Source organism: Malus domestica, chromosome 07, assembly GCF_042453785.1.
Source record: "Malus domestica chromosome 07, GDT2T_hap1".
NCBI lineage: Eukaryota > Viridiplantae > Streptophyta > Magnoliopsida > Rosales > Rosaceae > Malus > Malus domestica.
Genome location: NC_091667.1, coordinates 24,223,836 through 24,295,430, shown reverse-complemented (window position 1 = coordinate 24,295,430; position 71,595 = coordinate 24,223,836). Strand labels below are relative to the sequence as shown.

The following is a 71,595-nucleotide window of genomic DNA, read 5'->3' as shown; positions in this document are numbered from 1 at the left end:
CAACTCTATTCCATTTCCTATTCAAATCCTCACCAACTCTATTCCATTTCATTCCTTTCTTTTTATTTTATTTCTTTCACCAACCCAATTATAAATATAAATATATATATTATATATATATATATATATTTATATATATATATCTATATATTATATTTATATATATATCTATATATTATATATGTATATATATTATATATATATATATATTTTATGCTCTCCATTATTTTTCTCGTGGTCCACCCGTGTTCCACAATTTTCTGTTTATTATTTAAAACTCATTTGTGCTATTTTTATTTTCTTTGCATAACAAATCCTATAAACACAAAAATAACGTAAATAGCTCAAAAATATAAGGAACTAACTAAGAAAAGACGAGTGAATTTGAAGTAAAAATATATATAAATATGATCCGATCACCACTCTTTCTTCCAAAGAGGGCCGGTCATGCTCTATAAATAGTACTCCATTTTCTCTAAAAAGCTAGTTCCAACACTCTTGCAATACTCCAAAAAACTCTCTAAACACTTTTCTCTCTAAATTCTAACTTTAGCATCGGAGGTTCTTCGGCTAAAGCCCCTCCCATTCATCGTGGGTGCGTGAGGCTTTTGGCCTTAACCAAATGTGTTAGTTGTTTTGTAGGTGCAATTTTGTCCAAGATCAAGGAGGAAGAAATTTGCATCCACAAGGATGTCGTTATGTAGTAAGTAAATAGTGTGGAATTAAGTACGGCAGATTATGCATGAGACTCATAAGTCTGAGGGAAAAGTGGCCTGTAGCACATAGATGATTAGATCTACCTCTCACTACATGTGTCTGCAATTTCTATACGATACGGTATAGATAGTTGACACAGAAAATTGATGGGGTGGATCCCAATATTGTTTAATCTTATATTTTCTACTGTCTAAATTGACTTATGTAAATAAACCTTGTGACTTGTGTTTTGAATACTTGATATATGGTTAGATTAGATAGATATACATTCTCATTCATTCTGTTTTGTTACACATCGAAACCCTATTTAATTATTTCGGTGTTTTGAGTTGCTTAGTTGCAACAAACATGTTCCATTGAGTGGCTCAGAAGCTACACAATCTCTCTCTCTCTCTCTCTCTCATGGGTGACTTGTGAAGTAGTACAGACAGTATGCATTTACAAAATATTGGCATAAAAAAATGGAAACGTCGGTTATGCACTGTCGTAGTTGCTCAATACCGGTTAGCAAGCTAGTTCTTAGTCCAAGCTGCTAGCTAGCTAAGAACCATAATATATGTCATATATATACATAGTTTAATATTATATGAACCATATGTAATATTATATGGTTTGAATTTGTTATTCTATTTGCGGTTGTCTTGTCTTGTAGTAGTACGTAGAAATGAAGTAATGAGAAGGTAGCCTGAGCTACAAGAGAGAGGAATCCAAGATCGGCAGAATAAAGTGATCCTTAACTTCTGCAAGGACCAAAACCCTACTCCCGTCTCTGAATTTAAATTTCGTCGTATAGGCTGGTTTATGGAACCTGACGTGCGGGACACGACGTATATTATCCTCACCACACCCAGATAACTCTTCAAGTCAAGAATAAATTAATAAATTACAACTTAACAAACCTATACCTTCATGCTTTGCATCGTAATATATATGGTAATAATATTTTAGTTAATTAATTATCTATTAATAAAGTAGATTTTACATGCATATATATATATATATATATATATGTATGTATGCATGTATGTATGTACAGGGGAGGGGCACCGTTGTACTCATTGCATAGATATTAGTTTCTAAACCAATACTTAAGGAAATAAGCAGTCGTATTAATACACCAATAACTTTATTAAATTTCAATTATTGTATTGGTAATTTTGACCATATACATAACTTGGGTTGGCCTATCTAATTGCCAAAGTGAAATTAAAGGTGATGTTTGTGCATGTACAAAGGGAAGGGTCAAAAGTTATGATGATTTGGAACACGTTTATTAAATTTCAACCTTCTGCATTTCTCTAACCCTTACGCTACTTAATTTGAAGTATCCCCCTGCAAATACATTAGTTATATATACGTTGTTAAACAATGTTTTTTTTGGCAACGAAATTGAACGGTGAGGTTGACAACCTCGTAATGGACTAGTAATAATTTGATTTCGAATTCGTCATTTATGTGAGTAAAACCTAAGTCATTCAATTAAACAATGTTTTTTCACTGAATACGGCGTGCTTTAATTATCTAGTATTAGAATAATGATAGTCGAAGGTACTAACATAAGTGCATACGCTATTATATAACTTGAACAACTTCCGCAAGTAATAGTTCCCCACTAAGAAGAGATCTTCATCCCAAAGATAAGCTATATATTAATTCTGGTACACAATATCCATTACCTCAGCACTTTAACATCTTCTGTTTATTTTTATTTTTCTTTCTTATTAATAATTAGTTACTTCAAATCTATTTAACTTTTTAAAATAAGGTTTGTTAATAACCATAATATTTCCTTCCATTTCAACATTTTAAAGTGAACTTCAATGATGATCACCTTACACATAGAATAATATGCAGTCCAGGATTAATTATTTGATAATCATAGAACTAACTGGGCTTAAATTAGTATTTAACTAAGAAACATGCATGTCCCATAAATTAAAGATATCCAATATAAAGATATGACTGCAGGGTCAACAGCACACATGAATTGATTGATTACAAGCAAATGGTGTCCCTAATAATATACTCACAAAGATACTTATCCGTATTACTACGTTTTAAAATTAATATTTAGTTCAATAAACGAAAATAATTTTAGCAGCACTGTTTAGTTTCTATTAATTTTAAGTAAAACTAACGAAAAGTCCAAAAAAACTTCTCTTTTAACAAAAAGTCATTTTTAAAAGTATTGTGAATAGTGCTAGTTAAAGGAAAAAATGTGGTTTTTCATTAAAAAGTGAACCGTACCGGAAGTGTTTTGTTAAAACTTCCATAATTTTATCATTAATTTTTATCATTAATTTTATCATCAAGTGCAGTTTGGGAAACAAAACGAGCCTACCCCTAACTGGTGATACTTTATTTAAGGGTAAAATTTTTCCATCTTAAACAAAACACATAAACTGAAAATTACAATTGAGCTGCGAGACATCCCACTCGCTGCCTTGCACATGGTGCCCTGAATTGTTCATGTCAAAACCCATGAAATCGAAAGAAAGGGACAAGGAGGAAAATAAAATGGCATCTTGTTTTATTTGTTTTCCTCCTTTATTTTAATTTCATTATTATTTGTTAGATTAAGTTAATGACTTGAAAACTAACATTTATTTTCCTCTTTTATTCTCAATTGAATAACAAATCATTATTTATAATAAACTAACTCTAATCCCCACTAAGCAAGAAAATAAAACTCTAATTTTAATGGGTTAAGCCCAAAACTCAACAATAAAATAAACCTAAATGTTATTACTTTTCAACACCCCTCGTCACATAGGGAAGAGTTAAACAATGCTCAAAACTCAACCAAAAGAATTGAAACAAAGAAGATGGGTGATGATGAGTTGGGGGTATGTTAAACTTTTACATGGCACCGAAAATCAAGAGATGCATTGGCATTTAAGGTAAAATGTACCTATTTTTCTTGAATGGTGATTGAGAAATTTCCATTCATGAATCATGATTGATCACTAATACAGTCTAATCTTATGCATATTTAGTGGTTGAGTTGTAAGTATGACTTTAATGGTGTACCATAGATCTCTGTGTCATCTAATTGTCCCATAGATCTTGTTCATCATGAAGCCATGAATTCAGAGGAATTCAAATTTAGTTGGATGTAATTTCCCTTAAAAAAGGAAAAGAAAAGCCTTAAAGATAGGAGAGTTAAATTACAAGTTGCTAAGTTTAGACCCAAAATGCGAGAAAAACTCTCACATGCCCATTGTCATACACCGGTGTCTTTCTTTTACATCACGTGATAATAAATCATGTATGAAACTGGCGTAACCAAGTTTTTGTTTTCAAAACCCAACAAAATTAAGTAAGAAGACACTCAAGAATTGCACGTAATATGAGGTCATGCAAGCATGACAATTCTTCACAACATAAACTGTCATACAAAGAATAGATAATAGAAATTATAGAATAAAATACAATAACTATATATTAAAAAAAGAATGTTGAGAGAAGTGGGAGTGGGGAGTGTTTTGGGGGGGGGGGGGGGGGGGGGTGGTGGAGAGCACCGCAGATTCCGTGGTTCCAGGCTTGCACTCCAATCATCATCTCACAAATCGTCGAGGCAAAGTAGTGGGGCTTTGCCTTTCAGCCTTTGCCTTTGCTTTGCTTGCTTCCCTTCAACACACTTTGTAAATACCAATTCTCTCTCTCTCTCTCTCTCTCTCTCTCTCTTTCATACTAAAATAGCATGTACACATGAACATGTGTAGCTGCAGCCTGTATTTTGCAGTATCTTCAACAAGATGTGTTAGTAAGTGTGGTAGTGTACACGCGCCTAACAAACCTCTAGGCTCCACCACCACCCTTTTTCAACTTTGATCAATAAACACTGAGAAGACTATGTTATGTGGAATTCCATTCAAGCGTTTTAGACTTGTATACTGTTATAACAGATTTGTACAAGTTACTTAAATTCTAAATGCTTGCGTTATGTGTCATTAAATATTATAATACAGATACAAGTTTCATCAGTAAAATACTTAATCTTACATTAATTAATAAGACATTATAACTCTTATTCTCCTTCATTTCAATTTAGTCTTCCTAACTTATTACATACATACTATGATATGTTAGATGCATGTGGTTTCTCTACACACAAAATATGCATTTAAGAGTATAAAAAAAAAAAAAAAAAACTCAATGAGTTATAACAACCAAGTACGCCAATGAAGTTTGTTTTCTCTTTAAATTATCCTTTATCAAGTAAAGGAAAAATATAACACAATTAAATGTATTTATTTGGAATTGAGATTACTTACTTAATATTAACTAATTAGTTTAAAATTAACATCTAACTGAAAAGAAAAGCTAAAAACATACATTTGGTATAGTAGGTAAGTGATTTAAAAAGTCCTACTTCCTTAAATCTCAATCAACAAGTTGAGGGCACTTATTAATTAGTATTTTATTACAATCTTAGACTTCGCACCTAATTTGTGGGACTAGTACAAGTTGATTGTTGGAATGAAGAGCTTAATTAGCTAGGTGTGGCACTTACTAGTATAGTGTGTGTTGGGAAATTGGAAGGTGAAGAACACGCGCTTTGGAGGTGAGAGTAGGTTAGATTATGAGGGTGCATGGTAACGCACGGAAATATTTTTGCTCATCACCTCAAGTGATGGTGATGCTCACCACTCTATTTACCGTTATTGGATGAGTTTAAATTTTGAGATCTGTGTAGTGGATAGATACAAATCTCAAAATTTAAACTCATCAAGGTGATGAGCATTACCATGGTGGTGAGCAAAAATGCACCCCAACCTCAATAACTTTGGTTTGTTTGTTTTTGTGTGTGCAATTGGTGAAGAAGTAATGAGTTGGCAAAGTGTGAGAAAGAGAGCATGAAACGGACTTTGCGTTTAACAACCTCTCTTCTCTTTTGGGGCTTTACACTCCTCATCTCTAAATTTGCCTCTCTTTTCCGTTATGCCTGGATTTTGTTTTTGGCTTTCTTTGCCTTAATCTCTATCTATCCCACATACATTTACTAAAACCTCACTCTCTAAAATTACAACTCCTCATCTTCTTTTGTTTTGCTGGTTTTTCTATTAATTTATTTTTAAACACAATTTCAATTTTATAAACGGAAGTGACTTTTTCATATTATATTTCTCTTCATGCATACCTCTGTTTTTTTCCCTATATTTCCCTTTATAAATACCTTTGAAACTCAACAAAAGATGGGAGAGACTAAATTCACAGTTACTGTTGTATAGGGGCATGGCCTTATAATTGCGACTCTCTCCAACATGTCAATATTCACCATATATATATATATGTATATATATATATTGTAATAACAGTCTTCCTCTCCTTGCTTCCTCCCTACCAATTAAATCTTTCTCTTTTCCTCTCTCTCTTCTCTCTCTTTCTAAGCTGTAATTCCAAGTCTCTTGAAGGTAGAGGAGGGGGAATTAGCCATGGAAGCAGCAGGTGGTGATCATCATCATCAAGAGGATGTCATGATCTTGGGGTGCGAGGAACAACACAGCAACAACATTAATATTATGAAGGGTAAGCGCACAAAACGCTTGAGGCCCCAATCCCCAATCCCCTTTGCCATCCCAACAAACTCATCGTCCCCTGAGGGTGGCACCAGCCGTGGAGGGGGTGATGGCGGCGAAAACAACAACGATTGCATCAATAGTACCAACTTGTCCCCCACCACATCAGCTGAATTATTCCAAGACAGCACATCAGAAGAGGAGGACATGGCAAACTGCCTAATTCTTTTGGCGCAAGGCCAATCCCGGGCGGCTTCTTCCTCCCCCAATCACCACCACCAACCCCCCAACGATCATATTACTACAACTAGTCGAAAATTCTTGGAAGCAACAACTGTCACCGCAGGCAAGGCGGCAGGGGCGGCAGGGTATTACGTGTATGAATGCAAGACTTGTAACAGAACGTTCCCTTCTTTCCAAGCATTAGGGGGTCACAGGGCGAGTCACAAGAAGCTGAAGGCAAATATCGGAGACGATCACAAAAACAAACATCTTGGAATTGGGATGTTGCCCCCGTCGGATGAAGATCAAGACACGCAATCGTTAAAGGACAACATTTTCCACATCAACACATCTTCATCTCCACTTTCTCTCCATTTGAGCAATAGGGGTTTGGTTTTGAGCTCCAACAAGTCCTCTCCTAAAATCCACGAGTGCTCGATTTGCGGAGCAGAATTCACGTCCGGGCAGGCCTTGGGAGGCCACATGAGGCGCCATAGGGCGCCGATTGGAGCCACCAACACAACCTTGTCGTTGACGCCTCCGCCAGTCTCAGCCGCCTTTGAATCCCATCAGCAACAACAAAAACATCAACAGCAGCAGCCACAGCTGCCCATGAAGAAGCAGAAAAGCATGTTGAATTTGGATTTGGATCTCAACCTTCCAGCACCTTCAGAGGATGATCACCACAAAGAAACCAAGTTTGTGTTTGCATCAAACCAGCAGCAGCAACAACAACAAGAACAGCAGCAGCAAGAAAGGTTAAGAACACAAATTTTGGTGGATTGTCATTACTAAAAAAAAGGTTAAGGTTTTTTTTAGTGATTCTTCACTCCACGATTGATATGATCAATGGTCAACTTGATGTGAACTACCAACTTTTTTCTTTTAACTTCTTTTATTATACCACCATTCAAAATTGAAACACTATTCTTTGGATTCTTTGGATATATCATGACCAATGTTATAAAACTATATGAACTTTGATCTAATTATTTTGTTAAGGAAAATGTTAGATTTCTGTTTCTTGATTGGAAAGTGCATGATCATGAGAAACCCTTTTGGTTTGTTGGATTCTGCTTTTCAAAAATTCAATTGAATTTTGAGACTTCGAGTATAAATATGAAATTTTTTAACCGAGTTATAATCCTCTTATCTCCTCTTGTTTAATTGGATTATTTTGTTGGTGTTTATACACTGAAATTTATCTCTACCAGTAAAACCTTAAAAAGTCATCATGCTGTAAGTTTCATTGTTTCATCTACAAGAAAGCCTGCCCTGGCCATCTTCCTTTTTCACACTAATCTAAGTGATAATAATAGAATAAAAAGTATAGAAAAAGCACTCATATTACTGCAATTTCCACATGAATATCCCAACCTATTGTACTTTTCTCTTTTTATTCTATAACAATATGTGCTACTAAAAAATTGTATCTAGTTGCTATTTTTGTCACTTTCTTCTCTAGGTCCACCTCTTGTTAGTTACTACCCCACTGTTATGTATATACACCCGAGCATTAGGTTTGGCAATTCCTGATACGACTCGATAACCCGACACGACACGACACGAACAGGTGTTCAGGTCGACACGATAATGAATCGGGTCGTTATCGGGTAACCCGATAAACACCTGTTAAGATAATGGGTTGGTTCGGGTATACATGTAGGTAACACGATACACGATAAACAGAATATTAATTTAATAATTTTATAACCCTAAAAAATACTATAATTATATATATATATATATATATATTAAATTAACTATAATAATTATAATAATTATATATACTATAATAATTATACCCCCAAAATATTAACTATAATAATTATATATATAATTTTAAATTAAATTTTATACCCCTAAAAACTATAATAATTATACATACATAATAAATAGATTTAAATCTACTTAATATATATATATATATATATATATATATATATATACACTATTGAACTTGATGGGATACGAATTATACGAAACTAATTTCAACGATCCAACCGTCAAACTTGTTTGTATATGCTTCCAGATTGCATCAATAAAAAATCTCAAAAAACAAACATTCAGAGATCAAGTAATCGAACAAAACTTTTCAACGGTTATAAAACGAAAAATCACGATTTAACTGTTATTTTAACTCCGCTTTTTATGATTTTTTATAGCTACACTCCTTGACCCTATATGAATACAATGAATGAATTCGATATTCAATTTAAAATATTTACACTAGTGTGGATATCTTATGTTATACTTAATGAAAGTATGAATAAACTCTTAAGTGTTAGTGAATTTATTGTTTTGATGGGATACGCATTCTACGAAACTAATTTCAACGATCCAACCGTTAAACATGTTTGTATATACTTCGAGATCGCATATGCCAAAAATTGAAAAAAACGAACATTTAGAGATTAAGTAACCAAACAAAACTTTTCGACGGTTATAAAACGAAAAATCACAATTTAATAGTTGTTTTAACTTCGATTTTGATGATATTTTACAGCTACATTCTTTGACCCTATATGAATACAATGAATGAATTTGATCTTCAATTTAAAATATTTACACTACTTAATGAAAGTATGAATAAACTCTTAAATGTTAGTGAATCTATTGTTTTGATGGGATACCCATTCTACAAAACTAGTTTCAACGATCCAACTGTCAAACATGTTTGTATATACTACGAGATCGCATACGCCAAAAATTGCAAAAAAAAAACATTCAGAGATCAAGTAACGGGACAAAACCTTTCGACAGTTATAGAAAGAAATATTATGATTTAACGGTTATTTTAACTCCGAGTTTGATATTTTTTACTACTACACTCCTTCACCCTATATGAATACAATGAATGAATTCGATCTTCAATTTAAAATATTTACACTAGTGGATACCACAAAATCTTATGTTATACTTAATGAAAGTATGAATAAACTCTTAAGTGTTAGTAAATCTATTGTTTTGATGGGATACGCATTCTACGAAACTAGTTTCAACTAGGGGTGGGCAGGGTTTGGTTCGGTGCGGTTTTGAGTGAAACCAAAACCGAAACCGAAATCGAAATTTTTTGCGGTTTGGTTCGGTGTGATTTTGAAGCCAAAACTAAAATGAAACAAAATCGTTTGGTTCGGTTCGGTGCGGTTTCAAATGGTTTCGGTTGGTTTTTAAGAAAAAATGTACAATTTACAATTTAACATATTAATAAGCATTTCCCAGTAGCAATAGGAAAAAAACATTTGTTATGTAAGCAATTAGCATGTTGCATGCAGTTGTGATGTTAAAATATGTTTGTGCAACGAAAGGGTGTCTCATACAAGGTATAACATAAAACAAGTCGAATAACTTTGAATTCATTAAACGTGAGCGAAACTTTCATACTAGAATATGTGATATCATGCTTCAAATGAGTGGACTTCATTAGATCAATGTTCGACTCTTGATAACAAGAGTAGTCCACCCTTGTACATATGTGTGTGTGTGTATGTGTGTGATGGTATAAAATAACAAAGGTCCTTCGAGTTAATGAACAAAAGAAAGTGATGAATGGTGATATTCTAGTGTGGTTGAGTCCACACTAAATGTATGGATTCTAACAAACAACCAATTAAAACATGAAATCTAATATGGACATTTAATTAAATGTTTATTAATATTTACGGTTTGGTTTGGTTTCGGTGCGGTTTTCAAAAGCCAAAACCGAAACCAAACCGTTTTCTATGTTGCGATTTGGTTTCAAAACCAAAACCGTTTCAAAACCGCAAAACCAAACCATTTGGTGCGGTTCGATTTGGTTCGTGTTTCAGTTTCGGTTTTCGATTCTAAGTGTCCACCCCTAGTTTCAATGATCCAACCGTCAAACACGTTTGTATATACTTCAGGATCGCATACGCCAAAAATTGCAAAAAAAAAACATTCAGAGATCAAGTAACGGGACAAAACTTTTCGACAGTTATAAAAAGAAAAATCACGATTTAACGGTTATTTTAACTCCGATTTGGATGATTTTTTATAGTTACACTCCTTGACCCTATATGAATACGATGAATGAATTCGATCTTCAATTTAAAATATTTACACTAGTGGATACCATAAAATCTTATGTTATACTTAATGAAAGTATAAATAAACTCTTAAGTGTTAAAGAATCTATTGTTTTGATGGGATACGCATTCTACGAAACTAGTTTCAACAATCCAACCATCAAACATGTTTGTATATACTTCGAGATCGTATACGCCAAAAATTGCAAAAAAAAAGCATTCAGAGATCAAGTAATGAGACAAAACTTTTTGACGGTTATACAAAGAAAAATCACGATTTAACGGTTATTTTAACTCCGATTTTGATGATTTTTTACAGCTACACTCCTTGACCCTATATGAATACGATGAATGAATTCGATCTTCAATTTAAAATATTTACACTAGTGGATACCACAAAATCTTATGTTATACTTAATGAAAGTATAAATAAACTCTGAAGTGTTAGTGAATCTATTGTTTTGATGGGATACGCATTCTACAAAATTAGTTTCAACGATCCAACCGTTAAACATGTTTGTATATACTTCGAGATCGCATATGCCAAAAATTGCAAAAAACAAACATATAGAGATCAAGTAACGGGACAAAACTTTTCGACGGTTATAAAAAGGAAAATCACGATTTAACGGTTATTGTAACTCTGATTTTGATGATTCTTTACAGCTACACTCCTTGACTCTATATATGAATACAATGAATGAATTCGATCTTCAATTTAAAATATTTACACTAGTAGATACCATAAAATCTTATGTTATACTTAATGAACTATAATAATTATATACATTAATTTAACAATTTTATACCCCTAAAAACTAAGATAATTATATAATATAATTATATATATATATATATATATATATATATATATATATATATATATATTGTTTATACCATATTTAGGGCCTCGTATTTAGATCTCGTACAAATATTCGGGGGATTTAAATGTAATTATGTGATAAAGGAAGGGGCAAATATGTAATAAGTGAGGAGTCCTTATTCTATAAAAGGACCCCTCACCTTCACAATAGGGGAGAGCCTCATTCTCACCCTCGGAGACCAATTCCTAAGGCTCCTCACCCCCTCTCAAAGCTCTTACTCTCAGAGCTCTTTCTCCCTCAGATAAATACATAATCAGTGTGGACGTAGCCCAAACCTTGGGGTTCCACGATACATCTTGTATTATTTACATTTCTTGCAGATTCACGGTCGGATTTACGTTGTTCGAAGACCTCCGGTTTTGTGCATCAACATATATATTAAATTATGTGTTTTAATGTTTTGAAATAATATTTATGTGGCAAAGTGTGGTATGTGCAAATTTAAGAAAAAAATATATTTTTCTTAACGGGTCATAACGGGTTATAAGGGGTCGGGTCACTTTACCCTAAGATAACAGGTGTGACATGACACGACCTTTTAAGATAATAGGTGTTACACGAAAATGACACGAACACGACAGACACGACCCGTTTGCAAGGCCTACCGAACATTATCTGGAATGTGATGCACTGTTTCATGACCCCACATGCAGCTCTGCGTCAGTCCTAGGCTTTTAAACTAGGGTATTCAAGAGAACATCCTCCGACACTGGAGGAGGAGAAGTTTCGAACTTAAAACACCCTATAGTTTTAAAAACGAGATTTTGCTAGTTTGTTCGACTTTGTTAAGGAGTTGCATTTTTTGACATTGATCTCAATATTGCAATTATCTAATATTATTTGCACGACATTTACTGATGAAATTATTTATCATATATCTCGCATAAGTGACAATATCCATTAGTATGTATGGATGAAAACCACTTGCATTAGAATGTAGATCCGTTCCTATAAAAAAAATGATATAAAATAACTTAATTTGAGATTTTTCTAATTTCGTAATTTAATTTTATAGTGTTAAGTACTTAGCTTGGCACCACGTAGTGTAAAGAAGTCCGACAACCCATGTAGTATTAGTGGCTCATGTCCAATGCACATTGCGTGGTTGGAAGATTTTTCTTAAGCGTTTGGATATGCTAATCGCAAATGCTGGAAGATTTTTTTATAAAGCTTTTGGAATATGATGCTAATCTCTAATGCTGATAGGGTTTGGCAGATAATGGAGTACCTAATTAGATATTGGAAGTATACTTAGGCTAGCTAACTAACAAATCAAACTTGCGGTAGTATGATGGGTGTGACCACGTGGAAGCACAAAGTTGCGATGATATCCTTTGAAGACAGGATTAAAGAGAAGACAAAGAGCCTTGTACACAACTGTACGAAATCGGCAAATCCCCTTGTCCTTGTATCATGGCATTGTTAAGCATAATTAGCTGTTTCTAGGTAAAGAGTTGGTGTCCGTCTACCTCAATGTGTGTGTGTGTGAGAGAGAGAGAGAGAGAGAGAGAGAGAGAGAGAGAGAGAGAGAGAGAGAGAGAGAGAGAGAGAGAGAGAGAGAGAGTGTGTGTGTGTGTGTGTGTGTTTTGAGAAGTTGGGCTAATTGGGAGTTGAGTGAACATTAGAGCCAAATAAGAGATTGAACTTGTGATATTAAAAAAAACAGTGTTTTTGTAGTTAAGATTAGACTTGGTTAAGCATTCGATTTTCTTTTATTGTAACTAAACGATGTATATGTGACACATGTTGTAAGGATGTGTGAGGTTGAACAATTTTATGTGATGGTATAGGTAAATTTAAGGTAACATGAATGCACATTTTCCTAATGGTTTAAGGTTGATCCAGCTTGATAATGGTTGATGGAAAGATCATACGTGAAATTTTATTTTTTTGGAAAAAGGGTAAAACCATACCTACGCCATGTGTGAATGGCGTTTTAAAGAGTATTAGGCATTATGTGAAAGTGGGTGCATGTTTAATTTGAAATTTTGTATTCGACCCTAAAGTTCTGCTCCGAATTTGAAATTCATAAAAAAAAATTGGATGAATCGTGTAATCAAACTACAAATGCGATTATTTTTTACATAAAATTGTCAAATTTATTCCGATCTAAAACTTAAATAATTGTATGAATCTTGTAATCAAATTTATCATGTTCATTGTTAACTTGGGATCTGTTTTATATTTTAGTTGTCATTTTAATTAAACAGATATATTAAAAAAATGAGGGGTATAATATTATAAGTATCAAAAGATGTTTGTATTGGACTACGTGTATATACTATGAGAGAATTTATCGTATATAGCCAAAATTTAACATACAAATTTAAAAATGTCAGTTTTTATAAAATATTTTAAATATAGCCAAAACTCCACTTGAATAGACCCAATTACCCTTAAAATTTACACCTAACTACATCAAAAACACTTTCAAATCTTGTGTCATTATTGATGAGATTTTGGGAGTGGTCAATTGGACACGCACGTATATTAGTTACAGCCATGGTTAAACAAGGAAGACACCATGAATGTACTTCAGCTGCACCATTGCGAAGATGGAAACGCATTCCACTTGTCTACCCTAAGTATTAAATTTGAAGAACTCTACCACAAATATAAAGTTCAAAGAATAAATTATATTATTAGAATAGATGGGAGCCATGGAAACGACCATTAAATCAAAAGAATCCAAACGTGTTATAATTGCTAGACTTGGCATGCCTTTCATGCTCAATATCCATCTCTTAATTAAATAGCTAATATGATTTCGGGGATCCAACAAATATGCAAAATGCCATGAGAACGTGTAATGGCAATTTCCATGACAATTTCTGCAAAATAGCAATTGAATCTTACACAAAAACATAGATAAATTGTATTTTTGTGTAATTTTCTTCACGGTATTGGTTGTAAGTTTGTCAATTATGAATTGAATTTGAGAATATAATGGGCTCGATTCCATCATAATAGATGCCATATTTCTTTCTATATTTTCGAATTACAATATGGAACCTTAAATTGAAAAGGAATAAAAAAGAACGAATAGAAAATACACATCTCTTTGGTGTGTGGTTTTTTAATAGGAGGGTATTTTGGTATATTAATGCACTATTAAAATTATGCTTATAGGACACCATTTTTTGCACCCCATTTGCAATTGGTGGCCATAGATAAAAAGCACTCACTCTTAGCATTTTTTGGTGTCTTTACAATGGGATGCCACTGATATGGGTGGCTTTCAACATTGAGACACCAATGATTGGTGTCTGTTACATAGTTTTATTTCTTAAAATTACTTTTCTTCTACTTGTTTATTTTATTATTTATTTTGTAGGCATCGATCTAAGTGGTGCTGGTTAATTTTTTTGTTTTCAAAGATGGGATATATATTGCAATTTTTTTTGTTTTGAACGTTGTGATATATATTGCAACGGGAGAAGGCTCGTCCTAAGAAGAGAACCTATAGATGCAAGTGAAATACAAAAGGGAGACAAAGGCCAAAACCCATAAAAGGACAGAGCCTTGGACCCTAATCGCATCTCTCGGCCATTATTGCATTAGTGATGAAGTCGGGCGGTTCTATGAACCAGTCGCACTCGCAGGATGCAGACAGGGCGTAGCGGCCAAGGGAAGGTGAACGGCCTCGTTTAGTTGGCGACGGGCGTGGTCAACGGAAGCTCCACTCCCAGTGAAGGGCTGGTTATTTGCTTCTCAATCCTTGCCCTTTCAATTTCTCAATAGATTAAGCTCCTCGGTTCACCATTTATTTTAGTTGGGTTTCATACAATCAATTTGGGGCTGCAAGACATTGAATTGATTTTGGGGAGTAAAAACATGTAATTTTGTGTTTCTTATATTTAATATTCAAAATTTTTTAGATCAAACTTTTCAATTTGGTTATTAAGTATTTGATTCTTGGGAGTTTTTAGAAATTGGGTTTGAAGTGCTTCTTCTATCTGTTCAAGTTGGATCAAAATGGAAACCATACAGGGTTTAAGCTTATAATTGTTCTTGCAGATATAAGCTAGGTGTTCGTTTCTTGTTATATAAATATGTAAATTCCTTTACTGTCTCCACGAAAGCACGAGTTAGGCAAATCGCAACTACGTTTTGGAATTTGATAATTTAGGTGTTTTTTTTTTCTTGTTTTTTGAATGAATACGAATGTCGCTGGAAGGTAAGTGGAATTTGAAAATTTAGGTGTTCTTGGACCTTTTTTTTTGCGAACGACTATCCTTTAAGCTTGTAGAAACTGGAAGAAAAGGGATATAAGTAGAAATATCTATGTAAAGTTCCACTCTTGGTTAAGCTTATGCTATAAGGATATCGCATTTTGTTCTTATGTTCTGTAAACACCGTAATCACAATAAGGGACTTGGGTAGAGAAAGTCTGGCTTATATTAACAAGGCTATGAACGAACTTGCATATGATATTTTGTGTGTTTTTAAGTTTTGGTATGATTTTTAGCTGATACCTATTACCACTACATGAAAACTAATAGTTAAGCTAGATTTCATGCTTCGTTATGTGGTCTAAAGCTTCAAAACAATGTTATTATTAGTGAACGAGGAAGCGACATGACCTCTGTTGGACAACTCCCTGCTGTTTACCTACGTGCATTCATTTTGTCTCATCAATATATATAAATAGGAGATTTCCCTTCATTACAGCATTTGCACCGCTCTCCAAGAGTGATGGATTAACATTCAAAAATCACAGGGGGTTTTCGACACGTCTTTGCTAAAGAGCTCTATCTTTCTTCATTCAAGTAATATGCTAAACTCGCTCACCTTCTATACATTACATTAATGGGGTAGGAGTTGATCATTTTGTCGTCCACCGTTTTGGAAGTTTGAGATTGAATTCAAAGGGGTAGATATATCTTTCTTGAAGTCGTGCCTCTTAATCAAATGGTGCAAATCAAGAGATTTAGGTTTTGAATGGTTGTTTAACCATTCTAGAATGGAACACTTAAACCTCTATAGATAGAGATGAATTTGGAAGGACACACGATTAACATTCCTACAAAACATACAAATGCTGTACACAAAACATACTTATTACCTCTACCTTTTTTATTGAGAAACCTAAGCAGTAAAGACCAATTTTTTGTAAATTCTATTCTTGGTATAAACTTGAGTGTTTCTTGTTATTTTTTGTGTGTTAGGTATTTGCTTTAGGAGTGTGCAAAAGTTGGGCCTCTGGTGAATTATATGAACTTGTTACTATCCCTTGCACCCTGTGTTCTATGTACAAGCCTCATACATACAATGTCACTCATAAAATCAATTGAATTTTTGTTTTCCTATTACAAATGATTCGTTCGTACAATATATACTCTCCCTTGCAGTTGGAAATTGTAAAGTTTTGCCTCTTTATTTGCATACTATATTTACTTAATTTGTTTCAGTTACATATTTTACTTGACTTCTTAATCATTAGGCACCTTATTGTTCCAATTCCGAAATCTATTTATTATATTCAATCATGATGGACAAAATTTGGGCCACTTTGAATCCATTTACAGAGGATTATAGAACAAGGCTAGCTAAATTTATCTCAAACTCATTACAAGTTTCCTCTCATGATGGCAACATCAAATGTCCATGTGCTAAATGCTTGAATAGGTTTTGGTTAAGTAACAATGAAGTCGAAGCGCATCTAATTGTTAAGGTATGGACCGTTCATACTTGGAAGGCTCATGGGTATGGCATGGAGAGACATATGGTGACCCTCTTCCAAGTAGCCAAGCTGCACAACAAATTGCTGTTGTTAATACTCCTTATTGTGAACTAGGCCCATTGCTTGAAGATATTTTCTCGGGTTCCAGTGTAATGGGTGGCATGCCTATTAATAATCACAGTGGTCAGGAAGCTCTAATACCTGAATATGCACGTAAGTTTGAAGCCATTGGCACCTGACTGCAGTGTAGGATTTTGCTCGTACTCGACTTGGACGTGAAAGTTAGCCTCTAGGTAACGCAAAAAATCAGGATCTTCATGATTAGCAGTGAGTACAGGGACAAGGTTTTCCTGGGTGGGAACCGGGGTTACAATGTTATTGGTTGGAGCAGGCATCATGGGACCAATTACTTCATGCTCAACCACAGGAACAAGGGGTTGTGTTACAAAACAACTGTCTGCGAGCGTTTAGGAATAAAGGGGCCATTAGTGATTAGGTGTGATTTTGAGAGTTTTTGAAACTGTTGTAAGTCCAAAAAACTCTTCAAGGTTGATATTTATAATTGACATTAGAATGGAGGGCATGGCACTTGTAAGTTCACACCCACTTAGTGTAAAAAAATTTAATTAGGGTGTCCTGGGATTCTCCTTACAAAAGCACGGGACTGCTGTCCACACAATGCATATGCCAATCGCATCAACCATGATTTCCAAATCTGCCAACTCACCAACTACCAAATTATTTAATGGGTTGTCAATTTTTTTATTTGATAATAGCAACACCTGGCCAGTTTGTGTGGCTAGGGGCTTACCTCCATAAGGGTATATCAATTAATTAATGGTTTTACTAGGGATTACTTGGTGGGAGTGTTGGAAATGTACCCTAAAACCAATCATATGATGGTACTTTACGGACATTTCACATGTTAAACTAATCTAGTTTAATATCAAGGGCAAAGATTATTGTTTTAAGCTATCTCATATAAATGTTATATGCTTAAACGATAAGTCCAAAGAATATGTAATTAGGAGAATGTAATTTAAGGAAGTTAGATTCATGAGATCATTCTCTTTCGTATACATATCCTAAACGTTCCTGATCATAGGATTGCCTACCTTGAATGTGATTTGGAACGACTTCCTAAATCTCATTCATACTCTGGCCAGAGATTCTTAATCATATCATAGAATATTCTCCCTCAAACGGTTTGAAGGTTAGAGATCCCTTGTTGCACATTCACTTACCTCCATGGCTAAGTGACTTAACCCCAACTATGCCGTGGACACCCTCTGACAGAGTAACTTTGACATAGTCAAAGATCAAGGACATAACCACAAGACAACTATGATGCCTCAGGTCAAATGACTACTTTACATTATCCCAACCATGAGTTCTCATGTGACATGAGTATGAGAACTCCTCGTTGATTGTGTTCAATGGACTCATTCTCTATTGAGCACCTACATGCTTGTCTTGGTGTCAATCACACCAATGACTCGAGACCAGTCACTCTTCCTGAAAGAAGACACATCATGTACTAATCTTAACGGTAAGTAAATGAATCACATTGGATAGTAGACATGAATAAACTATCAAACCAAACAATGTGGTCAAGAGTATTGTATTAGAGAAAGATCGTATTGCATTGTAATCCTAAACTGAATAGGTTCTCCACCTCTTCTGATTAACTTGGGTAACCATGACATACTGTTAGGTGTCACTCATGGTCTGTGGAAGCCCTAAACGTGTATAAACACTAAAGGGAGAATTGAAAGTAAGTTTCAATTCACAATTGATTTGAAAAAGTTCTAATCGCCCACTGCCTCGCTAAAAGGAACCTAATGGATCATACACCGTGTAAGGTAAAGATTAAAGAAACAACGGAGATGAGTAAGGATAATTAAATAGTTTAATTATTTATGGCAATGATCAATTAATATGTTAATTAATCAAACGAATAAAGTTCGTTAAAGACCTCGGGTTAGTTTTGGGCCTCAAGGCCCAATGGGCTTCGAACGTCAAGCCCATTGACTTAAGTTGTATGACAGCTTAATGGCTAAATATTCACAAAGGCCTAAACAACCCAATAACACCCTATGGCCGGCCATATTGATAAAGGAGTGGGTTTTGGACTTATTACAAGTTTGCCACTCCAATGAAGGTAGGTATAAATATGACTTTATAGCATTTTCTTCCTTAGGGTTTCTTTTAGAGAAAAGATGAGAACACAAGCTCCATTTTTCTCTCTAAGAGGCCGGCCCCCTTGGAGGAGATTAGCTAGCAATCTCTCATCCTCCAAGGTCACTTATCTCTTCTTCAAGTCCATCCTTGGTGTGGAAAAATTAAAGGTTCTCAACTTTGGGAACTTGGAGAATCCTTTCAACCATCCTCATCCAAGAAATCCATGGATTTAAGAAGCAAGGAATGAAGGCCCTCTCCTTGGATGATTAGCCTTTGCTTATGCAAAGAGGAATCAACAAAGGTATAAAATCTCTCAACTCACTTTGTTCTTGAGTTGAGTCTTGGTTCACCTTTCTACTAGGCTTTGAATTTCATGGGTAATGTTTTGTTTTGAGTGCATACAAGCATGATTCCGCCTTTAATTGTTAATTGCATGCCTTAGATGTTGCTCAAATGAACATGTTTTTCACAAAATTTCCTTCAACTGGTATTAAGAGCCTAGGTCTAGTAGTTGGTGAATCCTTTTGGGTTTTGTAGTTCATAGTCTTTGATTTGAATGTTGTAATTGTTACAAGCTTTATTCTTGCTTCTTTGAATGTAAATTTTGTTAGAAAATTTGTCATCTCAAATGTTGTAGATGTAGTTCATATGAGCATGAATTTTGGAGCTAAAATTTGGTGCCATGTTTTTGGGGAAATTCGGCCAAATCCAAAGGGTGGATTTTTGGGTTCATGTTTGTCTTGTTAAAAGTGTTTTAAAGTGACATTAGGAACCCCTAAGTACCCTAGTATGGTAATATCTTATTTCCCTTAAGTTTGAGAGTTTTTGGGGTGTCTTTGGGTGAAAAATGTTCATGGAGCTCTTATGGGTTTTCATGGATGTTCTTCATTGTTCTTGTTATGTTTTTGGCAAGAACAAAAAAGTTGGGCATTTTGATTCAAAAGTTTTGGTTGTTGAATAAAGTTTTTGTTTGTGATGGATGGTTTGAATTTTCAATAAATACCCATACCAATCACTTACACATTTTCCTTGTTTCAAGGAACCATGTTTTATGGAAACCTACTTTTTCAAACCAACCCATCACCTTTCACTTTGTTGAAAAATTCAAAAGTTTTTATGACACCATCACTCTCACCAACCGACCACCTTATTAAATTAAAATAGGGTACTTTTGGGGCTTTTATGCAATTACATAAAGTTTTGATACTTTTGTGTATTTGTACTTTGACCCGAAAGTTTACGTTTTTACGTAAAGGCCCAAAATCACTAAAGGACAAATTGTTTTGCTCCTTTAATGAAGGTTTTGTATTTGATGAAATTTTTGGGTTCTAGTTGTAATTACATGAAGTAGTGGACTTTTGTGTTCATACAAAGTGACCTCAAAAGTTTGTGTTTTGCAACATAGCCCAAAAAGTTGAGGTTATTGCATTTGGCCTAAATTAGTTGAGAACAAAATAGTTTTGTATCTTTAAATGAGAATTGAATTTTCATTTCATTTAGCTCCATTTAAATCAATTCTATGGAAACAAAAACCAAATGAAAATGTTGCATTCAAGTTTAATTAGTTAAAGCGTTAATTAATTAAAGAAAGGGTGATTATGAACCTAAGCCTACGATAATTGAGCTATGTGAAAGGCCGTCTCAAATTTGTTTGAACCATGGGAATGTGTATATTAGATTTTGGTTGTAATTTGATATGATCAAATATTGTAAAAGAGCATAAGCTCTTCTTTACTTTGAAGTACTCATTTCTTGTTTTATTTGATATGCATGAAATTGGAGTAGTTGGGTCCAACGCCCAATAGGAAAAAGACGCCTTAATATGATTAAACGCGTAACTAAAATCAATCACCATCCCTAGACCGAGATTCAACACTAGGCTCGTGTTGGATCGAATCAAAGGTTCATAGTCATCCTAAGGCCCTAAGGCAACTATATAGTCCATCAATAAATGCAAACCTTATGTTAGTAGTATCATATACTCTTGCTTTAAAAACCGTTTTACAAGCATAGTGGGAGTATTATATACAACTAAATCAATCACATGGACCAATAGTTGTAATAGGACCAAATTGTTTTAATAAGATTAAAATGCATGCTTATATGTGATGAGACCTAAAACCCTTAACCAAACCATTATTAAGTTGATAAGCGTGAGAGTGCTTTGAACACTCTTTCGTGGCCTTCCACCGTGGTAGGCTCCAATCGTTTGTGACTCGTACACCGACTTCACCCTATCATGGGGGAGTACAAAGTGCGTGCTTACACTCAAGAGAAGTTCTATATGCACACATGATGTTGTGAAGGTAGGCAACGAGAATGATCAACATCATATCATTGTGAGGTTGTTCTTGAACGCTTACTTAAACTTGCATGGTGGGAATGACTTAACAAAGTGCAATGGAGCCAACATCATATCATTGTGAGGCTTCATTCTCTAGAGGCCAAATAAGATGGGTATTTGCAAGAGATGCAAATGAGTAAGCGTACTCTCTCATTATTATTGATGCTAGCCAACATCATATCATTGTGAGGTGGGCTTGGTAATGATGAGTCTCCCATACCCTTCTAAGAGTTTCCTCCAAAACTCTCGAATTCCGATGAGGGATATGGAATTTGCCAAAAATAGTGGGTAGTGCTATTTGATTTAAAGACTCGGATCAAATGGCTTAAAATCAATCAATTTATATTCGTTATGTATTTATTTACCAATATATTTGCAAATGCTATCCAAAACTTGACAAAGAAAAAGCCAAAAGCTTTAGTTTCCAGACTTGGTACTACAATCCCATAGATTGTCTATAATGGCTTGTATATGTATCTAAGTAGTCTCATCCTCACAATCTTCCTATTGATAATGTATCATTGGAAGAACATGTTAGATAAGTCTATCATAAAGAGGACAACACTTTTAATGTCATAATTCTTCAATTACAAATTGTTGTATGAAGAAATAAGAGTTGCTTTGAACAATCCTTAGCTAACGCAAACATTAGTGCTTGTTTCTTTGTTACATGAACAAGGAACTTGAGAAGTAAGCACAAGGGCATGGACACTTTATATGCCATGATTCTTCACTTACAAATTGTTGTATGAAGAAATGAGAGTTGCCTTGAACAACTCTTGAAAATTTGTAATTATGTTTAGAACATAATGGTTGGTTGACAAAAATAGTCCATCAACATAGATTTATGATGATTTTGAATCATTGAGTGTTAAAGTGTTAAACCACTTCTAGAGATGGAAACTGGGCAAGGACTTCACCTTTGTGTCCCTATCCAAATGGTTCACTAAGTTTATTGTAAACTATATAGTGAACAATAAACACACGCTCTCCAAATCGTTTGATGTGTATAACACAATTGAAATAAGTTTCAAGAGAGATAGTGGGAGTTTAGGGACCATGACTATTGTAGTCAAAGGAGAAGTCAAATGAAGAAGGGGAAATAACTCTAAGGAAACAAACTTTCTTTATGAAATGATGGACATTGGAAGGGGTATTTGCAAGAAATGTCTTGCAAGTGTCAAGAACACACCTTTCAAAGGTGTTGTAAATTGTTTTTGAAAAGTTCAAAACAGTTGGTTCTTCTACTTGAATGCTTGATTCCATATTAGTAACTATGTTTTACAATCGTCATAAAAATGTGGCTAATAAGAAGTAGAATATTAATGAGAGAAGAGAAAGTACTTCACATTCGGAACGTGAATCAAATGTAGATTTCTGCGAAAGCAGATCATACTTACTTCCTCATATGAACTACCAAAGAAAATGGAAAAACCAAAGATTGTCTTTACATTCCAATTTTAAGGAACTTAATTCCGTCACTATAAGAGATGGATGAATGTTTTGTTTGACAAAACATTGTTCTTTATTAATGAATGATTAGATTATTGTAATCTAATTGATTATCTCTATAGTAGAGATGATATGGTAGTGTTAACTGTTTAGAATATAACGATGCTTAAAACCCAAAAGGTTGCAAGGTAGTGACTAATCCCAACTGAGTTGTGATACCTCTAAAACATAAATTACAAGTTGGTCATAGATGGATGCTTTGGATCGTTAGATTCGGATCCAATGCCTTCTTGTTAAAATTGTATAGAGGCAATATGTTTGAATCTTTATTCTTTTGGAAAGGAAGAAAGAATCACAAAGTTGTTGAGGTTAATTCACTTAGATGTTAGTGGCACTTATCCACAACATAATACTACTCATGTTGTATGACATTCACCGAAGATCGCTCTCGGTTGGACTATCATTTATTTTGAATAAACACAAGTCCGAATACTTTGCAAAAGGTTTCAAAGAATTCAAGAAATGTAAGTTGATGATTAAGATGTCTAAAGTATCTCTTTAGATTTGATCCAAGGAAAGGTAACACTTTAGAACAGTTTCCTTGAAAGATATCAAGGAAAGAAGCATCATAAGATAATGAATTTCTCCATTAAGAGAAGAACGAACTCAAATAAGATTTAGTTTGTTGGATGTTATCAATTACCCATATATAAGATATACACTTCTAAGACAATATGATTGTCAATTAGAAGATCTTCCAAAATTTTCATGACTCCATAGGATGTAGTTGGAAAGAAAGACAAATCTTAATCATGTTAAGATTTGGGATTGTGTACTAATAAGCAATATTTGTTTAAAGAATTATCTTGTGGGTATCCTTAAATTAACATTTGGATATCACTTCTATAAACCAACTAACAAATGTTGTTTGTTGGGTAGCTCATTGTAATCCTACACTAGGATTTGCCTAAGATAGAGCAAATGAACGAGGGATAGAACTCAAAGAATGGGTTCTTTGATATACAAGATAGTGATCAACAAATATAACAACCCAGTTCCTATATCACAAGCTCTAAGGTAGTCGAGAAGGATTTATAAACTGTCTCAGTTGAATGGTTTGAACTTTATGATTATGTCATAGAGTTACACCTCTTAATTCGAAAGAAATAAGAATGAAAATCCTTATGACTACATTGAGTGTATATACGACATATACTCAAGGAAATGGTAAAGTACCATTTGACCCGAAATAATGAAACCTTTATAGCTAATTGGTAGCTTAAGGTGACTACAATCAAAGAGATTGGTTGACTTTGAAGAAACCATCTTTAACGTAGTCTTGGTTTCAATTAATTTGAAGATTGCTAGCTACAACTAAATGGTGATTCAATGTTTGGACATAATATGGGTTTTCGAAACCATTATTAAGATAGTCTTGATAATATATATCTAAAACTATGAATCACAAGACATGTAAGTTGTAGAGATCCATCCATCATGAATCTTAGCAAGCTAGTGGGAGCTATAAGCGTCTTATGAGAGAGAATATCAAATCGTTTGATTTCTCATAAAGATGTAAATGAATATTTTGTTTACTAGGTTTACAAAAGATTAGTGGGAGTTAATCATGTTCCTAAATTTGAATATATATATATACACACACACATAGATGATATATTAATTTTGGAAATGAAAAGAATACTTCTTCATTAAAGTTATGACTTTAAACATTCTATAAAGATAGAATGTATATGGGAGACATAGTCTATAAACATGGGATGGAAATCTATAATGATAGATTTCAAAATATAATTGGATTATATTAAGCCTTAATGATAGACAAAAGATGCTAGGAAGTTTCTCATATGATGATAAACTTCAATCAGAAGAACAACTCTACTGAGACTAGAAGGTAGCTCTTCTCAAAGGGAACATACCCTTTGACTCCCAAAGAAATAATGCGTAAATAGAATCATTTATGTATATGCAAAAGGTGATTTATGTATTTCATATTGTATGAAAAACGTTGATATGAGTTGTACCAAGATCGGTACAAGACTATATCAATGCAAGCCTAGGATCAGAACCATGGCAACTGTCAAGTGAATCCTTAAGTATTTGAGAAATAATAAAGGATGGATTCCTCAAGAATGAGGAAAAATTAGAGTAACGTAATGGAAGCATAAATGTATTAGATTATGAATCTAATCCATTATTGGATGTTTCTTCATTATGAATGAAGAGATAATCAGATATCTCTTTATTATGACTAAAGAGATATCTGGATGGAAACATTAAAAGTAATGACTTTAGTGTGTTCCATTATGAATGCAAAATATATTGCCATATAGAAGCTTACAACAATATTGTTTGGATGGGAAAGTTCATTTATGAACTCTCTATTTGGTTCCAACCAGAAAGTGTCTCCAGTGTACCGACACTACGACACTAATGGGGCGATAGCTCAAGCCAGGGAATCACGGTCTCATCAAGATCCGAACTCAAATAAGAGACTGAACCACATGATTGAGAATCATGTATAATGGTGACGTCATTATTCTCAAGGTTGCTTCTATGGATAACATATAAATATCCATTGCCTAGGCCTACTACTTAGCCATTTTTTGAAATGACTACAGAAGGGGTATCATCATTGATGACCAAGCTAATTGGCCCTAGTGCAAGTGGGAGATTGTTGGAAATGTGCCCTAAAACCAATCATATGATGATACTTTATGGACATTTCACATGTTAAACTAATCTAGTTTAATATCAAGGGCAAAGATTATTGTTTTAAGCCGTCTCATATAAATGTTATATGCTTAAACGATAAGTCCAAGGAATATGTAATTAGGAGAATGTAATTTAAGGAAGTTAGATTCATGAGACCATTCTCTTTCGTATACATATCCTAAACGTTCCTGATCATAGGATTGCCAATTAGGCATTGACAGTCCGTTAAGATTAGTACGTGATGTGTCTTCTTTCAGAAAGAGTGACTGGTCTCGAGTCATTGGTGTGATTGACACCAAGACAAGCATGTAGGTGCTCAATAGAGAATGAGTCCATTGAACACGATCAACGAGGAGTTCTCATACTCATGTCACATGAGAACTCATGGTTGGGATAATGCAAAGTAGTCCTTTGACCTGAGGCATCATAGTTGTCTTGTGGCTAGGTCCTTGATCTTTGACTATGTCAAAGTCACTCTGTCAGAGGGTGTCCACGACATAGTTGGGGTTAAGTCACTTAGCCATGGAGGCAAGTGAATGCGCAACAAGGGATCTCTAACCTTCAAATCGTTTGAGGGAGAATATTCTATGATATGATTAAGAATCTCTGGCCAGAGTATGAATGAGATTTAGGAAGTCGTTCCAAATCACATTCAAGGTAATCATATAAATAAATGAATCACATTGGATAGTAGACATGAATAAACTATGAAACCAAACAATGTGGTCAAGAGTATTATATTAGAGAAAGACCGTATTGCATTGTAATCCTAAATTGAATAGGTTTTCCACATCTTCTGATTAACTTGGGTAACCATGACATACTGTTAAGTGTCACTCATGGTCTGTGGAAGCCCTAAACGTGTATAAACACTAAAGGGAGAATTGAAAGTAAGTTTCAATTCACAATCGATTTGAAAGAGTTCTAATCGCCCACTGCCTCGCTAAAAGGAACCTAATGGATCGTACACCGTGTAAGGTAGAGATTGAAGAAACAATGGAAATGAGTAAGGATAATTAAATGGTTTAATTATTTATGGTAATGATTAATTAATATGTTAATTAATCAAACGAATAAAGTTCGTTAAAGACCTCGGGTTAGTTTTGGGCCTCAAGGCCCAATGGGCTTCGAACGTCAAGTCCATTGACTTAAGTTGTATGACAGCTTAATGACTAAATATTCACAAAGGCCTAAACAGCCCAATAACACCCTATGGCCGACCATATTGATAAAGGAGTGGGTTTTGGACTTATTACAAGTTTGCCACTCCAATGAAGGTAGGTATAAATATGACTTTATAGCATTTTCTTCATTAGGGTTTCTTTTAGAGAAAAGATGAGAACACAAGTTCCATTTTTCTCTCTAAGAGGCCGGCCCCCTTGGAGGAGATTAGCTAGCAATCTCTCATCCTCCAAGGTCACTTATCTCTTCTTCAAGTCCATCTTTGGTGTGGAAAAATTAGAGGTTCTCAACTTTGGGAACTTGGAGAATCCTTTCAACCATCCTCATCCAAGAAATCCATGGATCTAAGAAGCAAGGAATGAAGGCCCTCTCCTTGGGTGATTAGCCTTTGCTTATGCAAAGATGAATCAACAAAGATATAAAATCTCTCAACTCACTTTGTTCTTGAGTTGAGTCTTGGTTCACCTTTCTACTAGGCTTTGAATTTCATGGGTAATGTTTTGTTTTGAGTGCATACAAGCATGATTCCGCCTTTAATTGTTAATTGCATGCCTTAGATGTTACTCAAATGAACATGTTTTTCACAAAATTTCCTTCAGGGAGGACTTCCCCGCTTGCCTTAACTATCTACTGGAATTTGAATATTGGATTTCAAAAAGGAAACGTGTATGGCGTAATAGCTATCACTTTATTCACTTTGCTTGTTTAATTGTATCAAGTTATCAACTCAAACAAGAAAATATCTTGAGGGCACAAAGGTTTCATTAAAGCCATTTCAGGAGGTATATACTATTCTTCTCTTCTTACCATAAAATTAACTGAGGTATTAAATAGAGGGGTGTGCTATCCACTGATGCCATCCTACATTTTGTGGGGTTTTTTTACTTTCTCAACAAGCAAGTTGAAAGCATACGTTTTTAATGATGGTTAATTCATTCCAAACCTACATTGACCTCAACTACTGTTATCCATACACAAGTTTAACTCTTCATTAGTTATGTCAATTATTTTGCAGTTGGTCACTCAGAAATGAGCACTAGAATAATTACAGTTCATTGTGATATATTTGAAATAAGACGTACCAATTACTTAGTAAGAGGCTCCATATACAATTAGAATAGGGTCCACATCACATTATGCATCACTAAAAGGCAGCATCTATGCAGATTGGTGATGTGCAAGATGGCTTCTTTTAACTTTGTCTCCTTCAATTTTAATTTGTTATGCTAGAAAAATATTTGAAACCTACTGGAGGGGTATTACAAAGTAACTGTACAGATTCATATTTCATATATTAAATGATGGTGCATAATTAACAACATCATATCTGTGTATATGGGTAGGGGACTCTTGATTGGATAGATGCTATAACACTAGAATTGGAGCAAAAAATTCGTCGGGTTTATGAGATGAAGTTGAATGATAGATAGAAGAAGTACAAGGCAAACCTCAAGAAGGCATACTATACTCCATGCCTGCACTCACCATTATCGAAAAGGTTCCAGTGTCATGATGGATATGTCAACCAAGGCCAATGGAAATTGTTAGTGCAACTATGGGATACTGTAGATGCTCAGGTGGTACCACACACAATCAACAAATGTTCTTCCTTTTTTATACACCATATATGCTTCATTTAGTTATGACATAATATGGATGATATTTGTATGGATTGTATGTATTGGAAATTAGGATGAATTTCCTTTCACATAGCCCTACTAATGCATGCTAAACTTGACATATGCAGAAGTGTGCTACATCATGTAAAAAGAACAGGAAGATCCTACAAATAAATCACACGACTGGAATCAAGACTTTTGCACAAATCAGACACGAACATGAAAGGCTCTTCCAGGTGTTTTATGTTATGGTAAATTAATTACATGTTAGTACAAATGGAATGAAGGTGCCGGTTGATGTCAAGATATGAAATAATGTGGAAATTAGTTGTTTGACAGTTTATGTTAACAGGAACAAGCAAATGGAAGCAAATCGAACTGCATTACATTCTTTATGCTGACACATACACGGAAGAATGGGGAATCAGTGGATGCTCGATCAGCTGCAATAATTGTAAGTATGCCATCAATTACCAGCTGCTACTATTTATATGTAGGTATTATATGATATGGGGTGACTGATGCTGCATATGACTGATGTTGCATATGGTTTTAGGGTTATTAGACGATATGGGGTGACTGATGCTGCATAGGACTGATGCAACATTAATCACCCTATATTGTCTAATACAGCATCAATCACCTTATATCGTCTAATAGTAGGCAAGATATATAAAAGGTTTGTAGATTATGAACAATCATGTGTTTTAGATGATTTGCTATTTAATGTCAGTGAAACAAAGAACATAAGCCAACGACAACTTGCATTAATGAATACAGTGAAGTAATGAAAGAGATTCCCAAGCATATGAGTTTATTGGTATGCACTATAGCCTGAAGAACAGAACAATCACTCATAGTACACATATTATTAAGAAACATGGTTGGAATATCTTTGATTTAGAAGGCTTCAAATATATGTAGAGTGCATATACATTAGTAATGAATCTTGGCAAGTACTTGCAGGATGATTTCAATACAAAGCTGAAACTGTACGAGGATAGGAATGAGATCATAACTGATGAGGTTCGCCATATTGTGTACGCTGATGTATTAGGGCCTGAGAGAAACAATCGTGTAAGAAGGTTTGGGACAGGGGTTGTGTGATCTGACGTGCCAAGTATTATAACTGAGAAAAGGGGAATTTGTAGAGAGGTTGAAGCAATTAGAGCATCATATGAGGAGCAAAGAAAAAACTGCCAATATTGAAATTGAGAGACTTAGGATGGAGGCAAGTGAGAGAGAGGAAAGGCAAAGGATTGAGTCAGCAAATATGGTTGCACAATTGAGGAAAGAGCATACCGGTTTAATGGTGGCACACAACAGACGGGTGGACTTGGAAGTGGAGGTTAGCCAAATTTCTAGTAGTGATGTAAGTTTTTGGGTAGATTTGAAAGTTTTTATAAAAATTGACATTTATGAATTGAAGAGCTAAATTTTGAGTATAAACGATAAATTCTCATACTATGAAGACACATTGTATTATATTTTGTCTCATATGTATCCATAATATATACCAAAAAATTAATAAAAAACATTAAATTGCATATACACAAAAGTTCCTAAATATGTTTTGAAAATTATGAGATAACTTTGATACTGAAAATTCTGAAAATTCTGAACCCTACAAATTGAAAAGAAAGTTTGATTCTGAAAATTATTTTATTGAAAATTAAAATCTTTTTTCCGATCTGATTCATTTGAAAATCATCCAAAGTGAAACATAAGCAGGAGGTATAGTCTTTCTTCTTTTCTCTTCTCCTTATCTCTCTCTTAATTTTCTTTTCTTTTTTCTGACTGGTTTAAAAGGTCAGTCAATTTTTAAGTGATGAGTAGACTTGACTTAAGCAATGCTTTATTCCATGTTATGCTTTTTTTTTTGCACGTGTTGGCTCAAATGGTGAGAGGGTAAAAATAAATTAAATTAGATGCATGAATGGTGTATTAATCATGCCGGATTATTTTGAACGGGTAAATGAGCAACACATGCATGAATGATATTTTAGTTTACTTAACAAAAGTCTGTTTGTCAACTAAAATAGGCTGAATTTTTTTTTTTTTATTAGCATTAATGTAATTTTACACAATAAATTTTAATTTTTTTTGTTTTTAAACCTATTCCACATGTTATCATAACATCTTTCTCTTTTCCACATATTTTTTTCTTTTAAAACTTTTTATATTTACACACACATAGTATGTGCGCTTCATATAACGTGCATTCCATTTAAGTGGATCGAGAGTTTAATTGTAAGAACTTATCAAGCAAAGCCTTAAAATTGACATCGTTAATTCCATTTGCTAATTACATTTTCTATAAAGATAAGATTCATTACAAAGGTAAATATGGAAGAACACATAAGTGTTAATCGGTTATTATGCTTTTGAAATGGATAATACTTGCATTCCCTTTCTAGAGGAATCTACTTGTAACCCACTTATAAATAATGTATATTTACCATACGAACATTATAATCAGATTTGTTCAGTCTCTTTATCATCACCTAAAGATTATATTTGACAAACTTATTCAATTTGGAGATCGTTTAGTCATCCATTCGTGTCACACAAATTGACAATTTTGGAAACAAGCAGCATCTTTATGATGAATTGTCCATTTATTTAATGATAAGGGCAAAATAAAGGGTAAAGTGAATAGTACCAGGATTGACTTTTTAGTGTAAAAATGTGGTTTTTTGTTAAAGTGAACAGTACCGGGTGCTTTTCGTTAAAGTTCCCTTTATTTAATGCATATAAATGACTAAAATATCTCCAAATTAAATGATTTTTTGCATATATGAACTTAGATAGTGATAAAGACAATAAATGATTTTGATTATGATGTTTTGTATGGTGAAAACATGTTACCCGTGAGTGAGGGATTTGTCCCAAACATCTCGCACGAAACGGAAACATTGTTACTTGTAAGTGGGGTTAACCAAAAACACCATTACTTCATATTGAAATAAGTTCATGTATTTACATTCACAAATTTTTAATCTAAGAATAAAAAGCTCTAATTAGACTAAAATTTGGAAAACATTACTCCAATTATCGCTATTATATAAGAGGGGCCGATAGAATCAAATTCATGACCGTATCTCAAATGTAAAGGTAAGTACTATTAATTAACCTCTTGATCCCAAACATCCCCCGCACGACGAAACGGATTTGTCCTTAGATAGAAATTGGCCACAACTTAAGTTGGAAATATGACTATGCCAATGAATTAGTACATGCGGACATGAAAGTGCACCGAATTGGACATCAGCAAATGCGAAAAATGTTGAAGAAACATGCAATCAGGCTATCAACATCTTGAATGAAAGTCTTGATATATTCGTTCTTGGAGATTACAGATTAATGGTCTTTTATCTTTTGGTTTAATATCAAGGGTTTAAATTTAAACACGAGAAGCATATTCATTTGTTTTTTTATCCTTGATATCAAATTCAAAGATGAGTGACATATATTTCTTGGTCACAAGACTATTTCTATCTTGAATGTATCATCATATTTGTTCACATTTTCCACCATTTTACCAACATATTTTAATTATTTTTTCATTATCATTGAGAGAAGGGGAAGGGTTCAAAACTTTTACAATAATTTAGGAGATGAGACAATTTCAAACTTAGAATACATGGGTAAAAACTCAACACCCAATCACGATGATATTGTTCCACATGCTACCAACATATATATTTTTTGGGAAAAGTTGTTGCGCCATGGTGGGGATTATTCTTAGGCTTTATAGTCAAAATAGTCCCTATAATTGGCATAACTCCTCACTTAAGTTTTTGAGATTTAAAATTGATAGAACTAGTCATTTAGTTGTCCACCATCAATCATTTTGGTCATTCCATAAAATATCTCTGCTAAATAAGAAAAAAATGGCAAAAATACCCTCAAATTTTGTCAAATCATTTTGGCTCATTGTTTATTAAATTGAGGGTATATTTGTTATTTTGGTTCTTATTTAACAAAGATTTTCATGAAAGGACCAAAATAATTGATAGTGGACAAACTAAAGAGCACTTCTAATGATTTGAAACCTTACACTATGTTTGGACGAGGGAAATAAACTTGGAATTTGGACAAAAGTCAGAATTTATAATTTGACATGCACTAATTCTCTTGTTTGAATTCATAAACATAGAAATTTAGAATTCCCACGTGGAAAAAAAACTTGGAATTTGGGACCTCCAATTCCCAAGTTTAAATTCTATGTAAATAGGTGTCATTTCTCAATTTCTATGAGTGAGAGTTTTAAATGTAACAAATTTTGTATTCAAATTTCATTGTTCTTTTAGGTTAACCAAACAAGAAAAATTTACAAATTCTAGAAAATAAAACTCCGTCATATCAATTTTTGTCATTTTAAAATTTCTTAGTAATCGTAAATTTCCTCATCCAAACAGCATGACCAAATTAATGAGTTTTTATCAATCTCAAGAATATTTTAAGCTAAAATGCTTTATTCTTATAATGTTTTCCTCCTTAACGTAGCATGTCCAGTCACAAAAAAAAAAAATTAAATGACTCATCTGTTGTAGGCATAATTTACTGAACGATTATGAAGGCCATAGAGAGAGAAATGTGGAGCAATAATAGACAGAAGAGAGAGATGTGTAATTGTGGGTGTGTGTTATTCCACCCTTATAGTGCCTTTATTTATAGTAGTAGGATATGTAAAAACCTTTAGGATTACAACATTTAATAGGTAATCTACTCCTAATAGAAATATAAGATACATTTCCATATCTACTAAAATTTACACAATCACATTCCTAATTGAGTGTGTAAATACTCAAGTAAATGGCGCATTAGGTCTTCAATGATGAAGCAAGTACAGTTGATGAAGTCGTCGACACAATGAGCGAACTCGAGTCTCAAATCAATGGAAGAATGCATAAAAAGGTAAAACTCACAAAACCTCGCTATGGTAAAACCCAAGGTGGGAGAAAAACCCATAGTCTAAGGAGAAAAGTGAGAAATTGCATTAAGTAAAAACTATATGCCTTTTGGACGCAAGTAGAAGAACTCACAAGGGTATGATCAGCCCAGGATGGGTGCTTCGTTAAAACCTAGTTAGGTAGAAAAATCCATTGAAAAAAATGCTCCTAATTGTAAGGAAAAATAATACATTAAGATCAAGTGAGTATACTTCTGGATACTCCCCCTAAGTTTGACATAACTTCCAAATGAGAACTACAAGCATTGCATATGAATAGTTAGGCATACCAATTCCTCAGACAAGCTTCTGGAAGGTTGACTTCGGCAGTGACGTCGTGTAGAGGTCGGCAAGGTTGTCAGGGATCGGCTTGCATGACTTCAATCTCCTGATGCTTTGTTGATGTAGATGTAGAGGCAATATGTCTTGGTGTTGACTTCGTTGATGTATCATGGCTTGGTTGGGTGGATACATGAGGCATAGCAGTTATGGATCGTCGTTGGGACTTAACAATGGATGAAAATAGCAAGTACTTCAAATATGCTCAACAAGAACTCCTAACCATGTCTCACTTGTGGCGTAGTGAAGTGAGGTGAGTCTTGGAACAATTAGAAGATTTCACAACTAAGGTCATATCGTGGACCTTCAAGATATTGTGATATCCCTAACAGTAAAGACATAACCATTTGGGGATTTTGCCTTGTGCGGGTTTATTAAGTAACCAACATCAGCATAACCAACAAGGCAAACATCATTCCAAGGATCAAGGGGGTTGGATCCATTGAGATGCATTGGATTTGATTTGCCTTAATTCGTAGTACTTCATGGTACGTCTTTAATACCAATTCAGTGGTTGCGTATAGGCGATGTACTGCATCTTTACCAAGATTAACAACGAAGGAGATATCTTGTCTTAATACAATGAGCTAAGTACAATGAAGCGCAAAGTTGAACTTTAGATATGGAATTTCGGATTCCATAACCTCTTCAAGGGTTTTATTTGCGTATAACGTATGGACGATCAAATGTATACTCAAAAGGTGACACTTTCAGGGTGTAGTTTGACTGGTATACCAAAATACCATCAAGACAATGCTTCAACTTCAGGTCAAGGAATAAACGAGTTTTCCTAAGATCCTTCATCTCAAATTCCATCTTCAGGTGTGAGGTAGTTTTCTCAAGCTCTTCCGGAATCTTAGTGAGATTTGTTTTCACGACATAAACTGTAACTTTAGCAATTTGGAATAAGACTTCATAGTTTAACACGCAAGGCATAATTCATATCCCTGACTAATTAAATAATTACTTAGACGGGTATACCACATTCGTCGGATTTTTCAATCCATAAGTGAACGCCTTAAAACGAGTTAAGAGGGTGTTCCGTGGGGTTATAACTATTTGAACCAATCCATGTAATTCTTCGGGAACTTACATGTAAATCTCCGTATCTATATCCCTATAGAGAAACACTGACCATATTTCATAATGCTGCTATCAATCATATGACGTTTTGAGAGAAACCTTACGCCATAAGGCGTGCATCATATCGCACTATTTCATTTATCTCATAACACTTCCTTTCCCACTTGTAACACAACGGGGTTACCTTGGGCAGTGTAGGAACGACAGGTCCAATACACACTTTCATAAGGAATTTGACCTGGACTGTAATTTTAGCTGTCCAATCAGTTTTACGTTGTCACTTAATCAACGAAACACGGTTCGATATCATTGCTTTCATTATTGTCGGTAGCTACCATATAAGTGAAAACATCATCGATGGTAATCTCATTTCAATTCCATTTAGCTCATCCAAACTAGTATAATGGACCAAGAACTTCAAGTCTCGGGAGTAATCCGGATTAATCTTATGAGATGGAAATGATTTAAGACAGCGATCAAGAATGGATTTATTATTATGCTGTGTCTTCCTCTTCTAGGGAAGTGAATCCTATGAATCGAGTAATTTGTTATGCTCCAGGCCAAGACAGATTGATTGGCTATCCACTGGTGTACCGGACAGTCCAATAGGGGTATCCAAACCGTCCAACAGGGGCGGCACACCCTCTAAGGATGTTGACTCGACGTCCGTTAAGTACGTCTATCCTTGCAGGCATGTTTGTAACTAGTATATGATCTCGTCACTTTAGCTAGATCAGAGGAATGCGTCTGGAGCAACATTCTGAAATCTAGAATTCATTACACTTGCTTATCATACTTGTGCGGTATGGGGATTGAGATGAGACATAATGGGCAACATTCACGTAAATTCGCGCAGATCTTCAGGAACGTTGACGTTCTTATCTCCCCCTAACGACGGGAAAACTGTCTCATTAAAGTGATAACCCGCAAATGAGCGGTAAAGAGATCGCGTGCAAGGGCTCGAAGATAGCTAGTGTGAAGGAGAATCATAATTGACAACAATTCACATCTTTCGTTGATGACCCATGTTGGTACGTTGTGGCATTTTGCATATTGGCATATGGAATGCACACCCAAATGTGTAAATACGACAATCGTCAGGTTTGGACCCAGTAACCAACTGTAACGTCATATAGGTTGGGTGGTAATGGGCCTTAAGGCGGACCAACATAACTGCGTACAAGATTGCATAGCCCTAGGTAGAAATTGAAAACTTGGTATGTTTACCAAATTTTTGGTGATCATTTAAATTGCGCTTTTATGATCGCTAGGTGAGGCTATTTGGTGTGAACATGAGAATTCAATGTTCAATTATAAACCCAAAATACATGCAATACTTTATTGAAAACTATCGATGTAAACTCTCCGGCATTATCCAGTCTCTCAGACCTTATGGAATAAGTAGGGTGGTGAACTTTTAATCGGCCAGGAGGTTTAGCAGCAATGTGTGTGGACAAACATGTGACCAGTTTGTCGATTTATCAACCAAAACCATAAGTATTTATATGGTCCGCATTTTTGTTGGATTAGTCCACATATATTCCCTTGAATCCACTGTGAAAATAGAAGCATGTCGTATCTTTGTAAGGAATGATATAGAAATCAATTTCCCAAACGAGCGAGCTTTGGCAAAGTGTGCTTGTAGGCACAAGATCCTTACTTCGGGTAAGGAGATGCATCGTAGCATCATTGTTCGACCTAAGTGTCCCAAAAAGTCGTGCCAAAGCAAGTAAACTGCTCAATCACCAAGCTCCAGGCTGGCCACATGTGGTGTATTCCCAGTTAGGAGACAACCCATTGGCTTCATGCTCATTTTTTGAGTTGGTGCAAATATATTTCACTTTATTTTCTTCAGTGGTTTCATTAATGATCATTGTTCTCTCGAATATCCTTAAAAGTTCAACGACAGGGAGAATTTAAGGTATCTTAAATGGTAATTCAGTACCATTCATACAACGAGGAGCGTGCCAATGCTCTTAATCAGGTTGAATAGACCTAAAGTCGTTGTTAGAGATGTGATTTAAGTGTAAAGTTAGTGTACATAGTACGCATTCATCTTGACAACTAATTTTCCCACATTTCTACCTAATCACGTGTTTAATTAAATCGGTCACATGTATTAAGAAACATGATTCAATTAACTCATATTCGAGGACAATATCAATAACATTATCCATAAGTAAAACATACACCAAACGTGAATCGAATAACATGGAAAAATGTTCACAAAGTAAATGGTTTACTAAGGGGATTCAGCCAACAAGGCCATCTATGTCAAAATTTTGCTCTTCCAACGATGTTTGGTGGAACAAAATTAGTCTCACATATTGACTTCTAGAATGGTACCTACTTAACAACATTGGTAGGGGCACGAACATGTGCATAGCCAATGATCTATTCCATCGAGATGGAAGTAGATTTTGCAGGGTTAAGGCTTAGGAATATTATTCCTTTATTCTTGAAATCTTAGGTCTTAGGTGCCAAGGATCACGCTTCGAGCATGATGCCATACCTTGGCAGACCCTAATTCTACCATATGTTTGTGGTAGTAATCAGGTCCAAGAATTTAGTAAACTTCCACTTTGTACACTTGTTGCTTTAGGAGCGAGTTAGAAACAAGGAAGGACAAGAAAAGTATTTTCTAGTCAAAATTTGATCGGATTTATAAACTTCAGAATTGTACTCATTCATGGACGTAATCATGGTGCGCTTCATGCAATGTCTTGCATGATCAGACGGTCCATAGGAGCAAGCCAAAGAGCCATGGAATCCTTGTTCATGAGGTACTTCCGTTTGTAATGCTTTGGGCATAAGTCTTTGAATGAAGATCATGGCGGAGGCTTATTCATCTCTTCCTTGCCATTGTTGGCTTCAATGGTTTCTTAGCTACTTGATAGTCAAATGGAGATTCACGTCTTGTACCCCATATAAAGTGGTTTCTATTAGAAACGTCCAAATAAGGAAAATCAAACTTGTGACGGTTCGACAATCCATTGAATTTGGAGGGAACAAGATTGTGATTGGTGTTATGGGAATGAATCATCCATACGCATCAAAGTTAGAACATTCAAGTTCTAAGACATGGTTTTCATGAAAAACGTCGGGTTTTCATGGGTGTATTGTTTTATGAAATCTTCGGGTTTCAAATGTACTAAATTTGAAAATATAGGTTCAATTTAGTTTATGAACAGTTAGTTCATAAAAGAGAGGTTCCTGCAAGAACATATAATGCAATATGTTGATTTAAGTGTAGTGGATTTGAGGTTCTTTGGGAACTCAAGTGTGAGAGCTTCGTTACTACGAAAGTATGTCAACGGTTCAAAGTATAAAAATAAATTATTGAATCGTTAATGTCCAAAAGTAATCTTCAGGTCAATAATTTTGGATTCATTATCAGATTAATGGACTGCAAGTCACTATTAATTAATTCAATAAATCGGGACCAAACCGGATCGATTGTAGAAGCAAAAATAATTATAACATTCGGGGTTAAAATTATTTAAAATGCCAAAAATTAGCATTAGATTCAAATAGCCATAGCCCAATAATATTGGGCTTGGGTGCTGTGAGTAACGCATAAAAAATATGGGCTGAAAAGAAAAAAAAAAAGCCAAAAATTGGCTTTGGGCCGAGAACAAAAGGTAGCCCAGCAAAGGATTACTGGCTACTGTCTAAAATAGGGCCCTACAATTTTAGGCTACGGCGGGGCTTCTGATCATGGCTGCATGGGGCAGCCCATGCAAGTAGGCAAGCTGCAATTGCAGCAGGAAGTGGGCCAAGGGGAAGAAAGGGGCCCAGCAACACAGAAGGCTGCTGGAGGCGGGCCGAAACGTGGAAGCAAAGTCCAGAGGCTCAAAGGTTGCTGATTTGTGGGCTGAGGCTCAGAATAAGCCCATCATTTGCTGGTTTTGGTTTTGCGCCAGAAACCTAACGACGCACTGAGATGTGGAAGGGAAACCCAGCATGAAAGACTCATGCAATCAGGCCTGGTCCAATACAAGTGCAGCAAATCCAAACAGGGGTTGCTGATGCATGACTGAAGTCGTCCGTGTCACTGGCTCAAGCTACAGGCTTAGCATGGCTGAGAGCCGCGGCTCAATCGCAACTTCCCCCAAAATAATTTTTTTTTTCAAGATCTAGGGTTTGAAAAACCCTAATTGCTTCTAATTTATTTTGATTCTAAACTTTGACTCACATATTCCACTTAGCAAATATAATTGTGTAATGCATGAAACAAATATATATATTGACAAATATATGAACATATACAATATATATATATATCGTAAGGAGAATATAAACATAGGGGGTTCATGCATCATGGGGAATGTTTTCATGCTACAAGGTCGTTTCAAATATCTTCCTTTATTTTAAGCGTACCTGATTGGCAGAAAACAACAAAAGCCTTTGAATTTGTAGAAGATTCCTCTTGGAAAGCCGGAATTGCATCTCCAATGTGTTGTATCGCGTTCAACACAGAAAAATTAAATTGAATCAATAGCATGTATATCAATTCAATAAAATAATAAATTAATCATAAAAAGAATGATTAAAACATAATACTCCCCTAATTGAAGAATAAACTCTCTTTAGCGCAGTGTCAAAAATGTGCTGATAACGTGTTGTAGACATAATTTACTGAACGATTATGAAGGCCATAGAGAGAGAGAAAGGTGCGGCAATGGTAGAGAGAAGAGAGAGATGTGAAATTGTGGGTTTGTGTTATTCCACCCTCATTGTGCCTTTATTTATAGCAGTAAGATAGGTAAAAACCTTTCCCTTAAAGATTACAACATTTAATAGGTAATCTACTCATAATAGGAATCTAATATACATTTCCATATCTACTAGTATTTACACAATCACATTCCTAATCTAATAGGACTGCAACATCACCTACTTTTTCACATAAATTGAAAATGACTTGTTTATTGTTCAAATGGCGTGACATGTGCCACATAATAAAGTCTCAATTGATCAAATTTCAACTTGGATTGTAATTAGTTTTCTTAGTTTTCTTTAAAAATGAATAAAAAAATCATAATTAAAAGCGCGCAACCCTAATTTCTTAGTTTTTTTAAGTAGTGAAATGTCACTTAGTATTACAGTTTGCTGGTATTTCTCTTTACTTGTAAGTGAGAGGTATTGAATTCGATTCTCACCAAAGGCAATTTTGAACCACATTATCACTAGCCTATTGTAAGGCTAAACCCACTCCTTAGTGTAGATAATATCGTTTGTTCAAAAAAAAAAAAGTGTGGCGAATTGCCTTGGTGGTTAGGTTCTTCCTGGTCAATCCATTCCATCCCAAGTTTAAAACCCTCTCTCTTAATATAAATTTAAGTAGTAATATCGTTTCTTTTTTATAGAATAAAAAAAAACTTGCAAACCCAGAAACATCAAGCTTACTGCTCCATCATGTCCGTTGACTCTAAAAACTACTAAGTCTTACGTTACGCGCTAAATGAGTAAGTAAGAACCAACTACATTTCGACCCGTCGTAGCTCTCAATCATTTCGTGGGATCGTGCATGGCTAAACCATTACGACCGAGGATGGCTAAACCATTACGACCGAGGAAGAAACATTTTCGGCCTAGGGTTTTTGTTAACCTAAAGACAAGGTTGCTAACCTTGCTGTGAAGTTCAATAAATGGTTTAGCTTTCGTTGTACCGAACATGGAATAACCTGAGAACACCTCGCTTCGTCAAAGCTGATGAGATTACATGATCAGTAGGGAATTCTTCGTTCGCCGAGACATAGATAACCAACAAGGATAGGAGAGTGATGTTTAACCAAAATGAAGGTCTCCTAGGCCAGACAGGTTTTACGACTCCAATGTTGTTTAACCAAACTGAAGGTGTCGCCAATTGTTAGCACAGTGATGTTTAACCAAATTGAATATTTGCCAATGAGAAATGGTTAGTGAGCAGTTAATTTTTTTCACAGGATATGAGAGGGTTTCGCATAGAGCGTTAATTTGTGTGTTGAGTTGAAGAACCCTCCAATGTTGCAAAACCTCCTTTATTTATAGACACACCATATAGTTGCTTGACACGGCCTGATACTCGTGAAGAGTGCTAAATTGCTAATTGCAATTCTAACGTGTGGAATTGCAATTGATTCGTATGCCATATCCTCCATTCTTTAGAGGCTAAAGCTATCTTTAAGCATAACACATACCAAATCACCCCACCTGCTAATTTTTTGTATTGTGATAATCATTATCACATCACCACCGCATACTAACTGAAGATCAGCCAATCCTTATGGTAACAGCAACCCCACACTGAAATAATTATCCATGCTAGCACCATTATCAAATAATAAAGTTTGTTGAAGCTGTTGTCATCAATCAGGTGTTGGTTGGCGTAGGAAAATATCGGCCAATATTATCCAGTGCTTTGATGTTGCAATGCAAATACACCAAGTGCATGCACGCATTTGCCCAAGATATCATTCATCACCCTTATCTGAAGCTCTTCCATCAGATCACATAGATTAGCATCCCATGTAAACTCAACCATATCAAATTGGAATAGCTAATTTGGATAAGTCCTTAATAATCTCTCAAAATAATTATCATGATTTAAATAACAAATGACATCCATATAATTTTACAATAAGAGGAGAGGGAGTTTGGCTAAGCCACACAATGAGCAACCTAATTTGGTATCGAATTCACCATCCACGATATTCGAACCTAAAACCTCTCACTTCCAAGTGAAGAAGAATACTACACACCGTAGTATTGAATGGCACCAATGACAATATCTTGAAATATCATTAAAATTTATTTTATTTCCTCTCATCCAACGACCAAAACGCATAGCCGAGAGCGTGGAAAATAGGGTAGAATGTCAAATATTGGATTTGTTGGTTTTGTTTTCTTCAAATTCTATCCTATTGATACTAGATTTCTGGTGGTCTTGGATTTCACGGGGAGATTATTATCCTAACGAGAGAGAAGAGTTAGAAAGCCCGCCTAATTAATAATTATATTGGCTTTCATGTGGAATACTAGCTTTAGCTCTTCAGTTTAGTCCTATGAAGATTCACCACAAAATTAAGAACGCATGTAGAGTCTGGTCATTGGCACTGCAATGTCATGTTAAATAAGCAGCCATATAAACCAATGTTGATGACTAAATACGTAGTAGTGGATAGCAGTGCTGCATATACTCCTTGTACGTACTTAACGTAATTTAATTTATTATTTTTGGGAGTACAATAATTTGTGTATGAAAAAGGGATTAAGGGATGAACTCTCCTCCAGTCAAATACCAAGCCTAACGAGCAGCGCCTCCAAGTTCAGATTTTCTCTGAAAAGTAAAAAACAACATGCATAATTCTTCTTCTGGGTTGGAAACTATGACGAGAGATTGGGCAAATTTGCCTAAGGAGCTTTTATATTTAGTTGTAGAGAGATTAGAGTCACCAGTAGAATTTAGCTTTGTTTGCAAGCCAAGGCGTTGGGCTGTAAAGGATATATATAAAAATCCATTGGGCCAAATGCTATTGATTTCTTGGGATGAAAAAGACAGATGGAATTTATACAATGTGGCGGAGGATAAGGTAGTGGTAGAGCGAGAAGGGAAGGGAGGGCATGGCGAGGAAGGGGAGGTTCCTTCATATCCCTCAGCCGTCTCTTCCCTCAACCGCCGCCTGTCGGAGAAACAAGCTCGTCATGGTATTCTGCATACGATCCTTCAAACCACGACGTTAGGACAAAGACTGAAATGTGTAAAATACCATTAGAATATGATTTCCTTAAATAAAAGCACCACATTCATCAGGAGCAATATAATATGAACTGAACATTAGCAAATATCTTATAGAATAAATAATAGCATAGAATCGAGAATAATATAGTTCAAACTGCATACTTAGAGAATCCAGCATTAAAAAAAAAACAAGTTTCCTTCATCGTCCAGCTACTTACAGCATCTTCCAGTTCATCCAGCATCTTCAAACGTTACCCTAGTAGTAGTTGTAGTCCAACATTAGACCATATGTTTGTATCCGAATTTACACTATCCGGTCTAATTGATTATAAATTTCAATCTGAGGTCCAACTGAAGGTGGAAGGAATTTAATATCAGACCATATTAGTCATATTAAATCCCACACATAATTTAAGTCATTAAAACCAATTCTCACTCTATCACCATTTCACATCATTTGGTTGTTCATTCAACGGCAGATCCTAGGTCGAGAAAAAGTTCCTTGGCTGGCCAATTAGAATCAAATTCAAGGCGCAAACACAATCACTTTCACATATTTTCTACGTCAGACAATCTTCGTCATGTGGTGACATACTTTAACATCTAATACAAAGAAGATGTGCTGTGCTTTGGAAAAAAGCTAATGTGCTTTGGTATTGTTGTGCTTTGGAAAAAAGCTGCTATGAGAATAAGTGGCTGTGCTGTGAGAATAAACGGCTATGAAATAAATCAGTAGAGCATTTGGTAAAATTTTTTGTAAAAGTTCTTTTGGAAAAAAAAAACTGTTTGATAGTGAGTCTTTTCATTAAAGGAGCACTGTAGCTCCGTGTGCTTTGAAAAAAAGCCAGTTTTCCGAAGCTGCAAATAGCAGCTTCAGCTTTTTCCTTTGATTTCAGCTTATTCTCATAGCAGCTTCCAAAATAAGCTCTCTTTTTTTTTTTCAGTTTACCAAACACCTAAAACCCTCACAGCTTTTTTTCATGAGTGCTTTTTTTTTAAGCACCTCACTCCCAAACCATCCCTATAAATCCTTTAGAACGCCCAATTTAGTAAAAAAAAGGTAAACACCATGTTTTATATTTCACTTATTATTATCACTTTACTGTTCCCTAAATTTTACTTTCAATAAAAGTTTATTACCAGTTATGTTTTTGTGTATTTCCCCATCTTTAAACTATCACAAAACATTACCAAAAATTAATAACCAAAAGAAATTTATTATAACATATATCTTATAAAAAGAAATTTAGAACTTGTGTGGAGAAATCCTATAATTTTTTTTTTCTAACAAACGATATTATATACATTAAAAAAGAAAGAGATAAATTTATTCTTACAACATAATAGCAATAATGTGGGCCTATCATTTTCTGGGCTCCTTTCATTAGACAAGGTTATTGCAAGTTCATCGGAAAGCAAATCAGGTAGCGGATAGACTCGCGCATGCTGGACTTGGATGTATGGCTGAGATGGTTTGGTGTGAACACCTACCAGTTTTAGTTCAAGATGTTCTAATTGAGGATGTTCTTTAATTAATTCATGTGTTAATTGTTCGTTTGGAGAATAGTTACATTGTTAATTGTGCGGGATATTCTTTTTTTCTTTGTTCGAGTTAAAATCTCCAGCAAAATTGTTTCCTTCATTCAGATTGAAATCTTCAGAAAAAAAAAAAATGTGCACAACGTGTGTCAGAACTTAGGGAGGTTAGGTGGGTTCGGAAAAGTCGTTAAAAGAGAGCGCACACTTTCTTTAATTATTAACTTACATTTTTTGGGGTCAAAACTCAAAATTTGCAGCCTACCAAAGTACACAGCACACTCATTGTCATCTGTCACAACCTAACATATGCTTTGAGCAAAAAATTCAGAGGAAAAAAAGAAGAAAAAAGTCTCTTTCTTTTTCTCTGTGAAAAAGAAAACAAAAATGGCGCTCTCACGGCTTCGCCACCCAGTGATCTCCCGTGCGCCGTCTCTCCTGAGAGCTCGACTTCTCTCCTCGTCCACCAGATCACTCACTCGGTACCCTCTCTGTCTCTGTCTCTGTCTGTCTCTGTCTCTCTCTCTCTCTCTCTCTCTCTCTTCCTTCTTTTTTTTCCAATCACTTACGATACATTTGGTCATCTAATGAATTGTATGGGATGGTTTTAGTGTAAAGTATTGATTTTTGTGAAATGGGTTGGTGGGAAATTGTTGAAAGATTTGGTATTTGATTGAATTGGAATTGAAATTGTGAGAATTTTGAGATTTGGGGTGTTGGGGATCGGCGGGTAAGTGTTGGGGTGGCTTCATTACTGGCGTATTTACCATTTTAAGCTAGAGGAACTACTTTTCAGTTGAAAATTTGGAAATTTTAATGTAGGAATATTTGTTTTTAACTGATTGATGAAAATGTGTGTTCTCTGTTTATGGAATAGCATTGGGTTTTTGTGATTTTGATAATTGTAGAGTGTGTTAATTGTTGAACCCGACTGTCTGACAAAGTTGCCGATTGAATTTGATCTAGAATATAGGTCCTCAACTTCAGCATTCTTAGCTGAACTGATCACTCGTACTCTCTAGCTTCACACCTAATTTGTATGCTAGCGCTACTTTTTTCAAACAAGACCTAGAATACCTAAGCTTTGTAGACTTTAGGAAGATGAACCAACCAAATAAACTAGAAATAAATTTTTACGCCCCTAGTACTTAGACACATATGTAGAATATGTATCAATCTAAAATGCTCATGATTCCTAAAACATATGAAACTTAAGAAAACGAGTAGAAAATAGTTTAAAGCATCATTTAGAATTTTATATTCTTGACTAGTAGATGGTGCTATAGTATTTTTGGCCATTGATGTTAAAGTAAGTTTGGATGCTGATTCCCCTACTCTTCTGGGCACTGGATTTTGTTGTAGCTTATGATGCATGGTGAATATAATACCTTTACATCAGATTGCATGTCCAAGCTATTTAATCTCTGTTCTTATTTGATGGTGCAGTACTTTCAGTGTGCAAAATTCTGCTGAGCTTGGTGATGATACGCCGTTAAGGTCTGTAGTCCTTGGTTTTTTACATCACTGTTTTTGCAAAGTTGAGCTATGGATGCATACTTTTGGCACCCTTATATCCACCAGCATGGAAGGATGGTTATTTATACTGCCTTAAGTTGTTGATGTTTAAATTGAGGACTAGTGGCCTGCCATTTTTCAATTACATGAGGCTTGTTTTGACAACCACTTGTTTTCGTTACCCTAAGAGGGGAATTTGGCTTGAATTCAGCATGTTAGGATCTACAATTGAAACTAAAACCTGGGTTTAGATTTTCATCTAAACATGTATATTAGTTTGTAAGTATTTACTATCAAGTACAGTATACATGTACATGCTTATTCAAGTAAGGTCTTGTCGGTTTGGGCTATACTTTGCTTCCCTGATTATTTTTATCTTCTCTCTCTGCTGGCTTTTACTGATAATTAAATTGATCAGGCCAGCAACTTTGTCCATGCTCACTGGAGTTCATGATAAACCAACAAAGCTGAAGGTTAGTGTCTGAAATGTATATTTGGCACACAGCTACCCTTAGGTAAAGTATTTACTGATGCTTTTATCATTTTCAGCCTTGGACGGGTGTCAAGTATTATTCAACTCAAGGTACGAAATTTCCACTTAGACTGATTAATTTACCAGTCCAGTCCAAACTGAAAAGATGTCAGTAATTAAAATTAAAAAGACTAATGTTACCAACCTATTTCCCGTTCTTCCTTTTATTATCGACAGAGAGGACTTTCCAATTCTTATCCTGTGTATGATGTTATTTAATTATGCATGTGTATGGTTGTCCATGAATGATTTCTTTTAACATGAAGTTGATTGATATCACAGATCCTTTGCATACTGTCATCGGGATGCCGGCGTTGTCTCCTACAATGGTAATGTTGTGGGAAACTATATTCACTCATAAACATCTGCCAAGTTCCCTCCATAATTTTATTAGTAGTTGTAGGTTACTTGTCTCTTTTATAATTATTACTAACTTACCATTTTAACTTGTAGACTCAAGGTAACATTGCAAAGTGGTGGAAGAAAGAAGGAGACAAGGTAAGTTCTACCAAAAGGTTTATAAAATGAGGTTCTAGGTTATGTTTCATGTGATCTGGTTTAGTAAGTGCAGAAGGAAATATCCTTTCTTAGGGTAGAGCAGATAACGATATGTTGGTTTCTTCCGCAGTTCTGATCCTGACTATTGTTTAATCTAACAGATTGAGCCAGGCGACATACTATGTGAAATTGAAACTGACAAAGCTACTATTGAATTTGAAAGTCTTGAAGAAGGGTATTTTTTATAATCTCTTTGAATTTGAGGAGTAAATGATCTACTTTAGCTTTGGTGTAATACATTAGATAGTTCCAATGTTCACTCCCTATGTGTTGGCATATACAATGAAATTGTTATTTTACTAGAATATTTTTTCTTCGTCTTTTTGTCTTTTTTGTCATTATTTTTCATCATCTTGGATGTTAAACTGCAAAGACTTCATTTCTTTTTTCAATTCGTAGTTATGTTCTATGATGTTCTTTTTTTATAACTTATACAGCATGGCACAAGAACTATTCGAGTCCCGCAATTCTGGCACAATCTAAAATGTTTTGAACTAGTATGGACGTTTCTTTATTCTACTCTTGTTTTGAAGGTTTCTAGCCAAGATATTGGCACCTGACGGTTCAAAAGATGTGCCTGTGGGACAGCCTATTGCAATAACGGTAGTGTGGATTATTCTATAACCATGATTGCCTTGAATTTTTTTTTTTTTATTATTATTTTTTGGTGCGATGGCAAGTGCCTTCGCCCATGAGCGGTAGGTCTCGGGTTCGAGACTTGGGAGCAGCCTCTCCATAAATGGGGGTAAGGTTAGCCGACATTCACCTCTCCCAGACCCTGCGTAAAGCGGGAGCCTTGTGCACTGGGTACGACCTTTTTATTATTTTTTGTGGAGACCCATGTCCAGTTACTCGCACCCACCCCCTACATATGAGATGGAGTTTAATTCAATTGTGAAAAAAAATTACAGTCATCCAAGTCAATCTAATGATAAGTCTATTTATTTATTTTTAGGGAACTATTATTGGCACTCCAAAAATTTAATTGTGCACTCCTCCATAAGAGTATTTTTCTTTTCTAATTACAGAAAGTTTGGGGTGCACAATTGGATTTTTGGAGTGCCAATAATAATTCCCTATTTTTATTCATAAGTATTTAATCGAAAAGTGTCAAATGGGCTGCGACCTAATTATACAAGCTGTATGCATAGTTCTACAAATGAAACAAAAGGAAGAAACTCAAATATAGAATACAATGAACGTGCTGGTTTCATATGTAGCCATTCAAAGAGTTGTCAGGCTACGGACCCTTAAGTCCATTGTTGAGATTCCTACTTTTGAAAAATCATTCCTTTCAAGCCACAAGGTCCATAACACATGATGGGTCCAATTTCCATATTTCCTTATGAGCAAATTGGAATGAGAGCCAAGCATTATCCAATTGGGTAGTGCTATCCACCCACCCATTTTTATTTCTCACATACCCCTCCCAATTTTTGGCCATCGGATCGAATGAACTGAAGAAGGTCAATGGCAAAAAATTAACAAGGGTGTGTGAGAGGTAAAAATGGGTCTGTGAATAGCACTATGCTGTCCAGTTAATCCTGTAAAGTGAAAATTTAAAGCCCATAATCACATTCTACAGGACAATGTAATAGCCAATATAATGCTAAGTTGACTTGCTCCACTATCTGAAACTTTGGCTAAACATATACTTTCTGCTTAATAATTGTTAAACTGTCATGGTTTCTCACATCTTTTTTTTACTAATTACCGCCTATATCTTTCAGACTTTAATGTTAAGCATTTACTTTGATTACGACTCAAGCACTTAGTTGTAGAGAGACTGATTGTTGTGCATTTACAAGGTTGAGGATGCAGATGATATCCAAAACCTCCCTGCTAATGTGGTCGGTGGATCTGAGGTCAAAGAGGATATACCAGCACATCAGAATGTCAGAAAGGAAGAGGAGGTACAAGATACAAGTTCTGTGGGCATAAACACATCAGAACTTCCTCCTCATATTGTCATTGAAATGCCAGCTTTATCACCAACAATGGTAAGGAGGCTTCGATTAGTTTTTATGCACTGATTATTGTTGAATTCCCTCCAGAGGAGCTTAATGCTGCTATTCCTGTGTGTCTGTTCAGAGCCAGGGAAACATTTTTAAGTGGACAAAGAAAGAAGGAGATAAGGTTAGTTATATGAATTTACGGTTTTGAATTTTCTTTGGAAATTTTTTCATCTGAATTCGTTAAAAATTTGACGGTATTAACATGAATTGTTTTCTTGATTACTTGTCTAACAGATAGAAGTGGGTGATATAATATGTGAGATAGAGACAGACAAAGCAACCATTGAATTTGAATGTCTTGAAGAGGGGTAATTTTTTTTTTGTTTCCTCTCTCATGCTGACTTTTTCCATTGGTTTGGCTTATGCTAATTGTCACTTGGTCTCAATTCTATTATTTATTTGGTTGTAGTATTTCAATTGAACAAAAATTGTCAAGGCATGCTTTATCAGTTGAAATGCCTTACAGCGGCTATTTGATGAAGTGTCTTATTCACATATGCCGATATGTGTTCAACATTGTAAATAGGATTAGGAACCATCTCTTTTGATAACTAGTATTTGAATGTCCAAGTAGTAACTGATGGCGAAAACATGAGGAATTGGGATTTTCATTTTAATTTTGAAGCGTTATCTCCTTGGTAGTATTGAACTTTATGCTCATGTGCAACTGTAGAAATCTTGGTTCTTACCTAATAAGTAGTATCAATAATTTCTCGTGATCAGTCTGCTTCTGCTTTGGTGAATCTCTTGGAAAAAATCATTTTAGTATTGTTTATGAAGCAGCTGTTTTTGTGGGTAATCTTGAAAATTTCTTATTAATGAAATGTTGGTTGTAGATACTTGGCTAAGATACTAGCACCAGACGGTACAAAGGATATAGCTGTTGGCCAACCAATTGCAGTAACAGTAAGTACAAAGATACTTGTAGGACTCTGACCTGTCTCTCACTCGTCCTTGAGGATAATTTACATCTAGAGCCACTGTAACATGGCTGTTATTTCTGTCTGGCAATTGGTTAATTTATGAAATGCTTTCCCATTTTATACAGTCCAATTATTCTAGTGTCTTAGATATATGACAATGATGCTGTCTGTCTGGCAAGGTTGAGGATGCATCTGATCTGGAAACTGTAAATAATGCTGTTAGCAGTGGTTCACCTGTCAAAGAAGAAACACCAGTCCGTCATGATACTAGAGATGTAACTAGATCAGAAAAAACCAGTATTTCAAGGATCGGTCCAGCAGCAAAGTTGCTTATTACAGAACATGGATTGGATACATCATTGCTGAAGGCATCTGGTCCTCATGGTACATTGCTGAAAGGGGATGTTTTAGCTGCAATCAAGTCAGGAATAGGGTGTTCAAAAGTTTCATCCAAAGAAAAGACTACTCCATCACCGTCAAAGGCATCAGGTGCTCATGCCCCGAAGCCATCAGAGTCAAAGCCTTCAAAACAGACAGATTCTTTTGAAGATTTTCCCAATAGTCAAATCCGCAAGGTAGGTTTCATTGACTTGATATTCAGATTTGGACAAAAAAACAAAATTTATTTTGTCAGTTTTGAACTGATTCTTCAAATGTTCATTATAATGGACGCGTACCTATCAAATTACAACAACATTATGTGCATGGCTTTAAAGCCAGCCATGCTTGTGGTACAAGGTGCAGCATTTTGAATCAACATGATTACAAAGGCTCTCCAAGTAAGAATCCATTATGACAAAAAAGAAAATGATAGTTATAATAGACTACCTGATTCAATATTTGTAAGTGGCACATGTACTGTCTTATTCTTCAAAAATTTTGTCAGTAATATTTCTCAGTACTTAACTTGTCAAGTGAAAATATCTATTCTGATTACACCATACTGGTTTTGATGGTTTTGGGCCGTAAGCGTGGTCTCATTTATTATTTGCTAAAATAGTGTCTGCTTTGTTAAGTTGTGGTTGAATACATGGTGATACTGTAAGATTCATGGTTTTTTGTTTTTTTGTTTTTTGGCAGGTGATAGCTACTAGACTGCTAGAATCAAAACAAAACATACCGCATTTATATTTATCATCAGGTCATGTAACTATTTGGTGAAGTCATTTGTTAATACAAATTAAAATTTCTCTTTTCTAAAATTTGTCGATTTATTCCATTCAGATGTTATACTGGACCCTCTTCTTTCTCTTAGAAGGGATCTTATAGGTATGGATTATGAACTTCAAGTTGTTTTTATTCTTGACCTTGAAAATTTTTGAATCTAGCAAGTCATTTCTTTTTATGTGTTTCCTTAATTGCAGAACAGCATAATGTTAAAGTTTCAGTTAATGACATTGTTATCAAAGCTGTAGCTGTTGCACTGAAAAATGTACCGGAGGCAAATGGTAATAGAACTTTCACTTTGATAGTTATTCTTGATATTGGTGCCCAACATTTTCACTTTTATGGAGTATATTTTCTTTTAGAGATTCCTCCATCCACAGTTGAAGTAGTAATTTTCATTTTTTTGTGTGTTTTTTTACTTCTATATATTGGTTATTGGAATTTGCCAAAGTAATTGAGTTTTTTTTTTCTGTTTCACTTCCATATTCTGGAACTGATTTGTAATCAATATTAGACCTTGCTAACACGTTTGTTATTCTAATACCCAACAGCTTACTGGGATGCTGAAAAAGGAGAAGTCTTTCTTTGTGATTCTGTTGATATATCAATTGCTGTGGCCACTGAGAAGGTAATTTGCCGATTTTTTGTGTTTAAACTTGTTATACAGCACCTCATATGAACAGAAAATAGTATTGTGCAGTGTCCATTCTTACGATTGGGTACTGTTACAGGGCCTGATGACTCCAATTGTGAAGAATGCAGATCAGAAATCAATATCAGCAATCTCTGCAGAGGTACTTACAGTAATCGAAGCATTTTTTAGTTCATTTTTCCATTCTTGATTCCACCTTTTCTGTTTCCTTTTATCTTTCCAACGTGCTAACACTTAAGAAACGCGTTTCTTGTGATCCCCTCTGGCTTGCTATGCTCATGGTAAATTGGAATATTGAGAAATTTGCGGCGAAGTCATACGATAATCATACCTATGTAGAATTATGAGTTGAAAATCTAACCTGGTCTATGATATTTTTTATGTTTTTCAGTTAGAATTTTACCTTTGGAAGTGAAGTCATATTAACATTTCTTCAAATATCAATTTGGTTGATATTTTCTTGTCAGGTCAAGGAACTAGCTGAGAAGGCACGAACGGGAAAGCTTAAGCCAAATGAATTCCAAGGAGGAACTTTCAGGTGAAATTTATTGCATTCTTAGTTGCTTTTACCCATTCTTTCGTCAAATACAGTAGTTATGAAATACTTCTCATTCGTTCTGCAGCATTTCAAACTTGGGGATGTTTCCAGTGGATCATTTCTGTGCAATTATAAACCCACCTCAGGCCAGTATCCTTGCTGTTGGCAGAGGCAACAAAGTCGTTGAACCAGTGATCGGAAGCGACGGTAAGATATCTTGTTGCTCATTCTACTCAGCAGTCTAAATTTGATGCATTATGGAATGGGAAAATGAAGTGAATTTCCCTCCCCCCACCACAGGAATTGAGAGGCCGGCAGTTGTCACCAAAATGAACTTGACATTATCGGCTGATCATCGAGTTTTTGACGGAAAAGTTGGAGGTGCGTAATGCTACAATCTTCTTCCAAACTGAAACTTCAAAAACAAAAATAGATACGAAATGTAATTTGTGCTGATACATTTGATTTCTTCACATATGCTTATGAGACAATCCCAATCTATCCTGCAGGTTCGTTCCTCTCAGCTTTACGTTCAAACTTCAGTGATATCCGAAGGCTTCTTTTGTAATGACAGGAAAGAAGCCTCGGCCTCATCATTGGCTAGGAGATTTGCCAGAAATAACCGTGGTGGCAGGTTTCTTTCAAATCGTTCGAGAGGATCACAGCATTTTTTTCCCCATGATTTGCCTGTACATTTGCATTTGTTGTGCCACCTTGTTTTCTAGAATTTCCAACTTCCTTTGTCCATCGACGCAGAAAAATCATTGAGGTACCAGTGGGTGCAAAATTTTTGCATGACTTCCCATCTAATTCCAAGTGTTACCATCCCTTGAATAAAAGGGAATAATGTACAAACATGGCCACAGAAAACATCCGCCATTTTTCAACAATAAATTCCCTTTTTAATGTGCAGATTTTGGTGTGTTTTTTTATCTGTGGCATTCAGTTGTACCCAAATTTACATTTTTGTTTAACCGTCCGTTGTGTTTGGTATTTAATTGCTAGTCCTTACCTGAGCCGGATTCGCTTTCTAGATTATTGATCTCGTCGAGAGTCCCTATTGTACTAAGACTCGACTTGCGTTCTGATTTAACCGACTTAGGCTTGGCGCACCACGCTTTCCAGCATTTCAGCCGTTTTGTCATCGCCCTTGTTGCGGAATTGAGATATGGTTGTTGGTACCACGTCGTGTCCTCTCGCCTTGTGCACGCAATGCTCGATGGCAAGGTGCGCCATTAGGTCTGGAAGTGGTAGTTGCCAGTCCCAGAGGCCGTCGTGGGTCGCCAAAGCTCCATGAAACGAACCCATCTCCTCGAGGCGAGATGCCAGGAGAGTGAAGTGATGCCCTTCATCTTGCGCCACCTTCACGAAATCCATGAAGAACTCTCTCGGCATTGCCTCTTGCTTGCGGAACCTAGCAATTATGTCCTACAACATTCAATATTTAACACAAACAGACTCAAAACTACAGTATACATTCAAACTCACTGAACTACAAAAATTGAACAAAAGAACGTAGTCTAACTAACGTAACTGAAACACCAAATCAAAAAAGAGAGTGCCTGCTTTCAGCATTTGTTCTCCAATGCGGATGAACGATGCAAAATTATTCACACACTATTTTGTCGCGCTCATTCTGCATTGGGGGAGAATCAATTTCCTACATATGGAAATGTCATTGTGACGGTATCAGAATCCGCCATTTACTTATCAGAATCCCTAAAACCCATCGTTCAATGGATTCCTACAAGACTAAATTGCATTAAACAAACGAGTAGTAGTGAGTGAGTACCCAAGACAAGTCAATGGCCCAAGCTCCTGCACACTCATACACAAAACACCGAGACATTTCATCAAAACATTTGGCGCGCAAAAAAAACCACTACAATTGAAAAGTATACGGAAAATTGCTGAGCATGGTGAGGCGATCGCAAGGAGAGGTTCACGGACGGATCGTAGGCGCGAGTAGTAGTCCCTCTGAGCCACTGAGTCGCCTTCGACTCGCCGACTCGGGCCTTCTCGAACGGGTGCGCCGTGTTCAAAACCCGTACGGCCGCTTCCACTAAGCTCTCGTTTTCGCTCTTATTTTATTATTTGCCAAACAGGGCTTTAGCCTATACCGAATTTGTTGAATTTGAACGAAGTCCGAACCAAATAATTTGCCAATCAGGGCCTGCTTTTGGAGGTAATTTCATTTCTTTCACAATCGTCTGTGTGCGCCTGCTGCTTCGGCGACTCGAGCTTCGCAGGGACGATGAGTCTGCACGCGGGGACGAAGGCGGAGTCGACTCACCACCGACTCTACGAGTTCGCAAAAGCTGCACTCACCAGAATCTTCGTCCACCCTTACGCCACGGTCCGACTCCGCCCTAGAAATATCAATCTCTGCACACAAATTTCGCAGATATTCGTGTCTAATTGTTATTCTGTGATTTTTGGTGGTGCATTTTGAAGGTGTGCGAATTGTACTGCGGCGGAGGAGTCGACGCCGAGAAGTGGGACGATGCTCAAATCGGCCATTACATCGGAATCGGTACCGTTCATTTCCCGTTTCTTGCAACTTCGTATTGTTTCTGTGTATGTTTGTCTGTAATTTGTGAGTGTTAACAATGGCGGTGCTTGCTGTTGGAATTGGTAGATATTTCGTCGTCGGGAATAAGCCAGAGAAGAGAAGCGTGGGAGAGCCAGAGGAAGGCTTACACTGCTGACTTCTTTGAGCTTGACCCTTGCATGGTAACGCAGCCTAGCCTCTCTTTCTTTGTTTCTTGCTTTCTTCTTTCTCTTTGTTGGTTTCGCATTGTAAGTCGAAAATTCAGAATCAGGGTTATTTTGGGTTTATTTTAGCATGAATTCAGTGTTCTTCCTTCTTGTGATTCTTGGACTGTAGATTATTGGTCTTCAATTTTGCTGTCTGCCATTTTTAAGACTAGGAGAAATATGTTATGTCCAGAAATGGAATGTCTGTTGTAAGAGGAGTTTAGTTCGAATGAAAGGATAATGATTTTAGGAACTGGTAACATGAAGTACCATTTCTATAGTTTGAAAGGAATTGATCTCTTAAGCCATATGGTTGAGCAACTCATTCATCTTATAACTCATGTTGGCGGCAAATCTGATGGATTGAACTTTTATGAACTTTTGAGCAATGCCTTTGAGAGGTTTCTATGAAATGTAAAAGTGCAGATTTTTTGGTCGTTTGGAACCAAAGTTGTCACTGGCCATATATTAAGTGTGCAGATTGAAAATAGTGATTTCTCTCCTCTGCTTTTATACTTAAGATTTCGGAGATGGACTGTATTTCCATGAACTAACAATTGTCTTAGTTGTTAGTGTGCAATTTAGTCATAAGTTTCAGGCTTCAGCTGTATCTAATAATGGTTGCTGAGTGACATTTATCTAGGATTCATCTAATATGAAATTTTTAGCTGCTTTTAGTTGCTTGCTTTGGATAATTTTTGGTCTTTGACAGTGGATTACTTTGACAGGAAGATGTAGAGATGCATTTGAAAGATAAGGCAAACACGACTGATTTAGTTTGCTGCTTGCAGAATTTGCAGGTTTTTAATTTATTTTAAAGATTGGTATTTTCTTTCCATTTTAAGAGTCTCGTTTTTTTTTCCTTTTTGTTTTTTTGTTTTTAATTTAAGAATTGCATATTCCAAAATTAAAAGAATTTTTACTTACAGATGTGTTTCCAAACTGAGGAGAGAGCAAGGAAACTATTGCTTAATGTGTCATCCTTATTGAAACCGGGGGGTTATTTTTTCGGTATTACTCCTGACTCATCTACAATATGGTATGGAAGATGCTTGACAAAGATCTGTTGTTTAATTATATATTTTCTATATGTAGCATTGATTTGGTTAAATTGGTACATTTAGTGAACTTTTTTTTCATGGCACATCTTTGCCTTGGAGCAGGGAAATAGCGATTGCTAATTTGACATTATGGTCATACAGGGCAAAGTACCAGAAGAATGTTGAAGCATACCACAATAGAAGTGGTGGCATGAAACCGAACATTGTCCCCAATTGCATTAGATCAGAGAACTACACGATTACCTTTGAAGTTGAGGAAGAGAAGTGCGTATAAGCTTGAGATGTTAAGCACCTCTGAGGTTTTGTTTTCTTGGATGATTTTGGTAATTAGCATTCAATCTTTTTTCCTAAGTGAATGTACTTCCACTTTCAGGTTTCCTATATTTGGAAAGAAATACCAACTGAAATTTGCTAATGATATCTCTCCTGAAAGTTATCACTTGGTTCATTTCCCAAGCTTTATCAGGTTTAGCTTTGCTTCCAAAGTTTGGTCAGAATGCAGGCAGTTGCATTTTTTTGTCTGTTGCCTTAGATGTTGATTTTCAATTGATCTTGATAATGACCCTCTGTTGTATGTTAACAGGTTAGCCAGAGAAGCTGGTCTTGAGTATGTGGAGATTCAAAACTTAACTGAATTTTACGATGACAACAGGTTTGAATTCTTTTTCTCTTCAATTTTCCACAAGCATTCCAGTGTATATTTCTAACAAAACCTGCGAATAAAACTTTCAAACCATATTATTACTGTTATCATTTCACATAACTTTTTCTTTAACTTATTGTGGCTGAATTTTCCTTTTTCCTATATATTTCTGCTGTAAGAGCACAATTTGCAGGCATGATAATGAATTCCTGTTCAAACCTTGTGGATCCTCGAGGAAGACTTCTTCCTCGATCATATGATGTATTAGGTGATGCTTTTGTTTCTACTATGTCGTCTGTTACAACTTGCTCAGTTGCTCTTTATTTTCTTTCCATCACGATAATGAATTCGTGTTCAAACCTTAAAACAAAATTTTCTTTTTCAGGTTTATATACCACGTTTATATTCCAAAAGCCGGACCCTGATATTACTCCCCCGCTCATGACACCAGTGCTGCACGATGTAACTTACATTCAAGATGAGGTAAGTTTTTTAAAGTTTGCAAAGATTACATAGAAATTGGACCTATGAGTCATGACTAATCTACTAGTCACCGAATACTCAACTTTTTTTAGTCTTAACAGCCAATTTGTTTAGGGTAGATGATATAAGATTGATAGTTATGATGGAAGCCTTTTGATATTGCAGAGAGAGTGGCAAGTGCCAGTGACGACTATCTGGAGAGATGACGAAAAGACCGTACCAGTAGAGCCGCCTCCTGGGCTGGGAAAGATTAGTGAACAAAAAGGGATTTTGGGTCCAGGTCCTGCTGAGTTGCGTTTTTCCGAGGCACTTTGACCTGGTGATTGAAGGATGCAAGACGAACGTGCATGGAAGGACTGATTATTAACGTACAGGAACCCGCGTTTTTGGCGTAAAGACATTGTAAGAGTAACAGTAGTGTGTCCTGTTTAGACGATTTTTTTTTCTTTTCGTGTGGGGTTATCGTCCCCGGTGACTTTGATGATTTTATGGTTTGGAAATCTTGTATGATGCTGATGTTGTCGTCTCCTCTTTTGTGTTCCCTCAAAGAAAACCATCGCACATTCTTGTGTTATGTTTTGTTGAATTTAAAAATAAATAAATAAATAAATAGAAAAAATAAACAACAGTGGAGAATGCACGCACGCCCAGTGGGACTCGAACCCACAATCGCCTGATTAGAAGTCAGACGCCTTATCCATTAGGCCATGGGCGCTTCTTGTTGGCATTTTTCCTACATGATCATAAAATTAGTCCACTTGAAAGAAATTGACCTCTTTTCCTCGTTCAATCTAACAACTTATTATTTTTTATCAAACTACCAGAGAGAAGGGCCAAAGGGTCAAGGGTTCATTTCCAACAACATCAATATTGTCCTCAACTTATTAATTATCACCTGCACTGTTCGACATGTGGGGTTTTATCATAAACGGCTCCGGTGTTGGTTGGAGTGGTGTTAGGACATTTAAACTCTTCTGTTCTCCAAGAGACAACCGATGTTGATATTTCAAAACCCCGCTCACGTAAGACCCAATTAGTGGGTCACACGTGGGAGAATCACAAAGCGACAACCACGTGGAGTCAATGGGACTCACCCAATACGCAGGGTCAATGGGACTTACCCAACACACAAGGCCAAGGGACCTAACATCATTATGTGGGGCCAAGGGGACACACCCTCCACATGGTAGTATAAACCTGTTCCCTGGCTTTGATACCATGTCAAATTATCAGAAAGATGGGTCAAAGCCCATTTCCAACAACACGGATATTGTCCCCAAATTGTTAATTACCACATGCACAGTTCGACAACTTCCAACCGAACAGAACAACCCAGTTCAGAAGGAGTTCATCGAATAGTACAACCCAGTTCGATAGCTTCCAACTGAACAAAACAGTCCAGTTCAACAGGAATGTGCTGGATTGCCCAATATTTTTGTAGCACCCCTTTCTCTAATCCTTTAGTGTCTGTTCCATCTTCTCTAAATATCCAAGAGGTAAGTATTGTAAATGATAATACAACTAATCCTGATATTGGTGTGAGTACTTATAAATTGCCATCAAGACAAAATCGTGGTGTGCCACCTGACAGGTTTTCTCTGGAATGGAAGGTCAAGTATTTGATTGCTAATTGTGTATCATGTGAGCACTATTCACCAGAGTGGAGGGCATTGGTCGATTATATAGATTCAATCAAAACTCCAATTCAGGTAAAAGAAGCCCTACGAGACCGGATGAAGATATTTCAGCTTTGAAGAAAAATTAAACTTGGAGATAATGTAATTACCAAAAAGGGAAGAAACATGTTGGTTGTCATTGGGTGTTTACAATCAACTACAAGGATGATGGATTAGTGGACAAGTACAAAGTAAGGTTAGTGACTAAGGGTTACACTCAAAGTTATAAAAAAAAAAAAAAAAAAAAAAAAAAACCTTTTCTCTGGTACCAAAGATGAATATTGTACGTGTTTTTATTTCCTTAGCTACAAATATGGATTGGCCTCTTAGATAGTTGATGTGAAGAATGCATTCCTTCATGGGAGCTTGGAGGAGGAAGTGTATATTGTCTTTCAACTTGGTTATGGTGCAAGTGGTAATATAGAAGTGTGCAGATTGCATAAGTCTCTTTATGAACTTAGCAACCGCCACATTCTTCGTTTGACAGGTTTACTTAAGCAATGAAGAAATATGGGTATCCCTAGAGACATTCATATCACACTTTGTTTCCGAAGCATAGGCTTAGCAAATTGATTGCTTTAATTATTTATATGGATGATATGATTATTACTAGGGATGATTCAGAAGAAATCCAGAATCTTGCATCCGAATTTAAGATGAAAGATTTGGGAGACTTGGAAGTATTTTCTTGGAGTTGAGGTCGCCCATGCAACTAAAAGTATTTTCCTATCTCAGTGAAAATAAGTTGAAAGAGATTGGTATGTTAGGGTGTAAACCTGTGAACACTCTTATGGTAGAAAAGCATCACTTGGGTATTATCCAGATCATGTTCATGTTGATAGGGGTAGATATCAATTGACAATATGGAGAGCATGCCAACTCTTTACAAGCACATGCAAGGTCTTTTCTTCCATCAATGTGATATTCATTCTTAAAAAGTCACCTCACATGCGGCGAATTTTTAAGTCAAACACGTGGACAGCACAAATCAAGTGACTTGAAGCACATGTCGTCATTGGGCTTCACACGTGGGACACCTGCTTTGATACCATGAAGAAATTGAGGTTCCCTAATAAATTCAATTAACAATATGTTGGAGATCAATAATTTTGGTCTTTTATGTTTTAATTCAATCAATTTGCTCCTTCATGTTTGCTACGGGAGTATTTAGAAAACTTAAGGCTTTAATATTGAGACTCTTCAAGGTTCAAATCCTTATTCTGTCACTGTTTAGGTGATAAAAATCTTAATTATTAATTTTAAATTATTACTATACGATGTTAGTCTAATTTCCTTTGTTAACATTTTTTTATCCCACACTCCAAGAAATCGATTCTAAATGTGATAGAATACACAGATTCTGAATAAAATCTCTTATGTCAAAGAAAATAAAAGAAAAGTTGAAGTATTAATTCTTATGTGACACATTTGAATTCAAAATTCTTGCTAGCTACTATATTATTTCTATATATGATATACACTGAAATTTTGATTGTAAATCTAGTCATTGAGCATTGGACGAATAATTTAACAGTTAAAAATATTGATATACCTTAAAACATAATTGATGAATTAATTAGCCTAATTAATATTATTGAATTGAAAAATAATAATTTGACAAGATAAGCGCAGGGTGATGGTGTGGGTACATAGCTAGACAAAATAGTCGACCCGGCAATTTTTTACACGACATGAAAACGACACGAAAATAACGGATTTCAGGTCAACACAAAACTAATTAGGTCATTATCGGATGACCCGTTAATAACGGGTTCTTAACGGGTATACACGTGGGTAAACCGTTTCGACCCGTTAAGAAAAAAATTATTTTGATAATTTTAAAGTTAATTACTAAAAGATTTATTATAAAATACAATAGCCATATTAATATATACAATATATTCTATATTAAATATATAGTTTTGTATTATTATTCTATATAAGTTAAAAAAAAAGTTTTAGTCATTATTTATTTTTATTATGAGAGTTCCTTATTATCATTACTAGGATAATTTTTACTTAACATGTTGTTGTCCAAAATTAAAATAAACTAGTATATATTTGTATACGCAAGAACTAAGAAGACATACATACAAGTATGAAAAATGTGAAAGAATATATAAACACTTATGATTCATCATTATTCCTCCACGAGTAGATAATGATTACACTTACATTATCGTTTAGATTTTTAAAATCCTCCAAACCCTCATGAATAAGGTTTTTTATTTGAGGGCAAAATTAATAATAATTATTGTAGAAGTGTAAAAAATGTTACAAAAAAAAAATACAATCACACATAGTGACAAGCTTTACAACTTTCATGAAGGGGAAAACTTCGAAATCCAACACTATAATCCATAAACCATAAATTTATATATAACTGTCGATTGTCATTTACACTTTATTCTTATGACTAAATTTCATTTTTAAAATTTTCTTTTTTGAAAACATGATCATTTGACGAATGTAAGAGGATGAATAGTTCAGATCTTTGATATCACATTTCGATATTTACGGTTAACTGAAATATGAGTCGATGTCATATAGTTTGTAGAAACTTTATAAACATCAAGCAATATTTTCACTAACCATAAAACTCTGAATATAATATTAACGATCCAAACCGTTCATCGTCCTACATCCTCTAATAGATCATGTTTTCAAAAAAGAAAATTTGAAAAAAAAAAAACAAAATTTGATGAGAACAATGAAGCGTAAATGTAAACAACAATCAATGGTTAAATTTTGATCTATGATTTATATGATTATAGTGGCGAATTTCGAAGTTAAGCTCTCATGAAAGTTGTAAAGTTTGTCATTACGAGCATTTATATATTTTTTTCTTTATTTTTTACACTTCTACATTAATTAAAAAACTATTAAACACTTTACTTAAATAACAAGCTTAAGATAAATGAGAGTAAATATATACTATTGGATTCTATTTCACTTATATTATTAGAACTTTTTTGGACAAAAAAAAAATCCCTTCTCTATTCCATTATTTTCCAATTTTACCATTTGATCAATTTAGGTAAGCGAAAATATAAAATGCATTTTTATGTTTTAGATGTGACAATATGGTATGTATATATTTGTCACAGCCCGTCCCGGAATTTTAATTCCGAGGACATGAAAAGACGAAAATGCCCTTAAACGGGACTAAGGGGCGAAAATTTAACAATTTGGATTGAGTTGGACACGTGGGATCCCCACATCCCTCAAAACCTTCCCCAATTCCCGTACCTTGTCTCTCTATCTCTCTTCCCTCACGACTCTCTCTCACTCTCAGTTCTCTCTCTTCCTCTTCGACGCTCAACCTCACCCAAAACCACCTAAAACATAAACAAACGTCCAAGATAAGACCACATTTGGACTCCTGGAACTTCCACGATCACGTAGACACCAATTTCAGGTAAGTTTTGCTTCGAAAAACCCTAGTTCTAAAGTTGCCGTGAGATGACACTGTTCATGAGCTTTGAATTGGTTACGTTTTAGGCTAAAACAAGATCACAGCGAGTTTAGTAAGGTCCCAAGGAAGCTCGGAGTGCTTCGTTGGAAGTTTTTGGACGTAAGAACACGGAGATCGACAAGTTCAAAGTTTGGCCGGAGCTTTCGAGGCGTTTTCCGGCGAATCCCCGGCGAGTTAGGAGTCGAGGTAGGTATCAATCTCTTCGTCTCGTCAAGTACTACAACTTTCCTTTTTGTTTCACTCAATTTCGTTGAGTATTGAAGAAGTTATACTCATTTGAAAAATACCCAGTTTCCGGCGACCACCGAGGCTTTCGAGGCAGTTTCCGGCCAAACCACGGAGAACTAGGTGTTGTGCAAGGTACCATTCTCTTTGTATCTTCAAGGTCTACAACTTTCGTTTTTGAATCACTTGATTTCGTTGAGAAATGACAAAGTTATAGCAATTTGAAAAAAACTGCCCAGAAAACGGCCGCCGGAAAAACCAGTCCGGCGACCCAAGGAAGAAGAAGGTGCTACAGTAAAAATAAAAAAAAAAAAAAAAAAATTATTTTAAAAATATGTCGACGTCCGTGACGTCGAGTAGATCACTGTGGTATATTCATATACCTAAATTGAACACCGTATGAGAAAGTTATTGAGGATTGTTGGTTAGGTGTTCAAATAACGTTTTATAGTTTTCACATTAGGTGAAAATGTGAATTGATGATCCGACCGTTGGATGGTAATGAAATTTTAGGATGTTGTCCTAGAGGTATAATGTGGACCTCTGGAAGTTATGGATTTAAAATCTGAGTGGTAGATCTTCCGGATCGATCAACGTAGTGACGTATTTTATATAAGTTATGTATTCTATCGATATGAATTCTGAGGTTGGATTTGATTACTGTTCTAGGCGGCGATCGTCATGACGCCTTGGCGTATTGTGCTAGGGAGTTGTAGGGCGAACTCCAGGTGAGTGGGCAGTTTTGTTTTCCGTATATATATATACTTGACGTTTCCCAGAAATTGAATTGAAATGAAAATATGTTTAAAATGAAATGCATATGAGTTATGTGGAAAAACGGGAAGTGAAATACCATGCATAGAATTGATATGAAAAGTATATAGAAATGTGAGTTGAAATGTCATGCATGAATTAATATATGATGCATATGTATGAATTGGTGCGGTGGACGCACAGGTAAGAATTGATTTATGATGCATATGTATGAAATGGTGCGGTGGACGCACAGATGAGTATTTAATTACTGTTATGATGATGATGATATATATTGAGCTCAAATCCTGCACCATGGTTTAGTGCTTATAGTATTCACCGCATCGCACGCTCGCCTTGGATCCAAGTAGATGCTAGTCGTACAGTCCACGCGGAGTGGGTACGACAGACCAGTCGCGAGAGTGTTAGTGAGATTCCGACTGGTGGGTGACCTTAGATTATGTGCACAGATGATTTATGAGAAGCACTAGAGCGTAACTTGTGTGCAGAAGGCCGGACGGGTCACAGAGGTGACTCCGGTAGAGTGATAATGATAGATTTTGAGCTCTAGGTTCAACCGTACAGGGCTATTAGAGGGCCTACGGTTGATTACTTTCTTGCACCTGATATGATTATGTTGATGCATTCATACCTTATTACTGTTGAGATGATGTGGCATGGCATAATTAATATGAGAAATGTTGAGATGATGTGGCATGGCATAATTAATATGAGAAATGTTGAGATGATGTGGCATGGCATAACTGATATGAAAAATGTTGAAAAAGTGAAATGAAGTATTGAGAATATATATGTATATTTATATTTTACATTTCTGGGAAAGTATACAGGTTTTACGGAGAGGGGTTACAACGTTATGAGAAATGTTTAGATTTGGAAAAGAATTGTTTTACTGACCCACTCAATTTTGGTTTTGCGCCCCTCCAGGTTCAGGAATCACAAAGGTGTGGTGACTACGAGGAATTCGACGGTGTTCTGACAGATTGGACAAAATTAGAACTCACCTTCGGGTGTATTAACTTATAAATTGTATCTTAAAGCTTCCGTACTGTGCAAATGGTTACGTCACTCTCACGTGACGGCCAGCATGCCCTCCTTCGGGACGGGGTGTGTCAGTTGGTATCAGAGCATGGTTGCAATCTTGGACATCTTGAGAAGTTTCTAGTGAATTCTGTCAGAACTACACCGCCTCGTAGCAAACCACGTAGTTAGAGGAACTTAGTCTCCCTGATTTAGCGGGTTAGGGGAAACTATTCTTATGGTGATTCAGTATATTAGAAAAATGGACATTTTAAGACGGGTTATGAGTTGAATTTGAATCACCTTATGGAATGATCAACCTGAGGGAACGAAGTGACGGATTAACCAATTGGAAAAGATGTTTCGGAATATGCAAGTTAAAGGAAATTTCCTTCCGACTGGTGGGTCGAGACGACTACCTGGTTTTGGGTATGAAATTGTATCCTGGTGGAAACAGGAATGTTAATTGTTGTCACCAGAGAAATCAGCCGATTTAAAATTTTTTAAGGAAAAGTTTATCCCTCCGGCATTTATCGATGGTAGTAAGCAAGAGTTTGCAAATGTGAATCAAGGAAGTTGACGATAAAGTTAATGATTCGTCATATCAAGGATATAGAAAGATTCAGAGCTTCGAAAGAAGTGAAGCTAGAGTTAATTCTTCCAGCTGAGGTTTTAATGTCGCTGGTCAGAGTAAAAGTGATGGATATACTGGTAATCCCAGATATTTGAGACAAGGTGTCTCGAGTAAAGGAAATGTACCTTGTGCAGCAGGTACAAAATTAACAATTTGGGAAGTGTGAAATTAATGAATGTGTTTATGTGAACAGAGGGAACACAGAATTGTGAATCGTCCCTAGAATCAGTTGTACTCAATAATTTTCCATGATATCATAGTGTCGATTCAGCAGAGTTATGGATTTAGTAGTTTGGTCGGATTGACCGTGAGTACAGAGAGATTTGATGAGTTATATGTTCAGCTGTACAGACCATGAGAAGTGGATTCGATTGACACATGAGAAATTAGTGAGTTATAGGCTCGGCCGTACCGACCACGCGGAGTGGATCCGGCCGACGTATTATTGAGATAAGAGTTGAATCAGCCGTATTGGTCATTCTAGTTGACTTCGGCTGATATATTTCTTATTATGTATGTTATTACCTTGAGAGTAGTAAATAAATGTAGTTGAGATGAGTGTATGTATTTTGCATTGAGTGACAAAATAGTAATGTTATATCTTTGAGAGTGGTTGCCTACTTATCGAGACAACGATGATTTATTAGTATTGCGGGCTGCAGACCGTAATATTAATAACTCATTCGTGGATTCGTTAAGCAAGCAACCCGGTAGATTATTTTATGTTAGTATTGTACTTATTTAGAATGCTTAATAATAATAGAATATATATTGTATCAGTTAATTCTGTTCCATTAGATTGGTTGGTTATAATTGTGACAAGACGGAATGTTACGGGAAACCAGTACTTTCCATCGATCTGGATGACCAGAGATTACTTTTGTAAGTATGCAAAGTGGATTGAGTCAGGCCGTTATTTATGCTGTGAGAGCAAAGAGATTGTTTTCAAAAGGCTGTCAAAAATACTTAGTTCATGTGGTACTAAAGGATGTTGCTCGGAGAAGTGTGAAAAATGAGAAAGGGGTTAGACTTTTCTTGATGTCTTCCTTGAAAGTATACCTGGATTGCCTTCGGGCAGAGATATGAGGTTCACTATTGAATTGTTGTCAGGTATAAATCTATGTTAAAGATTGGTTCAGGATGAGTTAAGGGAATTGGAAATTCAGTTGAAAGAATTGGTTGATAAAAGTTTCATTCAACCTAGTACAACACTTTTGAGGAGCACCAGTTTGTTGGTGAGAAAGAAAATGGACTTAGAGATTGTTCATTGATTATAGACAATGAAGTCGGGTAACGATTAAGAACCGTTATCCATGGTGATGTACTGATGTTTATTTAACCAGCTCAGAAGTAATTGCGAAGATTCAAAGATTGAATTGAGATCTGGTTACTACCAATTGAATATTATAAGTGACGTTGATCATAAGATGGTTTCTGGACTTGTTATGGTCCTTAAGAAGTTTGGTGATGCTATGTGGATACTCATGCTGTTTTATGAGTTGATGGATGAAGTATTCCAATAATGCCTTGATAGATTGATATCATTTTCATTGAAGATATTCTGGCATATTCTGAGCCAGAGCAGAGCATGTAAACGTATTAAGTCGGTGAACCAAAGATTGAGAGAACGTTGGTTGTATGCTAAGTAGCAAATGCTAAAGTTAGACGAATCAGGTGGCATTCTGAGATTTGTTATATATTCTTAAGGTATTCAAGTGAATCCTTAAAAGATAGCAGAAATTGAGAATTTGGAACAACCACGAGTCGTAATTGAGATTTGGAATTTCTTAGCTTACCAAGCTATCTTGGATGGGTGTGAAAGATTTTTCAGTCATTGCTTTGTCATTGACGAGACTGTTGAGAAAAGAGGTTATGTATGAGTGGGAAGGAAATTGTGAGCAAAGGATTCAACAACTGAAGTATTTCCTCACTCATACACGTATTTTGGTATTCCCAAAGAATAGTGGTAATCATAAATTTTTAGTGATGTTTCTTGAATGGTATTGGAGGCATGTTGATGCAAATGTTAGGGTGATTGCATACGTTTCACGATAAAAGGAACCTCATGAGATGAATTACCCTACGGGTGACTTGGAAGTCATGATTACCATTCTTGCTGTGAAGTTATGAAGGCATTATATTTGATAAGAATGCAAGATTTTACAAATCAAAAGAGTCTTCAATATCCATTACTTGGAAGGATTTTGATAGGAGGCAGCGAATGTGAATTGTATTGCTTAATGAACATGATTGTACGATCAGGGTGATCGTAAAGTTTGTTCTAGCTCAAGCACTTGGTGAGAAGACTACAGTAAGATTAATGTCTGGCACGTTTGCCAAGAGTATCATCTTGTGGATTGAAAACCAATGGAAGAAAAATTAAAAAAAAGGGAAGATCGAGAAGAAGTTATACTTGTTAAATTTCAAGTTAAGTCTATTTGGTAAGGTCGTACTCGAGACTCAAATGCTTGACGAAGGAATTCAAGAATTAACCGAGGCAGAATTGGATGGTATGTTTATGCAAGAGAATGGGACGTATGTGCCAAATTATGTGGAATTAAAGAAAGCAATTTTGACGATGTACACTGTTAAGTTTTTGGGTATGTTGGTTACTTCTAAGTTTTGGATAACGTATAAGAAGCTTGGTTACCAAGTTACCTTATAGTACACCTTTGTGTTGGACAGAAGTTGTCAAAAGAGTTCTTACGGGCCCTGAGACTATGGATGAGTCTCCTCAAAATATTCAGGTGAGTAAGTTAACCTGAAAGTAGCCAGGAATGACAAAAGAGATTAACAGATGGATATGCCACTAATCGAGTGTATAACGTAGATGATTTTATATTTTTGGAAATTTCATCATGAAAAGAAATAGTAAGATTTGGAAAGTAGACAAGATAAGATTTAAACACATCAGACCGTTTTGATCATTAAAAGAATCGATGAAGCTGCATACAAGTTTGTGATGCCTTCAGAATTGGCTAAGGCACATAATGTATTTTGTGTTCGATGCGTTGTCACTAGGTGGCAGTTTTGTCACATGGGATTATGGTGTAACTATTGAGAATTAAATTGGATTCGACTTGATAAGGAACCAAGGACGACTTTGGATTGGAAAAAGAAGGTCCTGAGAATTAAGACAGAGTAAGTAGTAAAAGCTTTGTGAAGGAAATCATTCAGTAGAAAAGTATGTGGGAGAAAGAGAATCGGATGAGAAAGATTTACCCGAAGCTATTGTTGGAGTATGGTTGATTTAGTTGGTTGCTGGAATTTCGGGGACGAAATTCTATAAGGAGGGAAGATTGTCACAGCCCGTCCCGGAATTTTAATTCCGAGGACATGAAAAGACGAAAATGCCCTTAAACGGGACTAAGGGGCGAAAATTTAACAATTTGGATTGAGTTGGACACGTGGGATCCCCACATCCCTCAAAACCTTCCCCAATTCCCGTACCTTGTCTCTCTATCTCTCTTCCCTCACGACTCTCTCTCACTCTCAGTTCTCTCTCTTCCTCTCCGACGCTCAACCTCACCCAAAACCACCTAAAACATAAACAAACGTCCAAGATAAGACCACATTTGGACTCCTGGAACTTCCACGATCACGTAGACACCAATTTCAGGTAAGTTTTGCTTCGAAAAACCCTAGTTCTAAAGTTGCCGTGAGATGACACTGTTCATGAGCTTTGAATTGGTTACGTTTTAGGCTAAAACAAGATCACAGCGAGTTTAGTAAGGTCCCAAGGAAGCTCGGAGTGCTTCGTTGGAAGTTTTTGGACGTAAGAACACGGAGATCGACAAGTTCAAAGTTTGGCCGGAGCTTTCGAGGCGTTTTCCGGCGAATCCCCGGCGAGTTAGGAGTCGAGGTAGGTATCAATCTCTTCGTCTCGTCAAGTACTACAACTTTCCTTTTTGTTTCACTCAATTTCGTTGAGTATTGAAGAAGTTATACTTATTTGAAAAATACCCAGTTTCCGGCGACCACCGAGGCTTTCGAGGCAGTTTCCGGCCAAACCACGGAGAACTAGGTGTTGTACAAGGTACCATTCTCTTTGTATCTTCAAGGGCTACAACTTTCGTTTTTGAATCACTTGATTTCGTTGAGAAATGACAAAGTTATAGCAATTTGAAAAAACTGCCCAGAAAACGGCCGCCGGAAAAACCAGTCCGGCGACCCAAGGAAGAAGAAGGTGCTACAGTAAAAATAAAAAAATAAAAAATTATTTTAAAAATATGTCGACGTCCGTGACGTCGAGTAGATCACTGTGGTATATTCATATACCTAAATTGAACACCGTATGAGAAAGTTATTGAGGATTGTTGGTTAGGTGTTCAAATAACGTTTTATAGTTTTCACATTAGGTGAAAATGTGAATTGATGATCCGACCGTTGGATGGTAATGAAATTTTAGGATGTTGTCCTAGAGGTATAATGTGGACCTCTGGAAGTTATGGATTTAAAATCTGAGTGGTAGATCTTCCGGATCGATCAACGTAGTGACGTATTTTATATAAGTTATGTATTCTATCGATATGAATTCTGAGGTTGGATTTGATTACTGTTCTAGGCGGCGATCGTCATGACGCCTTGGCGTATTGTGCTAGGGAGTTGTAGGGCGAACTCCAGGTGAGTGGGCAGTTTTGTTTTCCGTATATATATATACTTGACGTTTCCCAGAAATTGAATTGAAATGAAAATATGTTTAAAATGAAATGCATATGAGTTATGTGGAAAAACGGGAAGTGAAATACCATGCATAGAATTGATATGAAAAGTATATAGAAATGTGAGTTGAAATGTCATGCATGAATTAATATATGATGCATATGTATGAATTGGTGCGGTGGACGCACAGGTAAGAATTGATTTATGATGCATATGTATGAAATGGTGCGGTGGACGCACAGATGAGTATTTAATTACTGTTATGATGATGATGATATATATTGAGCTCAAATCCTGCACCATGGTTTAGTGCTTATAGTATTCACCGCATCGCACGCTCGCCTTGGATCCAAGTAGATGCTAGTCGTACAGTCCACGCGGAGTGGGTACGACAGACCAGTCGCGAGAGTGTTAGTGAGATTCCGACTGGTGGGTGACCTTAGATTATGTGCACAGATGATTTATGAGAAGCACTAGAGCGTAACTTGTGTGCAGAAGGCCGGACGGGTCACAGAGGTGACTCCGGTAGAGTGATAATGATAGATTTTGAGCTCTAGGTTCAACCGTACAGGGCTATTAGAGGGCCTACGGTTGATTACTTTCTTGCACCTGATATGATTATGTTGATGCATTCATACCTTATTACTGTTGAGATGATGTGGCATGGCATAATTAATATGAGAAATGTTGAGATGATGTGGCATGGCATAATTAATATGAGAAATGTTGAGATGATGTGGCATGGCATAACTGATATGAAAAATGTTGAAAAAGTGAAATGAAGTATTGAGAATATATATGTATATTTATATTTTACATTTCTGGGAAAGTATACAGGTTTTACGGAGAGGGGTTACAACGTTATGAGAAATGTTTAGATTTGGAAAAGAATTGTTTTACTGACCCACTCAATTTTGGTTTTGCGCCCCTCCAGGTTCAGGAATCACAAAGGTGTGGTGACTACGAGGAATTCGACGGTGTTCTGACAGATTGGACAAAATTAGAACTCACCTTCGGGTGTATCAACTTATAAATTGTATCTTAAAGCTTCCGTACTGTGCAAATGGTTACGTCACTCTCACGTGACGGCCAGCATGCCCTCCTTCGGGACGGGGTGTGTCAATATTTATTTAGTATTATGTTTTTCATTTGATTATTTATTGGTTTAAAATATATTTTCTTTAATGGGTAACGGGTTGGGTCATATTACCTGTTAATATTATCGGGTCGGATCATGTTACCCGTTTATTTTAACGAGTGTTACACGACACGACCCGTTAAGATATCAGGTATGATACAAAAACGATACAAATATAAAAAAACATGACACGAATGTAAGGTCTACAGTATAGGTGTGCTTGTGTGTTGGTTGCATGCTGCTTTGCATGCTCAAAACGTGCCAAAAGCCGTGGCACCATCTCTACCAATTGTACTATATTCTGAACTTTTTAAATTTCTGGCTAAAAATATAAGGTAATTTAGCCAAAAATTGATAAAATTTTACTATTATGCCATATATCAATGACATATTTTTGTTTTTGATCTACTCGATGATATATTTTTATGATTCTTATTACAAATGGTCTTTGAAATTGACTCATCCCATCAAGATAGTTCTGAAATTAAAAAACTTATCAATGTGGTCCTTTCGTCACAATTATGTCAAAAATTATATTATGTGCTGATGTGATATATAAGAGGGTCCCACAAGTTTAATTAAATATTATGATGTGGAAAAAAAAAAAAAAAAAAAAAAAAAAGAGGAAAACGAAAGTTGGCTATCGTGAAGAGCAAAGCAAGAAGCCTCTGCAGCTGCCCATAACCCACCAAATCGAGTTGAGGGATTTTGTCTATAGAACTCGTCACTTGTTTCCAATTTTCACAACGATCCAGTTGGGACTTCAGTTTTAAAATCCTACCACAATCTTTGATGGAAAAATTCTTTAATTTCAAAGGAAGAATATAGCTATATTTTTTTTTATTGTGAAATTACTAAGAAAGAAAAGCAGAGCTCTAGTTTTTTTTCTGTTCTAATGGGTCCTTCCCCAACCCATTGCTCCAAACC

At 35.7% G+C, this 71,595-nt stretch overlaps 4 protein-coding genes, 2 long non-coding RNA genes and 1 other non-coding gene across 7 annotated transcripts; 5 read left to right on the top strand and 2 right to left on the bottom strand.

Moving 5' to 3' along the window:
- The first annotated feature begins 5,922 nt into the window (after positions 1-5,922).
- LOC103439482 (zinc finger protein ZAT5-like) lies at positions 5,923-7,489 on the top strand. The gene has a single exon (XM_008378043.4). It carries the CDS (start codon positions 6,156-6,158, stop codon positions 7,254-7,256), a length of 1,101 nt encoding a protein of 366 aa, XP_008376265.3. The 5' UTR covers positions 5,923-6,155; the 3' UTR covers positions 7,257-7,489.
- A 36,632-nt stretch (positions 7,490-44,121) lies between these two features.
- LOC103439481 (dihydrolipoyllysine-residue acetyltransferase component 1 of pyruvate dehydrogenase complex, mitochondrial) lies at positions 44,122-53,032 on the top strand. The gene is made up of 22 exons (XM_008378042.4): positions 44,122-44,702; positions 45,667-45,717; positions 46,154-46,208; positions 46,285-46,318; positions 46,550-46,596; positions 46,721-46,765; positions 46,927-47,000; positions 47,359-47,428; positions 48,634-48,825; positions 48,917-48,961; positions 49,075-49,148; positions 49,677-49,746; positions 49,943-50,338; positions 50,844-50,904; positions 50,988-51,032; positions 51,128-51,211; positions 51,482-51,558; positions 51,662-51,724; positions 52,050-52,120; positions 52,206-52,327; positions 52,421-52,501; positions 52,630-53,032. The coding sequence occupies exons 1-22, from the start codon at positions 44,608-44,610 to the stop codon at positions 52,686-52,688; spliced, it is 1,911 nt and encodes a 636-aa protein (XP_008376264.3). The 5' UTR covers positions 44,122-44,607; the 3' UTR covers positions 52,689-53,032.
- Positions 53,033-53,101: 69 nt separating this feature from the next.
- On the bottom strand, positions 53,102-54,110 carry LOC103439501 (uncharacterized). Its single transcript, XM_070824823.1, has 2 exons — positions 53,913-54,110; positions 53,102-53,548 (listed from the first exon to the last, which is right to left on the bottom strand). The coding sequence occupies exons 1-2, from the start codon at positions 53,967-53,969 to the stop codon at positions 53,219-53,221; spliced, it is 387 nt and encodes a 128-aa protein (XP_070680924.1). The 5' UTR covers positions 53,970-54,110; the 3' UTR covers positions 53,102-53,218.
- Positions 53,988-57,638, top strand: LOC114819132 (mRNA cap guanine-N(7) methyltransferase 2-like). Its single transcript, XM_029105792.2, has 12 exons — positions 53,988-54,167; positions 54,291-54,476; positions 54,575-54,653; positions 54,759-54,853; positions 55,606-55,677; positions 55,807-55,916; positions 56,080-56,202; positions 56,312-56,404; positions 56,522-56,590; positions 56,761-56,849; positions 56,967-57,064; positions 57,230-57,638. The coding sequence occupies exons 2-12, from the start codon at positions 54,375-54,377 to the stop codon at positions 57,377-57,379; spliced, it is 1,080 nt and encodes a 359-aa protein (XP_028961625.2). The 5' UTR covers positions 53,988-54,167; positions 54,291-54,374; the 3' UTR covers positions 57,380-57,638.
- A 68-nt stretch (positions 57,639-57,706) lies between these two features.
- On the bottom strand, positions 57,707-57,779 carry TRNAR-UCU (transfer RNA arginine (anticodon UCU)). The gene has a single exon. It is a non-coding gene; the product is annotated as a tRNA-Arg (tRNA).
- A 4,169-nt stretch (positions 57,780-61,948) lies between these two features.
- LOC139197427 (uncharacterized) lies at positions 61,949-64,329 on the top strand. The gene is made up of 5 exons (XR_011582850.1): positions 61,949-62,158; positions 62,242-62,401; positions 62,507-62,575; positions 63,110-63,168; positions 64,142-64,329. It is a non-coding gene; the product is annotated as an uncharacterized lncRNA (long non-coding RNA).
- Positions 64,330-68,276: 3,947 nt separating this feature from the next.
- Positions 68,277-70,686, top strand: LOC139197426 (uncharacterized). The gene is made up of 5 exons (XR_011582849.1): positions 68,277-68,487; positions 68,571-68,730; positions 68,836-68,904; positions 69,433-69,491; positions 70,465-70,686. It is a non-coding gene; the product is annotated as an uncharacterized lncRNA (long non-coding RNA).
- Positions 70,687-71,595: the final 909 nt, after the last annotated feature.

Excerpts from the sequence above, each read along its gene's own strand:
- LOC103439482 (XM_008378043.4), top strand. The coding sequence starts at position 6,156 with ATGGAAGCAGCAGGTGGTGATCATCATCATCAAGAGGATGTCATGATC.
- LOC103439481 (XM_008378042.4), top strand. The coding sequence starts at position 44,608 with ATGGCGCTCTCACGGCTTCGCCACCCAGTGATCTCCCGTGCGCCGTCT. Across the intron at positions 46,209-46,284 it reads ATAAACCAACAAAGCTGAAG|CCTTGGACGGGTGTCAAGTA; the intron begins GTTAGTGTCTGA and ends TATCATTTTCAG. Across the intron at positions 49,149-49,676 it reads TTTGAATGTCTTGAAGAGGG|ATACTTGGCTAAGATACTAG; the intron begins GTAATTTTTTTT and ends TGTTGGTTGTAG.
- LOC103439501 (XM_070824823.1), bottom strand. The coding sequence starts at position 53,969 with ATGTCTCGGTGTTTTGTGTATGAGTGTGCAGGAGCTTGGGCCATTGAC. Across the intron at positions 53,549-53,912 it reads GGGCCATTGACTTGTCTTGG|GACATAATTGCTAGGTTCCG; the intron begins GTACTCACTCAC and ends TGAATGTTGTAG.
- LOC114819132 (XM_029105792.2), top strand. The coding sequence starts at position 54,375 with ATGAGTCTGCACGCGGGGACGAAGGCGGAGTCGACTCACCACCGACTC. Across the intron at positions 54,854-55,605 it reads TTGAGCTTGACCCTTGCATG|GAAGATGTAGAGATGCATTT; the intron begins GTAACGCAGCCT and ends TTACTTTGACAG. Across the intron at positions 55,917-56,079 it reads CCTGACTCATCTACAATATG|GGCAAAGTACCAGAAGAATG; the intron begins GTATGGAAGATG and ends ATGGTCATACAG.